The 71,474-nt window shown below is 40.3% G+C and overlaps 3 protein-coding genes across 6 annotated transcripts; 2 read left to right on the top strand and 1 right to left on the bottom strand.

The window, feature by feature from the left end:
• The first annotated feature begins 15,706 nt into the window (after positions 1–15,706).
• ZBTB8A (zinc finger and BTB domain containing 8A) lies at positions 15,707–24,769 on the top strand. The gene is made up of 3 exons (XM_068969104.1): positions 15,707–16,529; positions 19,684–19,853; positions 24,437–24,769. The coding sequence occupies exons 1-3, from the start codon at positions 15,707–15,709 to the stop codon at positions 24,767–24,769; spliced, it is 1,326 nt and encodes a 441-aa protein (XP_068825205.1).
• Positions 24,770–40,531: 15,762 nt separating this feature from the next.
• Positions 40,532–53,041, bottom strand: ZBTB8OS (zinc finger and BTB domain containing 8 opposite strand). Of its 3 annotated transcripts, none has more exons than XR_011144652.1 (8): positions 52,888–53,010; positions 46,198–46,222; positions 45,801–45,922; positions 45,505–45,587; positions 44,217–44,269; positions 42,730–42,766; positions 41,059–41,310; positions 40,532–40,963 (listed from the first exon to the last, which is right to left on the bottom strand). XR_011144652.1 is itself a non-coding variant. In XM_068967793.1 (7 exons), the coding sequence occupies exons 1-7, from the start codon at positions 52,982–52,984 to the stop codon at positions 41,224–41,226; spliced, it is 504 nt and encodes a 167-aa protein (XP_068823894.1). In that variant the 5' UTR covers positions 52,985–53,041; the 3' UTR covers positions 40,532–41,223. The 3 variants fall into 3 exon arrangements, 1 of the variants encoding a protein (XP_068823894.1); XR_011144653.1 differs by having other exon boundaries at positions 40,532–40,960; XM_068967793.1 differs by having other exon boundaries at positions 40,532–41,310; positions 52,888–53,041.
• Positions 53,042–53,696: 655 nt separating this feature from the next.
• Positions 53,697–70,544, top strand: RBBP4 (RB binding protein 4, chromatin remodeling factor). Of its 2 annotated transcripts, none has more exons than XM_068969366.1 (12): positions 53,697–53,803; positions 54,363–54,510; positions 57,462–57,607; positions 64,145–64,318; positions 64,659–64,774; positions 64,893–65,053; positions 65,160–65,286; positions 65,425–65,502; positions 66,070–66,146; positions 66,241–66,298; positions 66,388–66,498; positions 69,564–70,544. In XM_068969366.1, the coding sequence occupies exons 1-12, from the start codon at positions 53,788–53,790 to the stop codon at positions 69,627–69,629; spliced, it is 1,278 nt and encodes a 425-aa protein (XP_068825467.1). In that variant the 5' UTR covers positions 53,697–53,787; the 3' UTR covers positions 69,630–70,544. The 2 variants fall into 2 exon arrangements, with proteins under 2 accessions (XP_068825467.1, XP_068825468.1); XM_068969367.1 differs by having other exon boundaries at positions 53,788–53,803; positions 54,366–54,510.
• Positions 70,545–71,474: the final 930 nt, after the last annotated feature.

Below are 71,474 nucleotides of genomic sequence, written 5' to 3'. Positions count from 1 at the left end.
TTAAGGAAAACAGCAATTTCTCCTGCTTGTCAGTTGCTATAGTCTAGCAATGCAACAGTTTCACCAATACAAATCCACTGAATATTTATTATCTAATATGGGTTAAGCTCAGTTTATCTTGTGATACTTTAATCTTGTGATTTGAGTGAAAAGTATAAATCAGAGTAGATTAAAGATCAGATAAACATTTTTATATTTAATAACTGTAATTCTACTGTATTACTCCATCTGCATCATTTTCACAAATAGTGATATTTACTTAGAGACCAAAGGTGTCCATAATGAGCTCCCATCCTACTCCTTCTAAGGGAGTACACTTTGTCTGTACACTCTGTCACTGTCTCTTCCTGTTGCAAAGAGGGTATCCATCCCTCCCATCCCTCACTAATCCTTTCTGATAGTAACCGTTTTCATGTGTTCTCAATCTTCCTGTTTCATCTGGAAGTTTATTTCTTCAGTTATCTCTCTTTTTCTTTACAAAATATTCAAATTCTTCTTCAGCCTTGACCCCCCTTTCCCTTACTATCGCTTCCTCCCTTATTCTCTTTCTCTTTATAGCAAAACTCTTTGAAAAGAGTTGTGTGTGCTTCTCTCTCTCATCCCATTCTCCCTTAAACCCACCCTAACACACACATATACACACACTCTCCACTGATAAATCCAGTGGTCAACCCTTAGTCCTCATCTTACCAAAACTAACACAGTTGATCTACCCTTTCTCCCTTGAAACACTTTCTTCCCCTCCAGGATATTTCTTTTTTATCTTTCTGGCTTTCCTCTCAGGCATCTTTGCTTGGTCCTCTTCATCTCTGTATTCTCTAAATGTTAAGAGTGCCAAGGACTTGTATCTGTTCTATGTAGTCTCCTCCTTTGTAATCACATCTAATTTCATGACTGTAAATACCATCTATATGCTGATGGTTCCCAGTCTTATATCCCCAGCCGGACCTATTTTCTTAACTCTACTCATGTGCCCAGCTGCCCACTCTTCATCTCTTATTGGATGAATAATGGGACATGTTAAACTTAACATGTCCAAAATTGAGCTCCAGGTTCCAGCCCCTACCACCTGTTTCTCACCTAGTCTTTCCCATTTCAATAAATGGCAAGTCCCTTTTGCCAGTACTCAGGCCATAAAGCTTGGAGTCATCCATGATCGTTCTTTCTCTTTCCTGCCGTATGTTTGTTACCTGGTTGTGTGTGTGTGAATTACCTCCTTCCTTTTATCTATTGGAATCTTTTCATTAAGCCCCTGGAACTCAGTCTCCATCCTGTCGTGAAAGTATACTTTTCTTTTCAGGACTGGAGTACACAGCTCTAGGAGTTCATCTGCCAACTTGAGGTATTTCACTTTAGGGAAGAATCATGTGACTGCCCTTTGACACAGTCTGTTGCTAAAATCATTCCCCCTGCTCTCAGCCTTTTCAGAGGTCCTCTTCTTTCTTCTGCTTTTCAAAACAGTGTTCAAGTCTCTGCAGTGAGGAGAAGATAATTTTCCACTTTACTTTCACTGTTAACATCCTCCCACTCCCCATCAACTCTCAGTGAGGAGCCTGTTTAAATTTGTACACAGTGACTACTGTTTGCAACTCTTAACAATACTGATGCTCACTTTGAATGTCTACAAATTACCTGCATAGCAAATTCTTGTTGACACTTAGACTGAAAAAGAAAATCTGTTTCTCCCCCAAGGAATTAACTTTTATTAAATCTTTTAAAAATAGAACCAGTGTTTATGTAAGACATGTCTGAAAAGGAACTGGCAATGAGTTGGTCATCAATTTATCTTTCCTCTGTGAAACCAACTTTGATTCCTTTCAGGGTTAAGAATGGATTTTAAAGAATAGTTACACTAACAGTTAGATGAAAGTTAACAAAGAATTCAGAATCTTCAGATATAACATAAGTTGAGATTATATGGTTACAAGTTAAAAGGAAAACCACCTCAGATTGACTTAAGGAAAAGGACATTTATTGGCTCAAGTAACTTAAAAGTCCAAGGATCGATATAGCTTAAGGCATGACTGAGCCTAGGGCTGGGGTCAGCGAAAGGAGCCAGTGTCTGGTTTTGTTTGTTTGATTTTTGGCCACATTGCACAGCATGTGGGATCTTAGTTCCAGACCAGAGGTTGAACTGGAGGCCCATATGTTGTAAGTGTGGAGTCTTAATCACTGGACCACAAAGGAAGTCCCCTGTCTGTGTCTATTTTTGTAAATAAAGCTTTATTGGAATACAACCATGCTCATTCCTTCTCATATTGTCTTGCTGTTTTTATGCTCTGAATTGAAGCATAGTGGTGAAGCTGAATAGTTGTGAAAGAGATCTATGACCACTATGTTTTGTGGGTTTTCCCCCTTAACCCCAAGTCCCACAAGAGTGCCCCTATTTCAGATGCTAATCAAAAGTCAGATTGCCCCTATTTCAGATGCTAATCAAAAGTCAGATTGCCCCTATTTCAGATGCTAATCACAAGTCAGAGTGTTCCCTATGCTTCTGACCAACTGGCTATAAATCAGAGGTTCCCAGGACCCCCTCCTTGATTAATCTGCGAGAGTGAATCACAGAATTCAGAAAACTAGTTACTTACTGGTTCATTACAAAGGGTATTAAGCGGTCATGAATGAACAACTGGATGAACAGAGACATAGGACAAGATGCTGAAACCAGGAGCTTCTGTCCTGTGGAGTTTGGAGCTGGCAAGTGGGTGAGTTCTGGCTCACCAGCCTGCAAGTTCAGAACCCCATCCTTCTTGGGTTTTATGGAGGCTTCATCACATAGGCGTGATTGATTAAATCATTGGCCATTGGTGATTGATTCAACCTCCAGCCCCTCTTTCTTCTTCAGAGGTCATGAGGTGGGACTGTTAATTCACTAATTGTTCTCCCTGGCAATCCCCCATTCTTTAGGAGACTTCCAAAAGTCACTTTATTGGGACTTCCCTGGTGGTCTGGTGGTTAAGACCCGGCACTCCCAATGCAGGGGGCTCAAGTTCGATCTCTGGTCAATGAACTTGATCCCGAATGCTACAACTAAGATTCAGTGCAGCCAAATAAATAGTCAAAAAAATGTCACCTTATTAACATAAACTCAGTTATGGTTGAAAGGGACTTGTTATAAGTAACAAGATGCCCATTTCACCTTCATGACTCTGATATGATTTCAAATATTATAATACAAGATGCTCCCATTGCTCTCACCGCTTAGAAAATTCCAGGGGTTTGGAGAACTGTGAGCCAGGAACCATGGACAAAGTCCAAAATACATATTTATTATAAATCACATTTTCACACCCACAAACCCTGAAATATTTCCCATCTTGCCCTTTACAGAAATGAATGACCAGCCTCTGATCTAGAGAAAAAATGATGTCAATTGGATCTGGTCTTTCTGTTTCTCTGCTCTGCTTTCCCCAGGGTTGATCCCTTCTCGTGTAGGTTCTGTTATGGTGGCAGAAAATCTGCATAGCTCCAAGCTCACGTCCTCATAAGACTGGTCTTCTTTCCTAGTTGCTCCAATAAAAAATGCTAAGACTTGCTTTGATTGAACCTCCTTTTGTGACCTTGTTTGATATGTCCATCCCCAAACCAATAACTGGCCATGGGAATGCAGTACTCCGATTTGCCAGGTCAAGGTCACAAGTTGCCCTCTGGAATGATGAGTCAAGTGAATATCTTCCAGACCCATAAGAACTGAAGAAGTGAAGGGTTGATCTTAAGAAAAGTTGAGGAGCTATTTCCAGAAAAAGGTATTGAATGAGTAGGGGGAGTAGTAGGAATAGAATAATGAGTAAACAGAAGGGAAATTACATAACAAGCTGGTAACCAAAAGTGCCCTTTGAAACAGTTAGAATAGCAACTTTAAATAGCTACAGCTTCTTCCGTTAATACGGAAACAAATACTTTCCCTTTTCACCAATTCATTTATTTTTTTTTAAAATATTTATTTATTTTTTTGGCTGTGCCGGGTCTTAGTTGTGGCACACGAGGTCTTCAGTCTCGGTTGCCACATGCAGGATCTTTAGTTGCAGCACGCAAACTTTTAGTTGCAACATGTGAGATCGAGTTCCCTGACCAAGGATCGAACTCGGGGCGCCTGCACTGGGAGCAGAGAGTCAACCATTGGACCACTAGGGAAGCCCCTCACCAGTTCATTTTAAATCAAGATTTAGGTCAACTAAGTGAAATTACTGTTTTTATTTATTACAGTTTGATATTGGCAATTTCATGCAGTTTATATTAGCTTCCTAGGGTAGGCTACAACAAAGCACCACAAAGTGGGTGGCTTAAAACAACTGAAATTTATTCTCTCAGTCTGGAGACTGGAAGTCAGAAACCAAAGTGTCAGTAAGGCCACACTCCCTCCAAAGCTCCAGGGAGAATCCTTCCAGCTTCTGGTGGTTGCAGGTATTCCTTGACTTGGAGTTGCATAACTCCAATCTCTACCTCTTCACGTGGCTTTTCTTTCTTGTGTGTATTTATGCATCCTCTCTTCTTGGTATAAGGACACCAGTCACTGGACTTAGGGCCCACCCTAATCCAGTATGGGCTTCCCAGGTGGTGCTAGTGGTAAAGAACCCACCTGCCAATCCAGGAGACATGACAGACACAGGTTTGATCCCTGGGTTGGGAAGATCCTCTGGAGGAGGGCATGGCAACCCACTCTATTATTCTTGCCTCGAGAGCTACAGTCCATGGGGTCACAAAGAGTCGGACATGACTGAAGTAACCTAGAACACATGCTCTAATCCAGTATGAGTTCATCCTAATTATATCTGCAGAGACATTCTTTCCAATAAGGTTACATCCTGAGCTTCCAGGTAGACATGAATTTTGAAGGGACAGTATTCAACCCACTACTTGGTTTATACATATATTATTGGAAAATTGAAAAAGCAGAAGATTTATCTTTTCAGCCTCTAAATAAATAGAAAAATAAAGACTGGGTTAGTATGTATTCCAGGAATGCAAAGATGATTCAATATCCAAAAAATCCATTAATGTAATATATCATTTTAATAGATTGTTATGAGTTGAATTGTGTTCCTCCTAAAAAGATAGATTGAAGTCCGAACCTACAGTACCGTCTTTGAAAGTAGGGTTGTTACAGGTGTAATTAATCAAGATGAGGTCATACTGGAGTATGGCTCTTCCATTCAAAATGACTAGGGTCCTTATAAGAAGACATTGTGACGATACAGGAGAGATCTCCCTGTGGAGACACAGAGACACACAGGGAGAAGATAGCCCTGTGAAGATGCAGCAAAGGTGGAGGTTCTGCAGCCGCAAGCTGAGGAACACTCGGGGCCACCAGAAGACAGGGAAAAGCAAAGAAGGGCTCCTCTCTTAAAGATTTCAGAGGGAGCCTGGCCCTGCTGACTTTGATTTCAGATCTCTATATAGACTCCAGACTATGAGAGAGTATGTTTCTGTTGTTTTAAGTCACCCAGTTGATGGTATTTTGTTAACAGCAGCCCTAGGAAACCAATAGCCAGATTAAGAGAAAAAAGCATATAAATACAAAATAAGCATTCAATACAATTTAGCACTCATTTACGATACCGATTTTTAATTAATGTATTTGTTTATTTTTGGCTGTGCTGGGTCTTTGTCGCTGCTCAGGCTTCTCTCTCGTGATGAGCAGGGGCTTCTCTCTCCTTGCGGTGTACAGGCTTCTCACTGTGCGGGCTTCTCTTGTTGGGGAACATGGGATCTAGGACTGGTGGGCTCAGTAGCTGCTGCACATGGCTCAGTAGTTGCAATCCTTTGGCTCCCGAAGACAGGCTCAATAGTTGTGCCCAGGCTTAGTTGCTCTATGGCACATGGGATCCTCCCGGACCAAGGATCAAACCCCTGTCTCCTATATTGGCAGGTGGATTCTTTTACCACTGAACCACCAGAGAAGCCCCTAAACATTCTTAATGGTAAGATTTTAGCAGCATTTCCACTCAGCCCATGAAGCCTACTAGCCCATTCACTATAGCAATAAAACCTATAAGCAACAGAAATAAATCTAACAAAAAACATTCAAGATCATAAAGAAAATAAGGAAACATTACTGAAGAATATGCACGAAGACCTAAATGAGTGGTGACTTATAACATATTCATGGATAATAGGACAATAGTAGAGGTATTTCCCTGGCGGTCCCATGATTCACTCCATGCTTCCATGGCAGGGGGCATAGGTTCAGTCTCTAGTTGGGGAAGTTCCACGTGCTGTGAAGTGTGGCCAAGAAAAAAAAAAGAAAGAATATTTTTTAAGAAAAAGACTCAGTATTATAAAGACGTATGGTCTCACATAATCTCTAAATTCAATTCCAGAAATAATCCCTATAGGATATTTTAAAAGTGAAATATGATAAGCTTATCATAATTTTTATATAGACAAACAAGAAACAATCATATTGTTTAATGTTATTTGAAGAAGACTTATGAGGGAGAGTTTTAGTTTTCTAAATTTAGTTTAAATTTGGAGTTCAAATTTAAACTCAATTTAGAGTTTTAGTAATTAAAGCTGTGCAGTATTGGGGGAGAGAAATAGATGAATTGAACCAAAAAAGGAGCTTAGAAATAGACCCATGAATTTATGGAAACTAGATGTATAACAGAAGTAGCATTACAAATTAGCAGGGAAAGGATTTTCTGTTCAATAAATAGTGCCAGAAAGATTGGTATCTTTATGAAAAATATTAGAATACCATATGCAAAATCAGTAGTTGGTTAAAACCCTAAAAGTGAGAAACAGAACTTTGTTAATTAAAAAAAAAAAACTCTATGTCCTTGAGATAGGGATTTCTTAAACAAGATAGAGAAAGCACGTTAACAGACTGATGCATTTGACCATACTAACACTAAAAGCTGCCGTTTAATAAAAACTCTACCGTTAAGGGAGTTAAAAAGACAAGACCACAGATGGGAGACGATATCTGCAAGACTTATAACCAATAAACGATTAGTTTGTTGGATATATAAAGGATACCTATAAATCAATAAGAAGAAGATAACCAATTTAAAAAATAAGAAAGGATATTGTGTAGACAGCATTATTGCCCCAGTTCATCACCCTCTACCAACATTCACACTCTTTGCTGTATGATTTTGCAGTTCTTCCCACTAACAGACCAGAAGATATTTCTTCTCCTCTGTACTTTAGATTTGGCCATGTGATTTGCTTTAGTCTGTTAGGACGTGGTGCATGTGACACAGTGGCAGCTGTAAGCCTAAGCTTTAAGAGACCTCATGTAGTTCCACTTGGGTTTATGTCCTTTAGCCATTGTTGTGAGAAGAAATTGTCCAGGCTGGCCTACTAGTCCCGGGAGGAAGATGTAAGACCATGGAGTAACAGCAACTTCAGACACGCTGCCGCATTTAACCCAGAAGCGCATGAGCTAAATAAATACTTAATTATTGTATAACATTGTTTTGGTAGTTAGCTGTTATGCAGTGGTACTTAGCAACATTGTAATGAGCAAAGAAATTCACTTAATCAAGGTCAACAAACATTAAAAGTTGTTCAGCCCATTCAAATAAAAGCAGTAGCATACCATTGTATGTTTTGTTGGAGAAGGCAATGGCACCCCACTCCAGTACTCTTGCCTGGAAAATCCCATGGACGGAGGAGCCTGGTGGGCTGCAGTCCATGGGGTCGCTAAGACTCGGACACGACTGAGCGACTTCACTTTCACTTTTCACTTTCATGCATTGGAGAAGGAAATGGCAACCCACTCCAGTGTTCTTGCCTGGAGAATCCCAGGGACGGGGGAGCCTGGTGGGCTGCCATCTATGGGGTCACACAGAGTCGGACACAACTGAAGTGACTTAGCAGCAGCAGCAGCAGCAGTATGTCCATAAGATTGGCAGAATTTAAAAGGTCTGATGATATTAAGTGTTGGCAAAAGCTGAGAAGTAGAAATTGATCTATACCATTAGTGAAAGTGCACACCTAGAGACTAGGTGACATGATTCTAGTCACTGAGTTGCAAGTTCCCTGGAGGTGGCATCTAGAAAAAAAATTTTTTTTTCCCCTAATAAAAAAGATTAAAATTGCCTGGTAATTGCCTTTTGTCTTTTCACCTTCTTCCTGCCAGGAATGTGGACGTGAAGCTGCACATGGGGCACTCATCTTGCAGCATGAGGTGTTTTAATTTCATTACTTATGTTTTTCATATGTTCATTTGATTCCTTTTCAAACCTGCCTTTTCTTTTTTCTCCCCATTCTTGTGGATAATAATAATAAAGTAAAAGAAAAATAGCTAAAGTAGTACCTCACAAAGAACTACATTTGTGAAGTACTTACTATGTCCCAAACACTGTTTCAAGTGCTCTAGATATTGGGTTGGCCAAAAAGTTCGTTTGGATTTTTGCAGCCGATGTTGTGGAAAAACCTGAGAGAATTTTTGGCTAACCTAGTCCTTCAACTCATTCAATCCTCACAGTAATCCTATGAAATAAATGCTATTTTTGCTTCTATTTTACAGATAAGGAAACAGCGATACAAAGGTTAAATATTAATACATTGCCCACGTTCACATAGCTGTTAAGTGAAAGAGCCAGACTTTCAGTCAAGCTACCTGGTTCTAGTGTCTGTGTTCATGACTATATGCTAGTGTATGTCACATTTTATCTTTGATCATTTTAAACATGCTTATTTAATGGCCTATTAGATTTTTATTCTGTTTTACTCAAATTTGGGGGGTTCTAATTCCCTGCTTGTCATGCCTGCTAATTCTTCTTTATATCTTTTAATATTTTTGACTCTTTCATTCAACAGGATTGATTAAGCACCTGTTGTGTGCTCAAATGCTGTACAGGGGGACCTGGGGATATAAGTAAACAAAACAGGCAAACTCTCTGCTCTTGAGGACCTTAAGTTTAAGGAGAAAACAGAGAGTAATCAAATAAGTGGATTAAGAGTAGGGGGAGCTGCATAGAATGGTAAAGGAAAGCCCCTCTGATAAGGTGACATTTTAGCAGAGATCAGAAATGTGAGAATGGGAGCTATGTGTGTATCTGGGGGAAGAATTTCCAAGCAGGGGGAATAGTACCACAAGGCTTCATGGCAGGAACTTGCCTTACATGTTTGGGAATGAGCTTTGGAGCTGGAATGCGGTGTGTGAGGGCTAGAACAGAGGAGATGCGGGCAGAGGGGTACTGCGAGGGACAGGGCGCAGATGGTGTAGGGCCTCGCAGGTCAAGAGAGGCACTTTGGGGTTGGATGGGGAACTTTGGAGGGTTTCATGCAGAGAAGTGACTTGATTTCACTTGCATTGTAGAAAGGCGGCTCTGTCTGCTCTGTTCAGATTAGACACTCCACACATTCATTCTAGGAGAGAAAAGTGTTGTGTAAGATATGAAGTGCCATTTTTAAAATTACGTCTTAAATATAATGGTTATTTGGGTTTGTTTGTTTGTTTTGAACTTTTTCTTTTGTATTGGGGTATAGAGGATTAACAGTGTTGTGATAGTTTTAGGTGAACAGTAAAGGAACTCAGCCATACCTGTATCCGTGCTTGTGTGCAGGCTCAGTCACTCAGTCGTGTCCAACTGTTTGTGACCTGATGGACTGTAGCTCGCCAGGCTCCATGGAATTTTCAAGGCAAGAATACCAGAGTAGGTTGCCATTTCCTACTCCAGGGGATCTTCCCAACCCAGGGATCGAACCTGCGTCTCTTGTGTTTCCTGCATTGGCAGCTGGGAACCCTCCATGCTGTGCCATGCTAAGTCGCTTCAGACTCTGTGTGACCCTGTGGACTGTAGCCTGCCAGGCTCCTCTGTCCATGGGATTTGGGATTCTCCAGGCAAGAATACTGGAGCAGTTTTCATGTCCTCCTCCAGGGGATCTTCCCAGCCCAGGGGTTGAACCTGCATCTCCTAAGTCTCCTGCATTGGTGGGCGGGTTCTTTACCTACATACATGTATCCATTCTCCCCAAAACCCCCTCCCATCCAGGATGTCACATAACAGTGAGTAGAGTTCCATGGGCTACACATTATTAGATCCTGTTTGTTATCCATTTTAAATATAGAAGTGTGTACGTGTCCTTCCCAAGCTCCCTAACTACCCCTTCCCCCCAGCAACCATAAATTCCTTCTATAAGTCTGTGAGTCTCTTTCTGTTTTGTAAGTAAGTTCATTTGTATCATTTCTTTCTAAATTCCACATATAAGGGATATCATACGATATTTCTCTTTGTCTGACTGACTTCACTCAGTATGACACTCACTAGGTCCATCCGTGTTGCTGCAAATGGCATTATTTCTTTGTTTTGAATGAAAAGAAGGCTGAGTAATATTCCATTGTATATTTGTACCATATCTTCTTTATCCATTCCTCTGTCCATGGACATGGAGGTTGCTTCTATGTCTTGGCTATTGTAAACAGTGCTTCAGTGAACACAGATGTGCATGTATCCTTTTGGATCATGTTTATCTGCAGATACATGCCCAGGAGCTGGATTGCAGGGTCATTTGGTAGCTCTATTTTTAGTGTTTTTAGGAACCTCCATACTGTTCTCCATAGTGGCTGTACCAATTTACATTCCCACCAACAGTGTAGGAGGGTTCCCTTCTCGCCACAACCTTTCCAGCACTTACTATTTGTGAATTTTTTGATGATAGCCATTCTGAGTGGCTTAAAGAGAAATGTTATAGTTTTTATTTCTATTTCTTTAGTAATTAGGGATGTTGAACATCTTTTCATGTGCCTATTGGCTATCTGTTTGTCTTCTTTAGCTCAGCTAGTAAAGAATTTGCCTGCAATGCAGAAGTCCAGTTCAATTCCTGGGTCGGGAAGATCTGCTGGAGAAGGGATAGGTTACCCGCTCCAGTATTCTTGGGCTTCCCTTGTGCTCAGCTGGTAACGAATCCTCCTGCAATGTGGGAGACCTGGGTTCAATCCCTGGGTTGGGAAGACTCCCTGGAGAAGGGAACAGCTACCCACTCCAGTATTCTGGCCTGGAGAATTCCATGGACTGTATAGTCCATGGTGTCGCAAAGAGCTGGGCACAACTGAGTGACTTTCACTTTCAGGTCTTCTTTGGAGAAGAGATTATTTAGGTCTCTTACCCATTTTTTAAGTGGGCTGTTTGTTTTGATGCTGTTAAGTGTCATAAACTGTATGTAAATTTTGGAGACTAATCCCATATCAGTCACATCATTTGCAAATATTAATATTTTCTCCCAATTCATGTGTTGTCTTTTCATTTTGTTTATTGTTTCCTTTGCTATGCAAAAGGTTTGAGTTTAAGTAGGTACCACTTGTTTATTTTTATTTCCATTCTTCTGGAAAACAGATAAAAAAAGATATTGCTGTGATTTATGTCAGAGAATGTTGTGCCTATGTTTTCCTCTGAAAGTTTTATATTAAAAGTGTCCAGTTCCACATTTAGGTCTTTAATCCATGGTTATTTTTTAACATGATAATTATGGCATAAGCATAATTTGAATATTATGCAGCCTGGAGAAAATCTGCACTTTGTGAAGGATGATTCCATGACATCAAGGTTAACTATAAGGAGGACAAGAAAAAAGCAACTTCTTGAAGACAACACTCGACAAGAAAACCTTGAAGATGCTGGCACCCCAGGTCTTTCCAATGTCCAAATGAAGCTGCATGGTCAACAAATGCCTAAATTGGTATTTATGGCACCAGAATTTATATCAGGTTTTCCTTACCTAGCTTAGGAAAACTTCTTGTGCAGAGATGTCCCATGGTTTTTTAAGGATATCTTCATTTTTAAGATTTGGGGATTCTGATTCTTTAAGCAGTTCCTGTTACTAACAAATGACCAATATTTGTTAAATATTTCTTTGTATGTACCAAAAAGTATTTAAAATTCTGCCAATTTCACTTCAAATCAGTTACTTCTACCTATTACTCAGTCCTAACTTGACTACTTATTTATTCATTGTTTCAACCAACACATCTTGACCACCTACCATGTGCAGTTTGGAGGCTGTTGATAATAGGTGGCGGACTGAAGCAGTATCTGCAGTAGTGGACAGAAGTGGTAGGATTTGGATTTATTTTGAAGGTAAAGCTGACAACACCGAATCAAAGATGACTCTTAGTGCTTTGGGTCTGAATAAGTGGGATGAAGTTACCATTTCCTGGGATGGATAAGACCGTAGAAAAGGCAGGTTTAAGATGAGGATGTATGAAGAGTATGGTTTTGGATATGTTGAGCTCAGGATACCTATTAAATATCTAAGTGGTGATGCACATAAATATAAAAGTCCGGGGCTCAGGGAAGACGTCAGGGCTAGATGTGTAAATCTGTGAGTTATAAGCTCAAAGATGGTATTTAAAACTATGAGCCTGGATGAGATCACATAGGGAATGATATAAGTAGAGGAAAGGTCTGAGCCTGAGGCCAAGGACATTCCAGCTATAGAGGAGAAAAAATTTTCCTTGACCTTCTTCCTCGCCTGTGTCTGAAAATTAAAGTGACAGATTAGCAGGAGAAATGTATATGAATTGACTCAAAGTAGGTAGGCTTCAGAAGGAAATGAAGACCCAAAGAGACAGATCTGTGTGTTTTTTGCTAGGCTTGATGAAGAGTGGACAGTCGTGGGAAAGAATGTGGTAGATAAGGAGTAAGAGGTAAACTCAGTGAACTGGGGACACTCAGTACAGCCTGTTTGTTCAGATTCTTCTCGGCATCCCTTCATTTCCTGAGATAAGGAGGCTCCTTTCCTCTGTGTCTAGGGAGGACACCTCTCAGCTGGGATTTGTGATCTGATGCAGCAGAGAGGGGAGGGGGTATCAGAGTGACCTTTCTGCTTCTGCCTATTTACTCAGACTCCTTCAGTTCATAACATTCACTAGCAAGTTGCCATATTTGGGGGTAGCATGTCCTGAATCCCATAGCACTTAGAGATTAGACGAGGAAGAATCAGGAGAGGAGTCTGAGGAGTGGGCAGTTGAAGAACCATGAAGGAGTGGTATCCTGGCAGCCAAGTAAGTGAAACAAGGGTTTCAGGTTGAAAAGAATGATCCACTGTGTCAATGAAACAAGGACAAAGAAGTGACCACTGGATCTGACAATGTGCAAGTTACTAATAATGGTCTTTCCAAAAAATGGGTTTTGATGGATGGGCATGAAAACCTGATGAGAATAGGAGCAGTGAAGCTAGCAAATGAAAAAAACCAAGACAAAAACTCTTTCAATGAATTTTCTGTAAGGCAAGCAGAGAAATGGAGTAGAAATCTACTTGGAGTAGAAATCTATTTCTGGCTAGAAATAGATGTGAAATCAATGGGAGTTTATTATGTTTTTGTTATTTTTTTTTGGTTTGGCTATACTGGGTCTTCACTGCTTTACGTAAACTTTCTGTAGCAGCAGCTAGTGGAGTCTACTCTGAGCCGTGCACAGGCTTCTCATTGTAGTGGCCTCTTGTTGCGGAGCTCTAGAGCGCGGTGGCTCAGTAGTTGTGGTGCACGGGCTCAGTTGCTCCGAGTCATGTGGAATCTTCCTGGACCTGGGATCAAACCTGTGTCCCCTGCATTGGCAGGCAGATTCTTAACCACTGGACCATCAAGGGGAGTTTTTAAGGTAGGAGATATTAGACATCATGGTGGTACAATACTGGAAATGAGCCAGCCATTCTATATAGCGAAGAGAATGACTTTGAGTTCAGTTTAAGCAGAGCTTATTTTCCACCTGGTTCAGTATCCTTGCCTGGAGAATTCTGTGGACAGAGGAACCTGGCAGGCTACAGTCCATGGGGTCCCAGAGAGTCAGACATGACTGAGTGACTAACACTTTCACTTTTTTCGGGTTCTGAGAGCTTCCCTCCTAAGCAGTTTGGCATTTGCTTCTGCAAGGTGTCCCCACGGACACCACCAGCCCAAGACTCATTCCCATGTTAATTTTTCAGCTTGAGGTTTTCCACACCAAGCAAGCAAAATGAATTTGGACCCCAGAACTTCACAAAGCACAACCTTGGATTTGATATCTCACCTAGGGACTTTTTTCCTCTCAACCAAGACAAGCTTTCTTTGCTTTTTCTCTGGACTTAGGGGCAAAGTTTACTATTCCATTTTCAATAAGGTTGAACCCTTCAGTTCAGTTCAGTTCAGTCGCTCACTTGTGTCCGACTCTTTGCGACCCCATGAACCGCAGCACACCAGGCCTCCCTGTCCATCACCAACTCCCGGAGTTCACTCAGACTCACGTCCGTCAAGTCCATGATGCCATCCAGCCATCTCATCCTCAGTTGTCCCCCTGTCCTCCTGCCCCCAATCCCTCCCAGCATCAGAGTCTTTTTCAATGAGTCAACTCTTCGCATGAGGTATCCAAAGTACTGGAGCTTCAGCTTTAGCATCATTCCTTCCAAAGAAATCCCAGGGCTGATCTCCTTCAGAATGGACTGGTTGGATCTCCTTGCAGTCCAACGGACTCTCAAGAGTCTTCTCCAACCCCATAGTTCAAAAGCATCAATTCTTTGGTGCTCAGCCTTCTTCACAGTCCAACTCTCACATCCATACATGACCACAGGAAAAACCATAGCCTTGACTAGAGGGTTCCAGTTTCTGTTACTGATGAAAACCAGAGCCCATGTTGCTGCCCCAGCAACTCAACCATACCTTTAAAGTTTTGACTGAATTTTAGCCAGCATCTCTAGAGATTTGTGACCAGAAGTTTCAATACTTTCTAGACCATTTTGCTGAGGTCAGAAATCATCTCCCTTCATTCTTCACCTGGCTAATTATGCCTTTGAGGTCTCAACTTATATGTGACTTCTCAGAGAAGTCACACTCTGAGACCTCTAACACACTCCATCTCAATCTAAACTAGTTTATACTTTTATACCAAGAGCACCCTCCTTCTGTCTTAGCACTTGTCATTTATAACTCCACATGAATATTTGTTTAATGCTGATACTCCCTTTAGGTAAAAAACTACATAAGAGGCCAGAAAGAAGCCTATTTAATTTACCATATAGCAGAAGGCCTGATTTATAGAAGATGCTCAAGCCAGGTTCTATGACTGAACAAATAATTGTCTAAAAATCAAACAACTAAGAGTAGAATTAACTACCCTTCCCTGGTGGCTCAGCTGGTAAAGAATCTGCCTGCAATGAGGGAGACCTGAGTTTGATCCCTGGGTTGGGAAGATTCCCCTGGAGAAGAGAACGACTATCCACTCCAGTATTCTGGCCTGAAGAATTCCATGGACTCTGTAGTCCATGGGATCGCAAATAGTCAGAGGACTTCCCAGGTGGCTCAGTGGTAAAGAATCTGCCTGCTAATGCAAGAGATGCAGGAGATGCCAGTTCCATCCCCGAGTCAAGAAGATCCCCTGGAGAAGGAAATGGCAACCCACTCCAGTATTCTTGCCTGGAAAATCCCATGGACACAGGAACCTGGTGGGCTTCAGTCCATGGAGTCTCAAAGAGTCAGACACGATTGAGCACTCACGCACGAGAGTAGAGTAGGGACTTCGCTGCCTGTCCAGTGGTTAAGACTCTACACTTCCACTGCCAGGGGCATGGGTTCGATCCCTGGTCAGGGAACTAAGTTTCCACATAAAAGAAGTATTATATGGTATCCTAAAACCTATTATCTTCTGTGTCTGGGAGATGAAATTCTCTAAGGAGAAAGTGTCTTTAATGGAAAAAGTACAGAGGTTTCTGTCATTTCACTTGGCTCACCTTAGAGAAGCAGTGTTACTCGTGTTGGTAACCACTGTGTCTTTTCCTCTCTAGAATGGAGATCTCCTCTCATCAGTCTCACCTCCTGCAGCAACTGAATGAGCAGCGCAGGCAGGATGTCTTTTGTGACTGCAGTATTCTGGTTGAAGGGAAGGTCTTCAAAGCCCATCGAAATGTCTTATTTGCTAGTAGCGGCTACTTTAAAATGCTCCTTTCTCAGAACTCCAAGGAGACAAGTCAGCCAACCACAGCGACATTTCAGGCCTTCTCTCCTGACACTTTTACAGTTATCCTGGACTTTGTCTATTCCGGCAAGCTCTCTCTCACGGGTCAGAATGTCATAGAAGTGATGTCAGCTGCTAGCTTCCTTCAGATGACTGATGTCATCAGTGTATGTAAGACCTTTATTAAATCTTCGTTAGACATTAGTGAGAAAGAAAAGGATCGCTATTTCAGCCTCTCTGATAAAGATGCCAGTTCTAATGGTGTAGAACGCTCCTCTTTTTATAGCAGTGGCTGGCAAGATGAAAGCAGTTCTCCTCGTTCTCACCTAAGCCCAGATCAAGGAGCAGGTATAATAAGCGGGAAATCTTGGAGTAAGTATAATTACCACCCAGCCTCCCAAAGGAATACTCAACAGCCTCTGACCAAGCATGAACAAAGGAAAGATTCCATTAAAAAGTCCAAACATTTGAGGTTGTCACAGCCTTCTGAAATGACTCATTATAAGTCAAGCAAGCGAGAAGCACGGACATCTGATTCTTCCAGCCACGTTTCCCAGTCTGAAGAACAGGCACAGATGAATGCCGAAATGGACTCTACTCCTGTTAGCTATCAGTATGGTCAAGGATCTGATGTCACGTCAAGAAGTTTTCCAGGTACCCAAATAGAGAATTAGTCCTTTCAGTCAGGTTCCAAGACTCCAGTGTAAATCAATCCTGTCTCAACATGCCCTTGGTTTTAGGGCAGTTGAACCAAGTCTGTTTCTTTTTTTTTTTTTCTTTTTAAAAGGTCATACTTTGCTAATGAAGAGAAGTACTTCTTCTTCTATACATAAAAGGTTAATTTTTAAAATTAAAATATTGGATAAATTTAGTAAGTCAAAACAATAGAGTTCTGAGGGTCAGAAACCCATGATTTTCCAGACCTGCTTTTCTGTAGATGATTAGATTACTGTTAAATGTTTAAAATTCTTTTGTAAATGGCTCAATCCTTAAGAAACATATTTTTAATTTATTTTTTAAATGGCTCAGTCCTTAAGAAACATATTTTCAATTTAGTTTTTTAAAGTTTTATATTAGAGTACAGCTGATTAACAGTGTTGTGTTAGTCTCAGATATACAGCAAAGTGATTCAGTTATACATCACGCTTTCACTTTAACTAGTTTATTTATTTTTTTCTGAGTATTCACTCAGGAGGAGTATTTTTATATAGAATAATTAAATAAAGCAATCATGCATATTGGCAAAGGTTTACAGCCCTAATACCTAAAAGAAATTAAATCTGACTTTATTAAGATATAAATGCATAATTTTAAAAAACATAACATTTATACTGTAACTCTGTGTGCAACACCATGAGATATCTCATTTCTATGATAGTAAAATGCAGAGAGATTATGTAGGCTGATAGTTTCAAAGTAGAGAACAAAGATTAGAAATGCATACCATCTGTTGCTGTTGCTGTTAAGTTGCTTCAGTCATGTCTGACTCTGTGCAACCCCAGAGATGGCAGCCCACCAGGCTCCCCGTCCCTGGGATTCTCCAGGCAAGAATACTGGAGTGGGTTGCCAGGTGAAAGTGAAGTCGCTCAGTCGTGTCCGACTCTTAGCGACCCCATGGACTGCAGCTGGAGTGGGGTGCCATTGCCTTCTCTGGCATATCATCTAGTCCCCCCAATTAATCGTTAGCAGATTTGCTTAGTAGGTTGAAAAGTGAAAGTGAAAGTTGCTCAGTCACGTCCCAGTCTTTGCGATCCTGTGGACTATACAGTCCATGGAATTCTTCAGGCCAGAATACTGGAGTGGGTAGCCTTTTCCTTTTCCAGGGGATCTTCGCAACCCAGGATCTCCCACATTGCAGGCAGATTCTTTACCACCTGAGCCACAAGGGAAGCCCAAGAATACTGGAGTGGGTAGCCTATCCCTTCTCCAGCGGATCATTCCAACCCAGGAATTGAACTGGGGTCTCCTGCATTGCGGGCAGATTCTTTACCAAATGAGCTATCAGGGAATCCATGCTTAATAGTTTACATGTGAATTTAAAGGAAAATTGTGATAAAATTAAACTGCAGAGCATAAGATTTAGACTATATATTTAAATTTTTTAATTTTAGAAAAGCTCCAAATATATATATATATAAGTACAGAGAATACTATAATTAACCCCATGCACCCATTATTACCCAGTCCCATTCATGACCAGTCTTGTACTTCTGCTCCTGACTCTTCCCCCTTTTTATTTTAATAATCTTTTATTGTACATAGGATATTCAGAATACAAACAATTATTATGTACATTATTTTAGAACAGCATCCACTGTATGTCTGCTCTGCTTTGTTCAGTCATGTCCAACTCTTTGTGACCCTTTGGACCCACCAAGCTCCTCTGTCCATGGGACTTTTCAGGCAAGAATACTGGAGTTGGTTGCCATTTCCTTCTCCAGGTCTTCCCCTTTTTAAGTAAATCTCAAACATCATATGTCTTCATCTGTAAATATTTCAGAATGTGTCCCTAAAATATAAACTTAAAAAAACTACAATACCATTATCATCATATGTAAATAAAATTAACAAGTCCTTAATATCACTAAAAGCCAGTCAATATTCACATTTCCCTGGTTGTGATATAAATTTTAGAAAATAATCCTGTTGTAGATAACATTTAAAAATAATATTCATCCCAATTGACTTTTACTGATCACATTTTCCTGTAGGATGCTACCATGAAAATAGTTAAGATTGTATCATATTGCAAAGCTTACTGAAAATCCTGAGGCGCTCTACCACTGGCCAAGGCAGACAGAAATAACAGAGCAAATATGGGAAATCTTTGTTGTATTTTAAAACAGCAAAAAAGTTATCGTTTCTTGGGCTTTGCCCTCTTATAATTCTAGGTTATTTAAATCTGACTTCAATAATGAACCATTGGGGGACCTTCCTGGTGGTCCAGGTGTTCAGACTCTGCACTTCCAGTGCAAGGAGCAAGAGTTCAGTCCCTGGCGGTGGAACTAAGATCCCACGTGCCACACAGCACAGCCAAAAAATACAAGCAAAATAACAGTAAGAATGAGAAAATAATTTTTTAAATGAATAATGACAGCTGAATTTAACTATTACTAAATTGATGATGTTTGCCTCCAACTACAAGTAACATTTTGAATCCATATGAGTTTTGAAACTGATGGGTAAAATATCCTTGAAACTTTTTCACCTTTGAAAGAAAAGTAGTACAACTGTATGAAAAGTAAAAGCAGGGGGGATAAATATGTGTAAATAAAATAAGTTACTTAAAAACATTAACAGTGAACACTTTAACTTTTGGAGTGTGTCTACAATTTTAAGATCGTAAAGAATCCACCTGCCAGTGCAGGAGACATGGGTTTGACTGCTGGGCAGGGAAAAATCCCCTGGAGAAGGAAATGGCAACCCCACTCCAGTATTCTTGCCTGAAAATCTTATGGACAGAGAAGCCTGGTGGGCTACAGTCCATGGGGTTGTAAAGAGTCGGACACAATTGAATGATTAAACACGCAGCTACCACTTTACTTTTCAAATCTACTGACTCTAAGACATTAAATAAAAAGATAAGTTGGACAGTGTAAATTACCCAGACTTTGTAAATAAATCAGATCCTGAAGTTATAGTTCTGTACTTAGGATAACATCAACAATCTAGTCTTCATTAAATGTCTTCCTTCTCCTTTTTGCCTACCTTTCTGAGATTGGACTCGCCAGCCCTTTTTGGATTCTTGATGTTATTAGAATTGCGATGACAAACTTTCTGGTAATTTAATCAAACTGTCTCCTGACAGATGACCTGCCCAGGATGAGGTTCAAGTGCCCATACTGCACACACGTGGTGAAGCGGAAGGCAGACCTCAAGCGCCACCTCCGTTGTCACACTGGAGAAAGACCCTACCCCTGTCAAGCCTGCGGGAAAAGATTTAGTCGGCTCGACCATCTAAGTAGCCATTTTCGAACAGTATGTACATGGTTTTACATTGTTTCACTTTTAGGAAACACATGCATTTATCTGCCTTAGGATAATTTAGTTTACTAGGAAAATCTTTTCGTATAACTCTGCAGTATCTTTTTAAGTTTCTAATTTAATGTTTTTACTTTGCACATAATGCATTGTCTTATTTGTTGATTTTATTTTTTGGCTGCTCGGGATCTCTGTTGCTGCGTGAAGGCTTTCTCTTGTGGCCATCAGGGGCTACTCTCTAGTTGTGGTGTGCTGGCTTCTTACTGTTGCGGCTTCTCTTGTGGAACACAGGCTGTAGAGAACAGGCTTCAGTAGTTGTGGCCCACCGGGTTAGGTGCCCCCTAACATGTGGGAGCTTCTTGGACCAGGGATTGAACCCCTGTCCCCTGCATTGGCAGGGGTATTCTTAACCACTGGACCACCAGGGAAGTCCCTATACATTTTTAAAAACAGATTTTCTTAGTCTCCTTTGAAACCTTGAAGTACGGGATGTTCTTTTTTTTAAAGCTCTTATGTATCTTTGGCTGTGCTGAATCTTCGTTGCTGCGAGCAGACTCTGTCTAGTTGTGAGGGGCTACTTCTGTTACGGTGTGTGGGGAGGCTTCCCTTGTTGTGGAGCAGGGGCTCTAGCGCACAGGTGCAGTCGTGCACAGGCCCAGTCACCCTGTGGCACGTGGAATCTTCCTGGATGAGGGACTGAACCTGTGTCCCCTGCATTGGTAGGCAGACTCTGGACGCTGGACCACCAGGAAAGTCCAAGTGACGTTCTTTTGAATATCCGTCTCAATTCACTTAAAATCTAATGTGTTTTTATATCCCAGTCATTTCAGAGCCGAAGACAACGTAAGCTGTAAAAATGTCTAGGTCAGAATTACCACTGCAGATACTCGGCATCCACTGGTGACTCTTGAATCCTTTTCTGGTAGGCTGTCGGTCTGGTTTCTGCTGTCTGACATCTCCACACTACGCCCTCTCCATCACACCTCTCCAGTTTCTCTAGTCTCCTCAAGGAAGGGAATAAGAAGGGTTAGAGAGCGACTGTCAATCAGGGAGTAGGCTGTCAACAGTCAGAAAGATCCCAGGGAATTTTCTGTTCGGTGCTCTGGTGGTTTAATAAGGTAGTGACATAGGATTTATTCCACTGTTCATCTTGCAGCAAGAATTTTTTTCAAAATCTGTGTATTATAAGTATTATAATAATAAAAGTATTATTCATACTTTTATTCCATTTATACAAACTCCTTTTAATTTTGAAGGGCATTGGGTCACTTGGTGCATTACTTTATAGTTATTTATTCAACAAATATATATTGAGCACACTCTGGGCCAGACCCTTTTCTACATGCTAGATATACAGCAGTGAGCAAAACAAACTCTCTGCTTTCCTTTATTTCTGAAGCTAAATTTTTAAAAAATTAAAATAACCTTTTATTATTACAGAAGCAATAAATATGCGTTATAAAAAGTAAGAAAATAAACAGAAGTAAGAATAAGAAAATAAAAATATCATATTTACCACCCAGATAGTACCATTCTTAACGCTTTATCATGAGGCTTCCCTGGTGGTTCAGTGCCTGAGACACGGGTTTGATCCCTGGTCTGGGAAGATTACTGAGCCAGTTGTTTTACAAAATATCCTACGTCTGGGTTTCTCTGCTTGCTTCTACATGGTGTCATTTAGCTTGTCCTTCTATCCCCCCTGCATTTTCCAAAAACTAGAAGTTTAGTCTAAAGGCTTAATGGATTCAAGTTAAATACTTTCATCAAGGAAGAAATTATGTATTTCTTATTGTATCACCTGAGGAGGGGCTTCCCTGGTAGCTCACCTGGTAAAGAATCCACCTGCAATGCAGGAGACCCTGTTTTGATCCCTGGGTTGGGAAGATCCCCTGGAGGAAGGCATTGCAACCCACTCCAGTATTCTTGCCTGGAGAAGCCCCATGGACAAGTGAAGCCTTGTGGGCTACAGTCCATGGGGTCGCTATGAGTCAGAAATGACTGAGCAGCTAAGCACAGCACAGCACATTAGGAGACACATAATATCTGGTGGACCCATCATTCCTGTTACGATCGATCTCTGGATTAGGGTGATGATACCATTGCATTATAATTAGAAAAGAATCTCTGTGGAACTACTTTGGTATTATATGACTATTTCCCCATCAGTATTCATTTAATAATATTAATACCAATTGGTAATCTCTGTCCAAATGATTAATTTTACTTGGAGTTGTGAAATGATTTACTGATTTTATCCTTCCTTCTGTATTACTAGCTGGAATTCTATAAAGTAAAGCTTTCCTTCATCACCTGGGGCTATTTGGTTACTTTGAAATAGGGTTCCTACAGGAAAATGCATATAAATGTTTATTTCCCTTTAATTAGCAATTTTCAGAGCAAGGAGTTGATTTAATAGTAGCCTCAAATGATGTATGAGTTTCTTCTGGCTTTATTTTTTTTTAATAACATACAGTCTCATGAATTTTCATTGATTCATTGTGTTTGGATCCATAACAGTTATTCTTTTTGATACTCAGGTTTTCAAATTTGTGCAGTGGGTACCCTTGAAGCTGGCTCACAACCCATTAAATTTTCAAAGTGTCTTAGTTTTCTGGCTCTAAAAGAGCCCTAGGCCAGTCTTGTACTTCCCCAGACACAAAACTGGAATCAGCCTTTTCTCAAAGGAGCTATGGTACATTTCAGTGGGGGATGAAATTAGAAACCAACATTTGAACACCCAGGGCACTCACTGTTATTAGGGCATTCTTTTTATATTCTTTCTGAGCTGGTGATGGTTCAGTCGCTAAGTCATATCCAACTCTTACAACTCCATGAACTATAGCCCACCAGGCTCCTCTGTCTGTGGGATTCTCTAGGCAAGAATACTAGAGTGGATTGCCATTTCCTTCTCCAGGGGATCTTCCCAACCCAGGAATCAAACCCGGGTCTCCTGCATTGCAGGCAGATTCTTTACCAACTGAGCTATGAGGGAAGCCCCTTTCTGAGCTAGAAGATGCATATTTTTAAAATAACAAGTTCATGATAATATTTTCAATTTTAACATTACAGTGTTTCACTTAATTTCTTTGTCTTCTTAATTGTGTTGGATTTGAAGGGGGGTGAACATGAATCTGTGTCAGAACTTTATAACAAGAATAATGCCTCATGATAATCATAATACTGCTACTGTCTCAGGAGAAATAAAGATACACTTAAATTATGTACTTTCAGCATTTAGTGAGTAATATGTCAGTGGTTAAGCAGAAGATAATAAGTGTACTGAGTGTTAGTCCCATACATATTCTTAGCTATGTTACCAGACCGCATTAGTTTTCTTGGGTTTTTTGATTACTTGTATTTGGTGGTCTACTTCATAGCATTCCAACTTTATCTGAATGAATATGCCATAAATATTAATTTAGCATTAAATAGTTAATATTATGCAATAATTTTTAGGTTAGAATCTATGATCTACTCCTCTGATAGTTATTGAACAAAGTTATTTATTACTAACTATAATATATAATTATTCATCAATTATAACCTCTTCCCAAAGCATTTCACACACCTTAACTCATTTGGTCCACACACACTGAAGTGTATCCCTGTTGGTAATAAGGGAGCAGTTGCGAATATGGGACCGATATGTAGCAGAACCACCATCTTGGTTGTTTATAACTAGTATCCGTTCTGGTCATCAGGCTTCTATTCTGTTTGCGTGGTACCCATACCTTACCAGTTTTTAATTACTTTGACAGTCACCCTGGAGGCAGGTTTCTGTTTTAAATGACTTGCTTCACTATACATGGTTAGTAAATGACAAGATTAGAAAATAACAGAAGCAGAGAGACCAGTCTTCTTTCTACTACATCTTTCATTAATAAACGTGGCAATAATCCTTACATCAAAAAATATTCTTTTATAAATTTACATTTGGGACATTATTTTTTCTTCCTCAAGCAAAATAACAAAATAGTTTTTTCTCCTGAATTAAGATATGTAAAGTCCTTAGAATAGTATATGGCAGATATTAAGTGTTTACAATTATTATTCTGGGAATATGTCCCATGTTACCTCAGATATGGACTTCCCTGGTGGCTCAGATGGTAAAGCGTCTGTCTACGATGCGGGAGACCCGGGTTCGATCCCTGGGTTGGGAAGATCCCCTGGAGAAGGAAATGGCAATCCACTCCAGGACTATTGCCTGGAAAATCCCATGGGCAGAGGAGCCCGGTAGCCTACAGCCCATGAGGTCGCAAAGAGTCGGACACAACTGAGCGACTTCACTTACCTCAGAAATAAAAATACTATTGGATTAAGGGATATGTGAAATTATTAAGTATGTAATATTAACCATGAAAACATAATAGACATAGTTTAGAGAAAGCTAGTGTTTGATATTTCTGTGACATTACTTTATTACCAAAACCTGTGACCTTTTTCTAATAAACTAGATGTTAATTTAATATTAATGCTTGGGTTTGAACATGTTAAATTTATGAACTGGTACTTAGAATATCAAACTATTCTGCTTTTGAAAAATCTTTTTTTTTTTAATCGCTATTTAATTCTCTACACAGATTCACCAGGCATGCAAACTTATCTGCAGAAAATGCAAGCGCCACGTAACTGATCTAACAGGCCAAGTGGTACAGGAAGGAACCAGGCGCTACAGACTCTGTAATGAGTGCCTTGCTGAAGTTGGCATAGACAGCCTCCCCATTGATTTGGAAGCTGAACAGCATCTTATGTCCCCATCAGATGGAGATAAGGATTCCAGATGGCACATGGGTGAAGATGAGAACAGATCGTACGTGGAGATAGTCGAGGATGGGTCTGCCGATCTGGTCATACAACAGGTGGATGATAGTGAAGAAGAAGAAGAAAAGGAAATAAAGCCCAACATCAGGTAGCTGGAATGTGAACCAACAGAGCCTGCAGCTTACACTGACGTTCTTGTGTCACTCTCTTTCCACGGTCAGAGTCTAATCAACAAATTATCAGATCAACTTAAAAGTAATGGCCTGACACCACTTGCATGCTTTCTGAACAGGCCATTGTATCCATTCTGAACTTTACCGCCCTAAAATCTGTTGCTGCACTAGAAAGAAAGACCTAGCTTGAGTTGACATGCTGGATGAACAATTTAATCCTCTTACTTTTATTGTGTTATAGAAATACCTTTTTAAAAAATATATTGAAAAATCTACTTAGGGAACTTTTTTCAAAGACAATATTTTCAATAAGTTCACCACAACCAAACTTTATATAAAATAATTTCAAAGTATTTCAAAAACATGTAAACTACCACTATTCAATTTTCACAGGGAACTAGGTCAGAGCACATTTAAGGGTCTGGAAACCTACCTGACTTAACTAATTAAACTTTCTATTAACTTTGGATCTAAAATGACCTATCATAATTCCAATATCCTAAGTGTTTTAGGATTATGGCAGAAGGCAAGTCTAAATGTTTGAAGTCGTTCATATTTGAAATTTTTGTCATTAAATTAGAAGTTACTCTTATGTAGTCAGTATTTAAAAAAAAAAAAAAGAAGAAGAAGCTGACCAGAGATTATATAGACATCATTTTCTTAAAGCAGGAACCTAATATTGTCAACGTAGTTTTTGAAGATCGGTCAATATAGCTACCTTCCTTTCTAAAGAAAAAAAAGAGTGAAAACTGGAGGTTCTTACCAGTTCTTAAGAGTAATTTCCTACATTTGTATACTGCTCTATTATTTATAAAGTGCTCTTTCTTGCATTTCCCCACCTAATCAGCAAGGTAGATAGCACTGTCTCTAATGTACAAATAAGGAAATTAAGGTCAGAAAGTGTAAGTGGTGGGACCAGAGATTGGACAGGTTTTGGTTTTAAATAGTCCTCTTTCAACTGTCTCTCCTTGAATTGTCAAACCTCACCAGTCTGCAATAATTATAAAAGGAGCCTATGAGAATGAGAACATATGAAAGAAGAAGAATTTAATCACCTTCGACAACATATAATACCTTGCACTAGAGCTATTCAAGAAGTGTCAAGCAATGTCCCTACAGTATCTATTGACATGTTTTTATGTTATTTATATGTAAAATTTATATATAAAACTATTTGAACAAGTTGTTCTCCTAAGTTCTTTAAACATCTTTGCTTGTTTATGTAATTTTTTAAAACAAACTTTTCTACTAGGATACAAAATGAAGTTTTAACTCCTCCCCTACATAAATTATAAAACATTCCAAAATTACAGTCAAAGTGAAGAAGCAATATTTTAGTTGTAAAGATTAAATACTAGAAGTAAAAATTGTCCTTCATAAAAGTCTTGGCAAGTTATCCCAATTAAGCTTCCTTTAATTTAATTTTGATAGAGAGAGGCTCCATGTAGTACTCTGTATTTTTAACTGCCATGACATACCTCAAGATAGTTTTTATATTATTATTTTCTCTTATTCTTTAATTAACGATTGTCCTTAACACCAATTTGTGGGCTAAAGTGGTTAATTTCTTTCATTTTTTTAAATTAATAGGTGATAACCACTTTGTTTTATGGTACTTAATTCTGATATTTTTTTTCAAGATTCTCCTGATGGTAAATTTCCAGTTGCTTCGAGACTGGATAGTGTGCGTTGCATTTGTTGTCTCCCAGTATGACCATTCCTGAATCAGGAGTCTTAAGAATTAAACTGTTACACATGAGAGAGGGAACATAAGTATAATATGATTCTGAACCATTGGAGCCAATAAGAAAAATGACTGATTTGAGCTTTATTTATAGAAATGAAGTCATGCGTGCATGTGTATACTTTAACGCACTTTAGTCTATGACCTAAATGTTCTTTAATGCTACTATATTCTGCATGCAAACATCAGCATGAATGTCAGCAACGTCCACGGAACACAGTGCCACCAGCTCTTGTAGAGCCTTATCAGAGATATGCTTTCTCATAATTGTTTATAACAAGCATTGAGCAATCCCCACAAAACAGCTATCAATTCACTAAATTAGATAGCACATCTGTTCTGTTATTTTAGTATATAAAAGAACATTTGTGACATGTTTGTAAGTTGTAAATAATAGCTACAGTATCATATCATATTTAATCTAAGACTTTAGAGACCAATTCTTTCCTGGAGTGAAGCTGTCGATTAATGGTTTCTAAGAAAACTGAATTCTTTGGCTCTTAAATGTGGGAAAATGTTACATGGGGTATAATCTGTTAATATAAACTTTATTTATGCCAAGATTTTTTTTAACATTAGGAAAATAATGGAAGTTGGTTAGACCAAAGGTTGCTCTTACAATAATGCTGTTTGTCAGCTTCTGAATACCCTTGTAAGGCTATGGTCCTCAAGAGTATCTGGTTGACGGGATGAAGTTTTGCAAAAATAAAGCACCACTGCAGTCATGCCTAGTGTGTGGAGGAAGCAAAATAGACTAGGTTGGTGGTTTAAAAGGGTTTTTTTTTTTTTTAAACTCACTAAACCCTTTCTTCAAATAAATTGTTTCATAGAGAAGTTCAGCATTTAAAGGAAACTAATAACAGAGCTGCTCTGGTTAAAGCTCTTTGCAAGCCTTTCCCCACACACTTCTGCAGAGCTCAGGAGTCCAACACTGAAAACCCTGGACTGGATCACTTTTTAAATTCCCTTTGAGCATTACACTCTCACTTTATTACTCCTGCTACTCCTGGCACTTCTAAGCTGGTAACCATAGAATCTCTTAGAGCAGCAAATCACATCTTTACAAGGTTTCCTCTATAGTTACCACATCTTAAGACCTTTTTCAGAACAAATTTTTCAATATTGTATGTTTGAATGATGAAATCAAACATGGTTACTTCTTTTATGTGGCCAAGTTACCACTGAATGGATAAAAAGTTTAGTGTTTTATGAGCTCAGAACTCAATTCATTAAAGTTATTTTGCCAAGTCTTGCTAAGATGTATTGAAATTTCCACTCATGCTGGTTATATGTATTTGGAGTCCTAAACTTCATGCTGTGGAAAAAATCACTAAAAAAAAAAAAATATAGCATAAGATGTGTTTAACTGGGAAGCTTGATATTAGTAGGTACTGGAGGACCAAACTTTATAAATGGAAAGTTGTATGTTATTTTATATTAGAATGGATCAGTATTACTATTTATCATTTATATAGCATTTTATATTTGCAAAGTATTTAATAATTTTTATGTTATTCTGTAAGTATCTATGAAATAGGATGTTTATCACATGAAAGGTAAAGAAATTAAGGCACAGAACAATAAAGCAACCTACCTAAGACAACCCAGTGAAACAGTGCAGAAATTGGAATTAGAATAATCAGATTTTCTGAATCCTAGAATATCAGCTTAAATCACTGAGGTGTGTTGTGTATTACTCTATTTTATAAGATGAGTTTATACAAGTAACAATTGTTTTAAAGCTGACGTTGTTGTATGTGGATAATAAATCCTATACAGAATAAATATTATGTAAAGGGTGTTGACTTTGGTTACAAGAGTTTCAGTGATAAAGATTCAGATTGTTATGCCAGTGGCATTATTTCGCCAGTTGCTTTATATATTGTAAAGTATAATTAATATTTTATTTTGATACAGGAGTTTCTTAACTATTGATGCTAATTGTGCCATGAAGAGACCAGAAAAATGAAATCCACAGAGAATCTAACAACTTCATTTTCTAACTTGTCAGCCTTCTCCATAAAGTATTAGTGCCAACAAAAAGTGAAATATGTTAATAAGATAGACAGGAGAAGCCAAAGGACTACCTTCTAAAGGCAATTTTTTTAATTTCTTTTTTTTTTTTGCAGTGGAAAGTTCATTTTACTGTATTTTACTTTAATTTGGCCATACTGACCAGCATGCGGAGTCTAAGCTCCCCAACCAGGGGCTGAACCTGTCCCCCTGCCGTGGGAGCACTGAGCCCTAACGACTGCACTGCCAAAGTGAAGGAAGGTGAAAGTCGTTCAGTCGTGTCCAACTCTGTGCGACCCCATGGACACAGTCCATAGAATTCTCCAGGCCAGAATACTGGAGTGGGTAGCCTTTCCCTTCTCCAGGGAATCTTCCCAACCCAGGGATCGAACCCAGGTCTCCCACATTGCAGGTGGACACTTTACCAACTCAGCTATCAGGGAAACACTGGACTGTCAAGGAATTCCCCAAAGGCAAAACATTTTGAAATGTACTTATTTGAAAGCATGATAAACACTTTTCCTCATCTCTTTTTGTTTGCTTCACACCGGCGAAAACCATTGCATATTTCATCACTGTTAGATAGGAAGTCAGTGACCAGGGTAATGCCAGTCATGTCTTTACCTCTGGCCTTGATTTGATTATTTGCAAACATTATTACATTAAAGACAACTTGTCAAATACGTCTGAGAACTGATTATACTTTACTTCACTTTTTCAGATTTCTAAATACACAGATCCATTGTACAGTTTCTTGATTTGTTCATTGGGAAAATCTTTTTAATTCCTTATTGATATTATTTAAAACTGTTTAATTCTTTTATTAACTTATTCAGCCCATAAGGGAAAAAAATGGAACATTTTTACCTAGATCAGTATTTCTCAACCTTGACTGCACTTTGGGATCACTCGTGGAGCTTTTAAAAATACAGATGCCTAATTAAAGCAGAATCTCTGGCAGATGGGGCCTGCGTATAAGGTTTTGTTCTTTTTTTTTTTTTTTTTTAATATTCCTAGTGGTTCTTTTATGTACAAAATAGGTCCCCTAGTCAAAGTTTCCTTTGTCCTCCCCCGATAGGTGCTAAGGATGGGCAGTAGAACCATTTCACCTTCCAGTCCACTGGTTCTCAACCCTATAATTAAGGGGGAAGAATTTAAATATGGATGCTGAGTTCAAGAAAACATTTTTTGTGAAGTTTCAAGATACTGTGCCTGTTCCCTCATCTGAAGTTTTTATTAGGATCAAATAATATGGACACTAAATTAGTGGGTAGTCTTAAAATAACCCATTTTTACTTTGGGATGTATTTGCATTTTTATTTGATTTTCAGTACCTATTGCAGTCTGGGAATTCACACAGTACTTCAGAGTAATAAAAGAACTATATTAGGAATATGTGATTGAAATAGTATGTCCTGGAATTTTGCAAGCTTTAATATTTCTTCACTTTTTATAAAGAAACCAGAATACTCTCCAAGCACTGTGAAACTTAATTGTTACACATTTACATTCCATCAATGAAATGGATTAAATCAGTTTTTAGTCAAGTTAAATCTCATACCAGAGAAATAGAACTCGAAAGCAAGACGTCTTATTTAAAGAAGGCTTCAGATTAATTTGGAAGCAAAAATAAATGTCTTTGCTTTATTCAAGTATTGCCATTAAACTTTTTTTTTTTGAAAATGACTTGAAACAATTTTTGCTTCGAGCATCATCCTCATTCTCACAGTTGCGGTTATGTTTGCAATTCAAACATGAGTATATCTGTTCAGTACTAGTGTGTATTGCAGACACCACTTCTTAATCTCTTACTAAAAGAAAAAATTAATCCAGTAATGAAGTGGCACTTTCTTGCAGAATTCAAAAAGGTTAAACGCTGAAATAAAAGAGATAGTGTGCCTTTTGTTGCATATTTGAGTTGATTTAAAACTTTTTTTTCTCCTGGGGGAAAAATTCACAAGGAATACAGCAGTGGAAAACGGAGCCTATAAGCACTGGCACCAGATGCTCCAGTATTTGAGGGCCGTGTTAAAAAAATGAAAGCCCATGTTTTTCCCTGACCACCAGCAATACTATTCGTGCTCAGACAGATGGTCGTGTGGCTTCACATTTTTATTTTCAGGGAAGACTACACCAGTGAGTGGGATTGAAGAGTGAGAATCTTTTCCTTTTCAGTCCTATTTCCCCTACAATTACTTTTCCTAGAAAGCTATCAGAGAATCTGACAGTGAGACCCCCAAAGAGGGCCCCAACCTACCAGACACCCCTAAAGCTAGATTCTGGAAAGCAGGATGGTGACTAGAAAATGCTGTGTTGTGCGTAGTGGGCGCCTGATCAAGAGCCTCAGTTAGCCGGGTCTTTACTAGATCTAATGCCACTGAGCTAGGCACTTACTCCTCCCAGTTTAAAACAGGAGACTGAAGGTTAAGAACTGACCACAAAGTCATCACAAGTCTAGCCCGCAGAGTAGGTTGGCTTAGTTCAGTTCAGTTCAGTCATTCTGTCGTTTTCGACTCTGTGACCCATGGACTGCAGCACGCCAGGCTTCCCTGTCCATCACCAACTCCCGGAGTTTACTCAAACTCAGGACCATAGAGTCAGTGACACCATCCAACCATCTCATCCTCCGTTGTCCCCTTCTCCTGCCTTCAATCTTTCCCAGCATCAGAATCTCTTTTAGTGAGTCAGTTCTTCGCATCAGGTGACCAAAATATTGGAGTTTCAGCTTCAGCATCAGTCCTTCCAATGAATATTTAGGACTGATTTCATTTAGGATAGACTGCTTGGATCTCTTGCAGTCCAAGGGACTCTCAAGAGTCCTCTCCAACACCACATTTCAAAAGCATCGATTCTTTGGCGCTCAGCTTTCTTTATAGTCCAACTCTCACATCCATACATGACAACTGGAAAAACCATAGCTTTGACAAGACGGACCTTTGTCGGCAAAGTAATGTCTCTGCTTTTTAATATGCTGTCTAGGTTGATCATAGCTTTTCTTCCAAGAAGCAAGCATCTTTTAAAAAATTTCGTGGCTGCAATCACCATCTGCAGGGATTTTGGAGCCCCCCCAAAAATAGTCTGTCACTGTTTCCATTGTTTCTCCATCTATTTGCCGTGAAGTGATGGGACGGATGCCGTGATCTTAGTTTTCTGAATGTTGAGCTTTAAGCCAACTTTTTCACTCTCCTCTCACTTTCTCTTTAGTTCTTCACTTTCTGCCATAAGGGTGGTGTCATCTGCATATCTGAGGTTATTGGTATTTCTCCCAGAAATCTTGATTCCAGCCTGTGCTTCCTCCAGCCCAGTGTTTCCCATGATGTACTCTGCATAGAAGTTAAATAGGCAGGTTGACAACATGCAGCCTTGATGTACTCCTTTCCGTATTTGGAACCAGTCTGTTGTTCCATGTCCAGTTCTAACTGTTGCTTCCTGACCTGCATACAGATTTCTCAAGAGGCAGGTCAGGTGGTCTGGTATTCCCATCTCTTTCAGAATTTTCCACAGTTTGTTGTGATCCACACCCTCAAAGGCTTTGGTGTAGTCAGTGAAGCAGAAGTAGATATTTTTCTGGAACTCTCTCACTGTTTTGATGACCCAGCAGATGCTGGCAATTTGATCTCTGATTCCTCTGCCTTTTCTAAATCCAGCTTGAACATCTGGAAGTTCACAGTTCACATACTGTTGAAGCCTGGCTTGGAGAATTTTGAGCATTACTTTGCTAGCATGTGAGATGAGTCAATTGTGCAGTAGTTTGAACATTCTTTGGCATTGCCTTTCTTTGGGACTGAAATGAAAACTGACCTTTCCCAGTCCTGTGGCCACTGCTGAGTTTTCCAAATTTAATGACATATTGAGTGCAGCACTTTCACAGCATCATCTTTTAGGATTTGAAATAGCTCAATTGGAATTCCATTACCTCTACTAGCTTTGCTTATAGTGATGCTTCTTAAGGCCCATTTGACTTTGCATTCCAGGATGTCTGGCTCTCGGTGAGTGATCACACCATCATGGTTATCTGCGTCATGAAGATCTTTTTTGTATAGTTCTGTGTATTCTTGCCACCTCTTAATATCTTCTGCTTCTGTTAGATCCATACCATTTTTGTCCTTTATTGTGCCCATCTTTGCACAGGCTTCAACAGTATGTGAACTGTGAACTTCCAGATGTTCAAGCTAGATTTAGAAAAGACAGAGGAACCAGAGATCAAATCGCCAACATCTGTTGGATTATTGAAAAAGCAAGAGTGTTCCAGAAAAACATCTAACTTGTACTTCATTGACTATGCCAAAGACTTTGACTATGTGGATCACAACAAACTGGAAAATTCTTCAAGATATGGGAATACCAGACCACCTGACCTGCCTCCTGAGAAGTCTGTATGCAGGTCAAGAAGCAACAGTTAGAACTGGACATGGAACAACAGACTGGTTCCAAAAAGGAAAAGGAGTACGTTAAAGCTGTATATTGTCACCCTGCTTATTTAAGTTATATGCAGTGTACATCATGAGAAATGCTGGGCTGGATGAAGCACAAGCTGAAATCAAGATTTCTGGGAGTAATATCAATAACCTCAGATATGCAGATGACACCACCCTTATGGCAGAAAGTGAAGAAAAACTAAAGAGCGTCTTGGTGAAAGTTAAAGAGGAAAATGAAAAATTTGCCTTAAAACTCAACATTCAGAAAACTAACTTCATGGCAAATAGATGGGGAAACAATGACAAACTTTATTTTTGGGGGCCCCAAAATCACTGCAGATGGTGATTGCAGCCATGAAATTAAGAGACGCTTGCTTCTTGGAAGAAAAGCTATGATCAATCTAGACAGCATATTGAAAAGCAGAGACATTACTTTGCTGACAAAGGTCCATCTAGTCAAAGTTTTGGTTTTTCCAGTTGTCATGTATGGATGTGAGAGTTGGACTATAAAGGAAGCTGAGCGCCAAAGAATTGATGCTTTTGAATTGTGATGTTGGAGAGGACTCCTGAGAGTCCCTTGGACTGCAAGGAGATCCAAGCAGTCTAAACTAAAGGACATCAGTCCTGAATATTCATTGGAAGGACTGATGCTGAAGCTGAAACTCCAATATTTTGGTCACCTGATGCAAAGAACTGACTCATTGGAAAAGACCCTGATGCTGGGAAAGATTGAGGGCAGGAGGAGAAGGGGACGACAGAGGATGAGATGGTTGGATGGCATCACCGACTCAATGGACGTGGGTTTGGGTGGACTCTGGGAGTTGGTGATGGACAGGGAGACCTGGCGTGCTGCCATCCATGGGGTCCCAAAGAATCGGACATGACTGAGTAACTGAACTGAACTGAAGTGAACTGGCATGAAATGTTTCCTTGGTATCTCTAATTTTCTGGAAGCGATCTCTAGTCTTTCACATTCTATTGTTTTCCTCTATTTCTTTGCACTGATGACTGGGGAAGGCTTTCTTATCTCTCCTTGCTATTCTTTGGAACTCTGCATTCAAATGGGTATATCTTTCTTTTTCTCCTTTGCCTTTTGCACTCTTCTCAGCTATCTGTAAGGCCTCTTCAGACAACCATTTTGCCTTGTTATATTTCTTTTTCTTAGGGATGGTCTTGATCACTGCCTCCTGTACAATGTCATGAATCTCCACCCATAGTTATTCAGGCACTCTATCAGATCTATCCCCTGAATCTATTTGTCATTTCTACTGTATAATCGTAAGGGATTTGATTTAGTTCATACCTGAATGGTATGGTGGTTTTCCCTACTTTCTTCAATTTAAGTCTGAATTTGGCAATAAGGAGTTCATGATCTGAGCCACAGTCAGCTCCCAGTCTTGTTTTTGCTGACCGTATAAAGCCTTTCCATCTTTGGCTACAAAGAATATAATCAATCTGATTTTGGTATTGACCATCTGGTGATGTCCATGTGTAGAGTCATCTCTTGTGTTGTTGAAAGATGGTGTTTGCTATGACCAGTGCATTCTCTTGGCAAAACTCTGCTAGTCTTTGCCCTGCTACATTTTGTACTCCAAGGTAAATTTGCCTGTTAATCCAGGTATCTCTTGACTTTCTTTTACATTCCAGTCCCCTATAATGAAAAGGACATCTTCTGGGTGTGTTAGTTCTAGAAGGTCTTGTAGGTCTTCACAGAACCGTTCAACCTGAGCTTCTTCAGCATTACTGGCTGGGGCATAGACTTGGATTACTGTGATATTGAATGATTTGCCTTGGAAACCAACATTATTCGGTCGTGTTTGATATTAACAAAACGTCGTTTCTGTCGTTTTGGCCCAATACCGCCAGGGGGAGCTAGTGTGCTTTGCCTCGACTTTCCGTTCCCTTAATGCGGTCTGTGGATCACAGCCCATCAGTGCCTTGGGCGCCCCTGCCCCTGGCGCGCCCCACCCCAGCCCACCCCCACCCCTCCACCCCCCGCTCGCCGGTAGGGAACGGCGCGCTTGGCCTCACCGCTGGGAGAGGTGAGGGGTCATAACTCTTTAGCCTGACGGCAGGTGAGGTAGGTAAATATGGTAGATGAAGAAACTGAGGCCTAGAGTGCTGAAAAGTCTTGGATAAGTTTAGAAAGTTAGGATGTTTCGAGAAGGAAACTGGAAGCAGAGGCCCTGAGTCCTACCTTTAGGTAACTGTGTGTGTGTACTCGGTCGCTCAGTCGTGTCCGACCCTTTGCCACCCCATGGACCCACCAGGCTCCTCTGTCCATGGAACTTTCCAGGCAAGAATACTGGAGTGGGTTGCCGTTTCTTTCTCCAGGAGATATTCCTGACCCAGGGAACAAACCGGCTTCTCCTGCATTGGCAGGTGGATTCTTTACCACTGAGCTACCTGGGGAGCCATAGATGTAAGTATCCACATATTGGAAGATGAGGCATTTGTAATGACTTTGGGAACCCCTGTCACATGCAAGGGAAAGTCCTGGAGGAACCTTACATTCCAGAGAGACATTATATATATATATATGGTCAATGATGGTGTGTGGTAGAAAGTGCCAAGTGCCAGAGGTACACCCATTTATTCAACCAATGTCTCAGTATCTACCATCTGCTGTCTCCTCTAAGCTCTCAGATTCCTAGGTGGAATTCAGACAAAGAATTTAGGCGGGAAGAGTATCACATTTATTAATTTTGTTTTTACTCAAAAACAAACATAGGTAACAAAAATGGTCTTTAATGCCAACATGCAAAATAACACTGCTATATTTGAAAGAAAAAAAAAAGATGACTTTGAAACTACACTTTAAATAATGGAAAGAACATCCAATTAGGAAATACAAGGGAAGAGCGAGAGAAATGACCTATAACTAAGGAAAACTAGCAAATAGTTGAGCACAGGGGATGGAAACGTAAGAGGAGTTCAAGTAAATGCCAGTGTGAGCTGTGGGGGGATAAGGGCACTGCTGATAGAAACAAGACTTGGAATTTGGATATGAAAACATGCTAAAGATCTCTCCCTAAGAAGCATATCAGCAACGGCTTTGGAATCAGGAAGAAGTGGAAGCATCACTAAGACAGACCATTAAAAGCCGGAAGGTACAAAGAACCAGAAGCCAGTTCTCTTGCTCCTTAAGGCGCTTGCAACATGAAAAGGGAGTTGACTACTACATATATTAACTGACTTAAGGAACTTTATGAAGTTTGTATTCATAGTTTAAAATGTCTGAGGATTTCACTGGAGTTCCCTAGTAGCTCAGTTGGTGAAGAATCCACCTGCAATGCAGGAGACCCCGGTTTGATTCCTGGTTTGGGAAGATCTGTTGGAGAAGGGATAGACCACCCACTCCAGTATTCTTGGGCTTCCCTTGTGTATCAGTTTGTAAAGAGTCTCCCATCAATGTGGGAGACCTGGGTTCACTCCAGTATTCTGGCCTGGAGAGTTCCATGGACTCATAGCCCATGAGGTCGCAAAGAGTCAGACACGACTGAGCCACTTTCATTTTCAAGCCACTTTTCACTGGAAATAAGAGGACTCAGAGAGTGGTGTTCAAACAGGTGGGATGAGTCCAAACAGCTTCTAAGAGGAGAATTTCCAATTATATTTTTTTAAAAAAGGACAAGATTGGCAGCTAAGAATCTGGGCAACAGGTTAGATGGATTTGCAGAACAGAAAGTAGATTACTTGGTGATTGCCTAGGACTGGGAGGGCTGATCTGGGGGGGTTACTGCTTAAAAGGTAGCGACTTTCTTTTTAGGGGGAAAATGTGCTAAAGTCGATCATGGTGATGGCTGCACAACTGTGACTATACTAAAAGCCACTGAATTAGGTTTAATGGATGAATTGTATGATATGTGAATATCTTTAAAGTGTATAAAAACAAAGAGAAAAAGAATCTGGACAAGAATTCAAAGGTAGGAACTGATGAGTTGTATGGTATGAACTTTGGTGGATGGGCTGCACTGGTACTGAGAACACTGGGTGAGCCCTTGGGAACATCCATAAAAAAGAAAAGATACCCTGTAATCGATTCATCTTTCTTCTCATTGTGACACAGCCCTTGAATGGTTAATACTGAAAACTGCAAGGAAATCAGGAAGGGACAATCAATGGAAGGGAGTCCTGTAGAAGGCACCTAGCTTGGCACAGCTTTTGAACATAGCGCAACCCAAATATGGAAGAAAGAAAACTAAAAAGCGGAAGAGAGAATGCAGGAGGAAAGACGGAAGGGAGTGGCTTTGTTTTCCCTTCTGAATTAACAGACTGGAATGGCACTGGCTGCCAGAGTTGTCCTTAGGCTGGTCACACTCCCTAGCCAAGCACTGTTTGTTTTTCTTTTTTTCTGTTCTGGACCTCCAAAAAAAATAAGTGAAAAAGTAAGGGGGCTGTTAGCATTTAGGCTTGTCCTAGTAACAGTACTAGCCCTCACTTAGCATTACTGTGTCAGGCACTGTCTTGAGCTTTATGTTATCAGTTCAGTTCAGTTCAGTCGCTGTCGTGTCCAACTCTTTGCGACCCCATGAACCGCAGCATGCCAGGCCTCCCTGTCCATCACCAACTCCCGGGGTTGACTCAAACTCATGTCCATTGAGTTGGAGATGCCATCCAGCCATCTCCTCTGTCATCCCCTTCTCCTCCCCCCTTCAATCTTTCCCAGCATCAAGGTCTTTTCAAAAGAGTCAGTTCTTCTTTATGTGTATACATTCATTTAATTCTCTCAACAACCCTTCACCAGTTAGTTTGGAAAGTAAAGCACACAGACTTTCACCAACATGCCCCAAGTTAGACAGTGAGTGGAGGAACCAGCACTTCCACCCCTGTGATTTGGCTCCAGTTTGTGCTGTTAACCACTGCACTCCCAAAATCCTCAAAATAAAAATGTTACCACAGCAGTGTTTAAATTCCAGAGCTCCAAGTATAATTCCAAAATGACTCCCCTTCTCTTTTTTAAATAAATTTTTAATTGGTTTTGGCATACATTGACATGAATCCGCCATGGGTGTACATGAGTTCCTAAACATGAACACCCTTCTCTTCTTTTACAGAATAAGATTCTTTTAAAAAAATATTTCTTTTTGGCTGTGCTGGGTCTTCACTGCTGAGCAGATTTTTCTCTAGTTGTGGGAAGGGGGGCTGCTCATAAGTTCTGAGTAAGTTTTTTTCTGGAAGGAGCTTTCAGAGAGTATCTTTTCCAATTTCCTGATTTTTTAGATGAAGAAACTCAATTCTCAGTCTGTTGGGAATTTCCCAAACCTTCTGAAGTTCAGACTTCAGAAAGGGGCAGAATTCTAGTCTCTAAGGGGCACTTTCCCAACTTCCAGGAGGGTATAAACTATTTTCCCACCCTTTCTTCTTGAATATTCTTTGCCAGAGCCCACGTGGTAATAGCAAGGTGGAGAGAGAATTGACAAAGAGTGGTTGTAGGCACATGTAACCACTTAGCCAAGGCATCAGTGAGAAAAAGTCATGACATCACTACTGTTGCTTTCCTGAAGTAGCTGCCGTCATGTGACACACCACTGTACCATGACAATGGCTGACTAGTAGCAGACCTGCTGCTGCTGCTGCTCAGTTGCTTCAGTTGTGCCCGACTCTGTGCAGCCTGCCAGGCTCTCCCGTCCCTGAGATTCTCCAGGTAAGAACACTGGAGTGGGTTGCCATTTCCTTCTCCAATGCATGAAAGTGAAAAGTGAAAGTGAAGTCGCTCAGTCGTGTCCGACTCTAGCTACCCCATGGACTGCAGCCCATCAGGCTCCACAGTCCTTGGGATTCTCCAGGCAAGAACACTGGAGTGGGTTGCCATTTCCTTCTCCAATGCATGAAAGTGAAAAGTGAAAGTAAGTCGCTCAGTCGTGACCAACTCTTCGCGACCCCATGGACTGCAGCCCACCAGGCTTCTCCATCCATGGGATTTCCCAGGCAAGAGTACTGGAGTGGGCTGTCATCGCCTTCTCCAGTAGCAGACCTAGATGGTGTGATTTGGACCTTTTAGGCTAAACGACTGTTCCAGTCGTTCCAGGTATCTTCTCTTCCTCAGCTCAGTTGTTTAAAATATATTACTAGATCACAGACATTTAAAATTGGAAAGAAACTGAGGAATCACTAATGCACACCTTTCATACACAGATGAGGAAATAGGCTCACGGTCAAGCAGGAGAGCAAAGGCTAGGAATCGAAGATTGTGACCTACAGTTCCAGTGTTCTTATAGACATGCTCAAGCAGCTGATCTGCGGTCTCTGCTAAAAGTGACGGCGCTCTGAGAGACTCAGTCCACTGACCACTGAGTAGTAATGTGTATTATGTGTCATCTAGACTAGTGAACACCCACTCCAGTGTTCTTGCCTGGAGAATCCCAAGGACGGAGGAGCCTGATGGGCTGCCATCTATGGGGTCGCACAGAGTCGGACACGACTGAAGCGACTTAGCAGCAGCGGCAGCAGACTAGTGAACATGAAACAAGTAAAACTGAATAAGCCTGCAAATCTTTGGTTGCTGTTGTTTAGTCGCTAAGTCGTGTCTGACCCTTTTGTGACCTCATGGACTGTAGCCCGCCAGACTCCTCTGGGATTTCCCAGGCAAGAATATTGGAGTGGGTTGCCATTTCCTTCTCCAGGGGATCTTCCCGACCTAGGGATCAAACCCAAATTTCCTGCTTCACCTGCACTGGCAGGCAACTTTTTTTTTTTAACCACTGAGCCAACTGGGAAGCCCAAATCTTTAAAGCTAAGTAAAGAGGTGTAAGTTCAAAGACCCCTGAACCTTGAGTAGTTAGGGAGGCAGCATGGAAAAGTGACTTGAGCTAGAATGAACTAAGATCCCGAAAGCTACTTGGTGAGGCCAATCAATCAATCAATAAACATACAAAATGTGCCTGAGACTAAGAAAGGTGAAGGAGTGCTACCTCAGTGATCCTTGAAGAGCTAACTATCCAAACCATAGGCTCTTGTCCTTGTCTTTGTGCTAAATCCCCGGAGAAAAATAAGGTGGTGCTCAGACAGAACACGTAGAAAGCTCACAGACCATCTTGTAGATCAAGTTCATGTAATGACATTTGACACCACCCAGTGGTAATCTTTTCTCACTAACGTAAAAAAATAGCAACTTCCCTGGTGGCTCAGACGGTAAAGCGTCTGTCTACAATGTGGGAGACCGGGGTTTGATCCCTGGGTTGGGAAGATCCCCTGGAGAAGGAAATGGCAATCCACTCCAGGACTACTGCCTGGAAAATCCCATGGACAGAGGAGCCTGGTAGGCTACAGCCCATGGGGTCGCAAAGAGTCAGACACGACTGAGCGACTTCACTTTCACTTTCACTTTACAAAGAAGACTACCCCAATCCATGAACAGAGAATGGAATAATACTGCAAATCAAATGAAAGCAGTTTGATTTTTTTCAGTTATCTACTTTGAAAAGTTCAGATCATTTTAAAGTTGTTTTCCTGGCCTCTTGTCTTCTTAGAAATGAAGAGCTTAGGTAATTTTTAAAAACCAAAGAAACTTTAAAAAAAATTCTCCTTTTCTCTAACTGTATAAATATACTGGCTTTAATATAAAATTGTATGTTAGAAAGAAGGGCCCATTTGTATATGCGTCAGGTTTTATGTTACGGGAAAAAGTGTCAGTATATCAGTGCTAAAAAAAAAGTGAAAGTAAATCAGGACTGTTTCTAGAAAAGCCTTCCAATTGTTCAAATATAATTATTTCATCTAAGAAAACCAACTGGAGTACAGGATCGGGCTCTGTCCCATAGCAATCCAAAACACAACCTCTTTTAATGTACATATAGAAAATATATGTGTTAACTACTTTGGAAAAAAAGCAAAATACTGGTTGTAGGATTTCTCAAATTACATTTTCTCCAAGGTGCATTCAGTAAGAGTACACGGGCTTCAGAGTCTCTCAGGCTGCTCTTACATCAATGATCGTCCTTGGGACCAGGCTGGAGGACTTGTGCATTCCATTGGAAAGGTGTAAGGCACCTGCTGCTACAAAGGGGAATTAATGAAGGAGAAGCCATGCTTGCCACTTAAGAGAATTATTTAAAATTTGATTATTTGGGTAACAAAGACCAAGGTTGTACCTTGATTTTTCATTTCTGAAAGTCACACTTTAAGTCAAAAATTTCTGTTCTGCAAAACTCCATATATAAATTCTCCATGTAGAGTTTATATCATGGTATCTCGTCAAAAGGAAGAGAAAAAAACAGTTCTTCATAGGAATCTCTCTCTCTCTTTTTTTTGTTATCTTAAATGTCAATGATCACAAAAACTTCTGGCTTCTCTTCATTATAGACCTGCATTGCTGAGTACGTTATTGCTTTGACTTCAGTTCCCTAAAGTTGGGGTTAAAAAAAAAAGACATTGAAATCAGAACCATTAACTCTAGTAACAACTGGCAGAAAGTCAAACTTTCAATGTTACTCTAAAACACTCATATGAAACAATCAGTTATCAAATGAGTATAGTATTATCCACTGAACCAGTAAAAATGAGAGACAAATGTGCACAAGAAGAAGCACTGACTTGACTTAGGAGATGGAGCATACTACAGTCCTGGCTTGTTTGCACCTGGACCAGAAGCTGTCTGACCCCTCTGGGCACCAGCCTTTACATTTACCAAATGGGTTGACTCCAAGAACACAAAGCTTTTTTATTGTTTGGGTCAGGGCTCCTTCTTAAGGCTTCCTCTTCTGTACTGTCTAGCCTGGGCCCTGGGAACTCAGCCTATTCCCTTCTCTGAATAGCAGCCATCCTACAGACAAATGCCTACTGTTATCCAATATCTCTATTTAGACATCTAATAGGCATCTCAAACATAATACATTCAAAAGAAAATGCTACTGTAATTTATATTATAAAAATATCTTGTTTTCAATCCACATGCTCCACCTCTACTGGTTTCTGTTCTTAAGTTTCTCTGCCCCGAGGCTCTCTCACGAAGCTTCATTTTATTACACTGAAGAAATGCTGCTGCAGCTGCTGGAAGCTACTACAGGATTTCTCAGTCAACTCCAATGAATTTAAGTCTTCTTGGCCTAAACACAGGGGTCAGCAAACTACAAATTAAAGGTCAAATTGGCCTCCCACCTATTTTTGTACAGCTCCACACATAAATGTAAGCCCCAATTGTAAGAATAGCTTTTATATTTCTAAATGGTAGTCGGGGGAGGGGAGTGAAAAAAAAACACTTTACTGGAACACATTCACATTCATTCATTTAGGTGTTGTCCACGGCAGTTTAGTGCTATATATGAGTAGAATAGTTGCTCTTCTGTCGTTATCAGTCCACAAAGCACAAAACATTAGGGAAAAACAGCCTACCCCTATTCAAACAGATCTGACTAGTACACAGTGAAGCCAAATACACTGGCAAATACTGAATCTGGAGAAGCACAAAAGAGAACACCTTTTCTTAGGCTTTCTAGTATCCAAAACACTGGATGTTTAGAGAACATCCAATCCAACATCTTCATTACAGGGAAAGATATGAAAGCTCAGAAAGGGAAAGGGACTCTTCAGCCCCAAAACACTCTGTAACAAACCTGACCCTATAGCCCAAGGCAGACTCCTAATCTTCCAAATCAGAAATTCCAGGGTTTTAACATAACATGTCCAGACAGGTCATATTAGTCTGGGAAAAATTTAGGAGTTTATACCAACTTATGAGAACTAGTAAGTTAACTGTAACATATACTGACTTTTTTATGGTAAGTTAAATGAAATATTTTTAATGGCTGGATTTTAAAACATACCTGAGGGTGCTTGGACAATGAGAATTCTTCTCCCCACCTTGAGAAGAAAGAGTAAAACATGATTAACATTTCCAGGATTTAACATTTATTCTCTCTTTCTACATTTTAAGATAAACCTTATAAATGTGGTTAAGATACAGACTTCCCAGGTGGCTCAGTGTTAAAGAAACCGGCTGCCAATGCAGGTGATACAGGAGATGTGGGCTTGATCCCTGGGTCAGGAAGATCCCTGGAGGACAAAATGGCAACCCATCCCAGTAATTTTACAAGGAAAATTCCATGGATAGAGGAGCCTGGCAGGCTGCAGACCATGGGATCACAAAGAATCGGACACAACTGAGCACACACGCATAAGATACTAGAAAGCCTAAACGGATGAAGGGAGAAGGGAGCCATCAATTTCAGTTTGATGGTCAGCAGATATAGCTACTGAATTTGTACGATATCCTTTTCAACAAGGTTGATCATGTCATAGTACAGTGTACATAGGTAGACTCTCAATAACATTGTTTAATGAATACTGGTTCATAATAGAGGAGCATATTCAAAATTTTCACTGTACTCAGGGCTATAGAACTGATTAAATAATCTCTTCCATTGGAGAAAGCAGGTCTGAGCACCATAAAGGCAAAATACAAGATTCCATAATACGATCTGAACTTAAGTTTGTATTTTATGACTTTTCAAAAAATGGCCATGGTATGTACCTGGTAGGCCCTAGAAGGGTACTCAGTCTCCTAGAACTTGAGATGAGTATCCTCTCTCCCTTCAACACTAAAGTAGCTGAAGTTCACAGTAGTAAAAGCAGTAGCAGTATCAGAAAGAGCATAGTTTTAAAACTCTGTTCAACTATTTATTAGTTAATTACCCTTGGACAACTCTGTTTACTTATTCATTAAAAAAAAAAGGAGTAGGAGATAATAAAAGCTCTCACTTTACAAAAGAAACGTAAACAATTCAACATAAAATGGAAAAGATAAGTTTTATATAAAAGTAACCTAAAAGATCATTAGATGACTGAAGAAACTTGGAGAACACTAAATCCAATCAAAGTGCCCTAATCAAGTGTTTGCAAACTCAGGAAGGAAAAGTATAAGTTGTTAATAGAAGGAACTGGTTTGAATGGAGTCTAGGTGTAAGGATCTATAAGAAAGGCTACATCAGCATTTCTCATCACCAAGCGAGGTTGTATGCAAATATCTGCACCATCCATCAATGATATATTTTTTGTGTCTTGAAAATCAAAAAATTGGGAATTCTGTTTACCAATCCAAATCACCTGTGTCCTGACAAGTTTCTGGTCCTCCAAAGCTGAGGTGAACCCTTGCTCCTAGGTGGCTCACCAAGCTTAACCTGCAAAGCCCTACAGGGATGCAACTGGTCTCCTGATTTAATGTTTCTATTTGTCTTCCTGCTCACTGAGTACACTGAAGACTGTAAGTTAACATTTTACATGACCTGTAACTTAAAAGGTTTTCAAAACTTACCCAATTGACCGTATTTTGAAATTTCTTTGGTCGATATTAAGTACTTTGACTTCCTAAAGAAGAAAAAAGTTTTCTTTTAATTTTAATAGAAGTTCATAATAGACCAGCTATTAAAACATGTCAAGGTTATCACTTTTCCAAGATAATAGCATACAACTTCTCTGAAGCAAAGAAAATTAAAATGTTAACAACAAACTATGTATTTTAAGAAAATAAGGCTTTTTCTTACCCATTCAAGGGAGGTATTCTTGAAAATGTACAATTTATAAGTCATGAGACTTTTTCTGTAAGATACATAGTGGAGGATGACCTAGGATTTCAATCATTCTGGGGTTTTTTCAGCTTTATGGATTTAGAGGTGATAAAACTTCCCGCCTATTTTTATATAATATTATAGGTTCTTGAACTCTGTAGGACAAATGACCCAGTTAGAAGAATATATGTAGTGGAGCTGGTAAGGGAGTAAATGGAGGAATTATGGAGCAAGGAAGGCCAGGTGTGTTAGAAACAATACGGTTGCAGAGGTGTTCCCTTCTGGAGGCTGATGGCAAAAAGTAACCTCCATTTGGCTTTTCCCTTTTCACATTAAGGAAACCAAAAGCACCATTTTATTTTTTTTCTGGCTGTACTGCACAGCTTGCAGGATCTCAGTTCCCCAGCTAGGGGGCCATCAGCAGTGAGAGTCCTAACCAGCGGACCACCAGGGAATTCCCTAAAAGCACCAGTGGCTCAGGGGTAAAGAATAGCCTGCAATGCAGGAGACAGGTTTGATCCCTGGGTCAGGAAGATCCCCTGAAAAAGGAAATGGCAACCCACTCCAGTACTCTTGCCTGGGAAATTCCATGGACAGAAGAGCCTGGTAGGCTACTTTTTCAAGAAAAAAGTCAAACACCACTGAACAATTAAACAACAATAACAACATAGCAGACCTGCTAAATATCAAATGGGGCAAAAGGAACGCATGGACGAACATTTAAAAAGCTCAAACTTGAGAGACATAAAACATGCCGACAGAGAAGACAGTATGTGCATTCTTCTGACTCAAGATACACTGAGTGGCAAGTGTATGAGATCTAAATGCAAGATGCACATACACAGGCAAACTCCAGTTAACCTAGAGCCTATGGTCACCATAATTTCTGCACGTCATCATCTTACGTATCTGAATGGTTTCATTTTACATCATATATTCTATTTTAAATAGAATGTTCTGTTTTAAATCACTAGTTTTATTCTAAAATATGGACTCAAAATCCATTTGTTCAGTAGAAAAGAAAAACTTGCTTACCCGGGGTATGAAGAATTCATCAGCACTGAATTTATAAAGCCACTCATCCAGAAAGTGAAACAGAAGAGACTGTAAGTCATCGCCTACACAGGGTCAGAAAGAACCATAAAGAACGGTGTTTAATAATTCTCATCTCTGAAAACTTGTTTGAATTTTACAGTGCAATAAATTTCTTAGGCTCCTTGAAAGAACAAGCTCATAATCAACTTTGTTGTACCTCTTGTAAGTGTATACTGAAATTATATAGCATCTGAACACTTGTATAACAATTTCTTCCTTGTGAACAAATTGATTACCTTGGGTTTCTACTTCTATTGTTTGCAGGGGCTCCACAGTCCCAGTATCTGTCATGTAACCAAACATGGCCATTGCACATTGTTCAAAAGCTTCCTCCAGAGTGTCTCCCCAAGCATGTAACCTAAAGAAAGGCATTCGTGCCTTGTGTAATATGATTCACTGCAAGACAGAAAACTCGACAGCAAAGTCAAAGTAACATCAACACTGTAAATGCAAAAGCAAAGGCCTCAATCAATTTAATGACACTGAAACCAGGTGCTTTTGAACCATCATTTTCATGTTCTAAAGAAACCAAAACAGAGGAGAAAAATTAAAACTAGGGACTGCAAGATTAAAAGATTAGTCTTCCTGTGTTAAGCACATGATTTCAAAGGCACAAACTCCAGCTCTACTCACTGGACGTCGGCTGTATGATCCAAATCTGAGGGAGAGAGGAGAAAACAATAATAAGTAACTGGACTTGACTTGCAAATCACAAGAAAATGACTCTAGATTATTATTAAGAACATCGTTCTTGAAGAACAAGAAAATGTAGGTTGACCATCCACCTTTCACTAACAATTTACACAAAAGTTGTTACTGTTAAGGTTTATTTTTTAAAATTTCTTCTAAAAAGTAAATAAATAAATAAAAATTTCTAAGCATTTATAGTTACTATTCAATTAATATTAAATGAATGAACTAATATTAAGTAACAGAATAGTTATATAACATTAGCATATTGATGATACAGGGTTATTTCTTTTAAAGCCAAGATTTATATTTAAATGAATGATGAGAATTCCCTGGCAGTCCAGTAGTTATTAGGCCTCCACACACAGGTTCAGTCTCTGGTTGAGGCACTAAGATCACACATGCCCTGCAGCGAGGTCAGAAAACCTAAAAACTAACTAAATAAATAAATGAATGATAGTTTCTGGAAGGCAGCAAGGCCATGGTCTTCTAGGTGATCCCAAAAGTGTGTACTACAGTACACACACTTTTTGTGTGTGTGTGCCCAGTCATGTCAGACTCTGCAATCCCATGGACTGTAGCCTACCAGGCTCCTCTGTCCATGGAACTTTCCAGGCAAGAATACTGGAGTGGGTTGGCATTTCCTACTTCACTAATACAACATCGTTTTTCAATAAACAAATGCCTTTCCTGCTATTAGTTACATTCCCCAACAAAACAAATCAATATCTTTCCTAATATCTACTTGTGTGTGTGTTAGTCCTCAGTCATGTCTGACTCTTTCAGTTCAGTTCAGTCGCTCAGTCTTGTCCAATTCTTTGCGACCCCATGAACCGCAGCACGCCAGGCCTCCCTGTCTATTACCAGCTCCCGGAGTTTACTCGAACCCATGTCCATTGAGTCGGTGATACCATCCAACTATCTCATCCTCTGTCGTCCCCTTCTCCTCCTGCCCTCAATCTTTCTCAGCATCAGGGTCTTTTCAAATGAGTCAGCTCTTCGCATGAGGTGGCCAAAGTATTGGAGTTTCAGCTTCAGCATCAGTCCTTCCAATGAACACCCAGGACTGATCTCCTTTAGGATGGACTGGTTTCATCTTCTTGCAGTCCAAGGCACTCTCAAGAGTATTCTCCAGCACCACAGCTCAAAAGCATCAATTCTTCAGTGCTCAGCCCTCTTTATAGTTCAACTCTCACATCCATACATGACCACAGGAAAAACCATAGCCTTGACTAGACGGACCTTTGTTGGCAAAATAATGTCTCTGCCTTTTAATATGCTGTCTAGGTTGGTCATAACTTTCCTTCCAAGGAGCAAGTGTCTTTTAATTTCATGGCTGCAATCACCATCTCCAGTGATTTTTGGAGCCCAAAAAAATAAAGTCAGCTATTGTTTCCATTGTTTCCCCATCTATTTCCCATGAAGTGATGGGACTGGATGCCATGATTTTAGTCTGACTCTGCAACCCCATAAACTGTAGCCTGCCAGGCTCCTCTGTTCATGAATGGCCAAAATTCTAGAAACTACGTCATCAAAGATATAAAATTCCAGATTTCCCGGTCTCACCTTTTCATGAACAGCTAGCCAAATCCCAGAAAAAACAGGCTTTTATTTTTAACAAGAGTCAAGTTTTATATTTGTTACTTTCTTGCATTTGAAGGAATCCTCATGATATCCTTGGTCAGTTAAATAGTTTTAAAAAGTAAACTCCACAGTATGTATCACAAGCTTTTTCCTGATAGTCTCACAGCAACACCAGGAAGTAACAACTGCAGCTGTGTAATCTATGGATCTGTTGTTTAATATTTCAGAGCCTATTCTTCACTCTTAACCCTGACTCCCATCTATTCCTCCTACTTAAGATCATAGGATATTTAAGCTATAATGAAACCTCAGAGATCATGTAACAGAAATCCTCCAATTACAAGAAGAAACCTGAAATCCTGAGAGACTGTATAACTTGTTTAGGACCATACTGCTGATGAGAGTTGGGACTAGAACTGAGATTTTCTGACTCCCAGTTTAGTGCCCTTTACATCATAACACATCTTCTTCTGGTAACACTCAGGGTTTAAGCTCACCTCTGATTTACTCAAAATACTACTGAGGCCTCAGTACATTTTAGACACTAATGGGGTCAATGACCAGCAGAGATGACAAACAAGTTAAAGGAAAGCAACACATTTTAATGCTAGAGAAATGAAAGCATGTGGCCACAAAAGGACATGGCAGAATGTTCACAGCAACTTTACTCCTCCAAATTAAAAACCCAATGTTTGTGAAGAGAATGAATAAATAAACTGAGGGTTACTATGCCACACTGCTCAGCAATGAGACAGCATGAACTAGTGATACTGCATCAACAAGAGTCTCAAAAACATCAAGTGAAAGCTGTAGAACTCTCACACACATATCTCCATCCAAACCCCCTGCACTAAGAGACCTGACCAACTTTAGCGAGGTTTCTAGCAGCTTACGCCTGTGTACCTAGGATCATCATGGCCCCACCGTTACAATGCCTGCCTGAGAAAGCTATACACTGTAGGAGAATTTATCGTTTGTTCCGAGACAACCCCTGACAATAGGTCCTTGACCTCCTTTTCTCAGAGCATTCACTAAAAAGGGCTTACGACTGTGATACTTATCTCTTACAACTCAGAAGTATCTCTCCCATTCCTCTGAAATGTAATCATCAGGAAGAACTTCCAGGCTCCGTGGGAGAGAATTCTAACTTGGTAACTGCCAGCTAGCAAACACTGCTGCTCCAATGACATTTACACTGACCACGCTTTTGTAACTTTTCATTTCTAGTCTCTACTGAAACCCCTGCTCTCCCCTATCTCTCATTCTTCTTTTAAAAAGTCCATTCTCCTCTGCACAAATCCAAAGGGATCTCAGCTCTTTCCCCTGCTGTCCATAATTACTGAATAAAGTCCACTCACCACTTTAATGTCTAACATTTATCAGTGATACTCAGTGAAGACGCCAGATATAAAAGAATGAGTACTATGTGATTCCATTTATACAAAACTCTAAAACAAACAAAAGTAAACTATGGTAAATGAAATCACAGGGTATGAGGAAAGAGGCACACTCATACAATGCTAGTGTGAGTATAAATTGGTGACACTTCAACAGACAGTGAGTTCGCAATAATTACTGAAGTTTAAAATGCAGGTATCAAAAAGAGTATATATAACTGAATCACTTGACTGTACAGCAGAAATTAACCAACACTGTACATCACCTAGGGGCTTTCCACCTGGTACACTGGTAAAGAATCTATCTGCCAGTGCAGGAGACCCAAGAAATGTGGGTTTGATCCCTGGGTCAGGAAGGTCCCCTGGAGGAGGAAATGGTAACCCACTCCAGTATTCTTGCCTGGAGAATCCCATGGACAGAGGAGCCTAGTGGGCTACATTCCATGGTGTTACAGAATCAAACATGATTCAGCAACTGAGCAAAGCACACACAGTACATCAACTATACTCCAATTTTTAAAAATACTGATAAAATGCAGATACCCTTTACCAAAGTAATGTAACTTTTGGAAATTTATTCTACAGATGCACATGTGCCAAACAATGGATGTACGGGTATTCACTGCTGCATTATTTCTAATAGCAAACGAGTACAAATGTAAATGTCCACCAACTAGAAATTGAGTAAATTAAAGTACATTTTTGCATGTACACATATGAAAATGTTATGACTGGCTGATCTAGAAAGCAAGACCAAGGGGCCCGGGATTAGAGCTGACTTTTCACTGCATACCTGTCATACTTTTTGAATTCTGAATCAAAAGAGAAAAGTGATGGGAATACCAGACCACCTTACCTGCCTCCTGAGAAATCTGTATGGAGGTCAAGAAGCAATGGTTAGAATCAGACATGGAACAACAGACTGGTTCAAAATTGGGAGAGGAGTACTTCAAGGCTATACACTGTCACCCTGCTTATTTAACTTATATGCAGAGTACATCATGAGAAATACCAGGCTGGATGAAGCACAAGCTGGAATTAAGATTGCTGGGAGAACTATCAATAACCTCAGACACCACCCTATGGCAGAAAGAGAAGAGGAACTAAAGAGCCTCTTGAGGAAAGTGAAAGAGTGAAAAAGTTGGCTTAAAACTCAACATTCAAAAAACAAAGATCACAGCACCCTATCCCATCTCTTCATGGCAACTAGATGGGGAAACAATGGAAACAATGACAGACTTTATTTTCTTGGGCTCCAAAATTACTGCAGATGGTGACTACAGCCACGAAATTAAAAGACACTTCCTCCTTGGAAGAAAAGCTATGACAAACCTAGACAGCTTATTAAAAAGCAGAGACGTTACTTTGCCAACAAAGGTCCGTCTACTAAGGCTATGGTTTTTCCAGTGGTCATATATGGATGTGAGCTGAACTATAAAGAAAGCTGAGCATCAAAGAATTGATGCTTTTGAACTGTGGTGTTGGAGAAGACTCTTGAGAGTCCCTTGGACTGCAAGGAGATCCAACCAGTCAATCCTTAAGGAAATCAGTCCTGAATGTTCATTGGAAGGGCTGATGCTGAAACTCCAATACTTTGACTAAACTGACTCATTTGAAAAGATCCTGATGCTAGGAAAGATTGAAGGCAGGAGGAGAAGGGGATGACAGAGGATGAGATGGTTGGATGGCATTACCAACTTGATTGACATGAGTTTGACCAAGTTCTGGGAGCTGGTGATGGACAGGGAAGCCTGGTGTGCTGCAGTCCATGAGGCTGCAGAGTTGGAACTGAGTGAGTGACTGAATTGATTGAAGAGAAAAATGAGCTAGGGAGACATGCAGGGTCTAGAAAGTACACAGCCTAGTATGCTATGATAAATAGTTGTACTCTATACAGAGGACTTTCCCAGGTGGCTCAGTGATAATAAGAGAATCTGCCTGCCAAGCAGGAGACGGTTTTCCAAGACCCGGGATGGAAAGATCCCCTGGAGAAGGAAATGTCAACCCACTCCAGTATTTTCCCTTGGGAAACCCACGGACAAAGGAGCCTGATGGGCTCTAGTCCATGGGGTCAAAAAAGTTGGACAGGACTTAGCAACTAAACACCAGCATACAGAGAACAATGTGAAATTAATTAAAGAACTTTAGAGGGGAAATAAGAGCCAAATTTGTGCTCCCAAACCACATCCACCTTTAGCGCTAACAATTTAACGTTTATATAGACTAACTTTAGAATCTGCACTATATTTTCACATTTATTATTATCTCATTTTGCCCTCACAGGAAGGAACAGAATGCAAAAAGAGGTTATGTGATTTGCCTAAAGTCACTAAGCTACAAATGGCAAACCAGGTCCTTTTACTAACACAGGATACAAGTAAGACATTAGTAGTCCTCTACTTATAACTTTCTTATCCTCCACCCTAGCCACATTCTAACTACAGGACTGTTGGAGATAGATGGGGATGGGGGTGGTTACACAAAACACTTGAAAACATGGCTCTCTTCACAATGAATACACCAGTAAAACTCCCTCAAAGGTCTGTGTAGACAAAGCTATAGCTTTTCCAGCAGTCTTGTATGGATGTGGGACTTCCCTGCTGGCTCAGACGGTAAAGAACCCGCCTGCAATGTGGGAGACCTGGGTTTGATCTGGGATGGGAAGATCCCCTGGAGGAGGGCATGGCAACCCAGTCCAGAATTCTTGCCTGGAGAATCCCCATGGACAGAGGAGCGCGATGGGCCACAGTCCATAGGGTTGCAAAGGGTCGACAGGACTGAGCGACTATGCACACACACGGACTGATGTGAGCGCTGGACCATAAAGGCTGAGCGCGGGACAATTGATGCTTTTGAATTGTGGTGCTGGAACAGGTCTTGGGAGTCCTTTGGCCTGCAAGGAGATCAAACCAGTCAATTCTAAACGACATTAACCCTGAATATTCATTGGAAGGACTATAGTTGGAAGCTGAAGTTCCAATACTTTGGCCACTTGGTGCAAACAGCCAACCCACTGAAAAACACCCTGATGCTTCCTGCTGGCTCAGCTGGTAAAGAATCCACCTGCATTGAGGGAGACCTGGGTTTCATCCTTGGGTTCTGAAGATTTCCTGGAGAAGTGAAAGGCTACCCACTCCAGTATTCTGGCCAGGAGAACTTCATGGACTATATAATCCATGGGGTTCCAACAGTCCGACACGACTGAGCGACTTTCACTGATGATGGGAAAATTGAAGGCAAAAGGAAATCGGGGCAGGAGGTCAAAGGATTAGATTGTTCCATAGCATCACCGACTGAATGGACATAAATTTGAACAAATTCCAGGAGATGGGGCGGGGGAGGGGGCTGGCGAACAGCAGTCCCTGAGGTAGCAGAATCTGACAGGACTCAGCAACTAAACAACAAAAATTCCCATAAGATAAATGTGACTAGTATATACAGGGAGAGTTCAAGATATTGTATATGGGGGAGCCCAGGTTTCCCGACTCTCAGACCAGGTGTCTTTATTCTTCAGCGTTTCAGCTTTCCCGGGATTAGTTCAGAAGAGCATTCACACAGGGCGAAAACGGGAATGCCTGAACCACCCTATGGCGCAAAGTGGAAGAGGAAGCCAGAGCCCTCCCGCAAGGAGAGAAGTGAGCCACCTACTCACACTCGTACTTCCGACTGACTGGAGGATACTTGGCCTTGATCGCCTTCTGCTCCTCAGTCAAATTGTAATCTCTTACATCTTCCCCTTCCTGCGCCATGATTGCGGGTTCGGACCCAAACTCAACTTCCGCCCTTCATCAGCCGGACTTCAGCCCGGACTTTCAACATCCGCCCAAGACTCCGCCCCTAGACAGATACCCTTAAAGGGCTAGGACACCATCCTCGAGGCCTTAATCCCCTAAACCTTAATCCTTAAAACTTCCGTTCTAGGTCTCGCCGCTTGGAGTTCTTTAAAAGCCCAAGGACCCATTTTCTGGACGTGCTTCATCAATAGTCCTAAGAAGTAAGGGAACAAATATATTGGAGGATCTAGGAATAGGACAACACTTGAATTAGATACCTCGAGGTGAAATACAGGCCCTTCTTGCCAGTTTACCCCTAGAGTGGCCAACTAGACCCCAAAACATCCTAGATTTCTCATTCAAAGCCCTACTTTCAAGGGGTCGCTAGCTGAACACTCTTCAAGAAAATGGCTGCCCCCCCAGGAGCGTGCGGCCTAAGCCTCTCACGTGACCTCGGGCGGCTCACTCTCACCAACCCGCGCGCGCGCAAGCGAAGGAAGTCGGCTCGGGGCCGTGTGGGGGCAGGGGCGGAGCGCGCGCCTCGGCCCCGCGGCAAGAGACTCTACGCGTCTGGATAGGTTGCGAACGCGACTTCCCCGCCCACCTCGCCGCTCGGCGCACTCCGATTGGCCGGTGTTGGCGCGAAGGTGCGCGAGTCATCCCTCACGCAGGGGCGGCAGGAAACAATAGAGGCCGCGCGCGCAGAGCGAGCGCCCGCAGGCTCCCCGCCCCTCCCGCAACGCTCAACCCCGGGATCCCCGCCGGCTTGCCTACCCGCCATGGCCGACAAGGAAGGTGAGGGTTCCGGGGCGGCCCCAGGAGAGTGGGGGGTGCCGGGGTTGCGTAGCGGCCTCGAAACGGCCTAACAGTGAGGACAGGCCAGACTCAGCTGAGTGTCGTCCCCGCCATCGCAGGCGTGAGGAGAATCGCCCCGCGGGGCGGGTTAACGGCGCGCCAGCTCCTCCAGAGCAGAGGCCCCGGCGCAGCGGCTTGAGGCAGGCGTTTGGTTCCCCGGCGGGTGTTTGGTCCTTCTCCACACGCCCTGTCGGTCTGCTCGCCTCTCTTCGGGTCCTCCCTGCAGTGCTTGCTACCCGCAAGGGCCGGTGCTCCGGCCTCCCCGCCGGTTCTGTGCTCCTCCCGACGCCGTCGCCCGAGCGGCTAACGGCATTTGGCAGCGATGAGCCCAGCAGTTAAAGCCCCGCGAGGCCGGAGAGCGGCGTTGGTGGCTGTGCCTCGAGGAGATTTAGACAGATCTCCATTTCAGAATCGGGATTTAGGAGTGCCGGTGGCTTTGGAAGTGTTTACTCGGTTTCCATTTGTGGTCGCTAACTTAATTTGTTTTTTTATTTTTTAGCAGCCTTTGATGACGCAGTAGAAGAACGTGTGATCAACGAAGAATACAAAATATGGAAAAAGAACACTCCTTTTCTTTACGATTTGGTGATGACCCATGCTCTGGAGTGGCCTAGCCTAACTGCACAGTGGCTTCCAGATGTAACCAGGTGATAAGAATCCGTTGAATGTTATTTTGTTGTGTTCTCAGTGTAGATTTCTCACATTGATTATCCTTGTTTTCCTCTCTGCAGTCACCCGGAGCGGACACGTGATCAGAACCTATTGGGAACATTTTTTTTCTAGGCCAAAAAAGACAAAATGTGAAACTACTTTGCAGTTTACCTGATAAGTGAAAACATGTTGATGTCTTCTTTTTCTGATAACTGAAGTGAATAGGCGTATTATAACTGTAGTAGACCAAACAGTAATGTAAAATGTGTCAGCTTCCAAAAAGTGATTATGGTGAATGCAGTTCTTTCAACAAAAAAATGTTGAATCTCACAGTCATTTGTACTATCTGGTTAATACAAAGATGATTGTGACATGATAACCTGCCACTCAGAACAACCTGTAAAAATTACATGTGTATTGAGTAAGTACATTTCTTCAAAATTCAGGACTTTGGAAGTCAGGATATTTGTGAATTGTGGTTGTTTGACTTTGTTTCTGCTCAAAAAATAATTGACAATTTATGCAAATATTGTTAATAACAATATGAGCCTGCTAACCTCCCGTTGACATTTAAAGGGGGGGGGGAATCTGTTCTAAGAATTTTTAAAATTAATTTCTTTTTAATTAGAGGATAATTGCTTTACAGTATTAATTTCTGCCATACATCAGATGAAGTAGCAATAAGTATACTTACCTCCCTTCCCTTTTGAACCTCCCTTGTTGTCCTAAGTATGTGAATTAGGAGTTCCCATATTCAGTTGATTATCAGAATTATTTGAGTTCAGCGTAAGAGAAGTCATTTCTGTTAGGAGTTGTCAGTAGTTTAGACCACTTAGGAACTTGTGGCAGGATACTTAAAAATAGTTTGTGTAGTAATTCTAGATTTACTATAGTCAGGTGCTAAATTATATTGGACCAAAGGGTCCCAAATATTGGCCACCCCGTCCTTACTAAATCATTCTGGACAAGCTTTCCATGTAATGTGATTAGCTAGGCTTGGAAAACAGTGAGACTGAAAAACCCAAGGCTGAAATCTGTGCTTTGCTCTTAGTAGCTTTCTGCTTTACAGATGTAAATGAATAAGCCTTTCTGCAGGATTAGACATTGGTCCAAATACCCTTCCTTTATTTTGGTATTGTACTTGTATAACAGTGTTACTTATTTTTTTAGGATGGGATTACTTACAACAACTCTCCCTAATATCTGTTTAATGTGTGTCTGTGTGTTTTGGTGTTTATTTATATTCTGTTTCTTAGAAAGAATGATACAGTTGTAGTTTTGTAATATTCTTCACTCCGCACTTCCTTTAGTTGTTTAACTTTGTAAATACAAGTACCCCAACTTTATGTTGGCAGCCCTCTTATATTTCCTCTTTTTCCACATAGGGTATCTGAAACTGTGCAGAGGAATTGTTGCTGGTTATCTCTAAACCCAGCTTCTGAGCTCTACTTGAATTTCCACTTGCCTGTTGTTATTGGTGTCTTCTCTGGAGTATCTTATTAGCTTCCCCAACATGATGTATTCCAAACTAAGTATATTTTTTCTATGGCGATACCAACCTAGCTTTTTTCTGTTGTTTCTATTTCTCCTTATCATAGTTGACTTTGGTTTGACATTTCTTAGGTCTGTTCCCCCCCGCCCCCAGCCCTTTCTTGATTTGACAGTCTGTTTATAAGCCCTGATGGATTCTTGTGTACCATCTTTCCCATCTAAACGGGGGTTCTCAGACTTCTAACAGGCATCATAATGAGCTGAAGGAATCGGAAAACTTTTTTGTTGTTGTTGTTTACACTGGCCATGCCATGAAGCTTGCAGAATCTTAGTTCACCAGCCAGGAATTGAGAAAGCATTGTGTCCTAACCACTGGACTACCAGGAAATTCCCTGTAGAACAGATTGTTAAGCACCATAAATCATCCCCCCTAAGTTTCTCATTGAGTATGTCTATAGTGGATTCGAGAATTTGCATGTAGGAGTTTCCAGAAAATGTTGATGCTTTTGTTCCCCATACCACACTTGAAACCTCTGCTTTTTGCTTTACGCTGAATTAATCCTTCTGACATAACTCACATTATGGTACATCCCTTATAAATGTTCCATGGTTCTTTGTTCCTTTTAGTAGAGTTCAGAATACCTTAAGCAAACATTCAGTACCCTAGAGTCTGATTTCAGTCTGCTTTTTGACCTACTCTCCCACTGTTTTCCCACATTTAAAGTCAGATTTAGATTTCAGTCCTAGTTCTGTTACTTAGTTAATCTTAGACCACCCCACGGGCTATGGCCTGCCAGGCTCCTCTGTCCGTGGAATTCTCCAGGCAAGAATACTGGAGTGGGTAGCCATTCCCTTCTCCAGTTGATCTTCCTGACTCAGTGATTGAACCCAGGTCTCCTGCATTGCAGGCAGATTCTTAACTGTCTGAGCCACCAAGGAAGTCAGTTTTCCCAAACCATCTTTAAATTAGAATATTACTTCATAGTGTTAATAACCTTCATCTTTGCTTACCTCCCTTGGAATACTGTTTTTCAAAGCTCTTGTCCTCCTCTTCTCGGTTTTATCTCATTTTGAGACATTAGCTGACCTGATGTCAGTCCCTTTCTGTTTTAATGAAGTAACCAGGAGTGTTCATATACCCAACAATTGGTTTTTTTCTCTCCAGCTCCTTGTAAAGGATGAATAATTAATTTTTATTTTATTCTGTCAGACTTTTTCCTCAAAAGTAATTGTAAATATTTGGCCAAGTTAAGAAATAATTATGAAATTAAGTGGTATGTGGTACCTGCCCTCAGCTCTATGGAAGATATGTTAAAAGTAAGGAAATATGGCTCTTAATGACTTCTTTTTCTCAAAACCTGTTTGTAATAATGTCTTGTATATACGTGTATGTCACTGACTTTGTGGTCTCTCTTAGTTTACTAAACTGAATATTGACCATATGTTGCTATTACAGACCAGAAGGGAAAGATTTCAGTATTCATCGACTCGTCCTGGGGACACACACGTCGGATGAACAAAACCACCTTGTGATAGCCAGCGTGCAGCTCCCTAACGATGATGCTCAGTTTGATGCTTCACACTACGACAGTGAAAAAGGAGGTAGGAGTCCTAATTAAGGTGAAGGAAGAAATGATATTTATTTTGGTTATATTTTTGTGTCTCTGAATTATCATAAAAAAGTGTGTACAGTTTGATAAAGTAGCCTCTGAAGTTAAGAACAAGATATTAAGCTTTGGAAAGCCTGATTTTCAGTATAGATATTAGATATCAGAAGACAGGTAACATGTACTTGGTTCTGTACTACTTCTATAAACTTTCTTCAACTAAATTTGGTGGTAGGCAAATTTCAAGAAGCTAAAATCCACCGTATATTATTGCCATGCATGCTTGCATTCTCAACATGGAAGATACTGCCCCTGGGGAATTGAAAATTGATTCTCAGAGTGGGGTATATGTGAAAACAGTTTTATTCTTTGAACTGTTTCAAGCATAGATATACATAGCATGCATAAACAAATACACAGGTTATCTGTGGTATTAGAATTTCATTAAGGTGTCAGAATATCTTATAGGGCAATAATGGGGGGAAAAAAGATTGAAAAGCGCTGGCTTAAATTACCCTTTCCAGGTTTAAGTGATAGAAAGGACTTAACTATGGTATTTGCTGTATAGTATATAAAAATTAAATGAGTGTTTAATTATATCCTAATTTTAGGTGGTAACCTTAGGGCTTAACTATTTATGAATTATTTTTTTCCCTTTCAGAAGAGATAGAAATGAGTGGGTTTCCTTTATTGTCCTTGAACTCAAATTATTACCAAAGGTAGAAGATAGACTTTCAGTATTGAGATTTGTGGCCCCAGAAAATGAATCTGTAATGTTTTCTTATCTTAGATTTCTCCTGATTAATGGAGTCCATTCCTTTATCTAAGTTATTTTGGTTTCCAGTTATTTGCCAAGATTGTAATGTGCAGTTATTCTTTTGATCATTCCGTATTTAGCTTAGCAGAATGCAAAATAAGTTCTTAGGATAAGAGCCAGCAAACATGATTTTGCGTCACTGACCTGTGTGTGTGAACTATAGGATATGGTTACTGCAGCAGTATTCTCTGGGTAGGCAGTAGTAGTGATGGAGGGGTCTCTGCTTAAATTGCAAGGGGCATAGGTTCAATCCCTGGTTGGAGAACTAAGATCCCATATGCCGCACAGCCAAAAATAGCAAATTTTTTGTGTTGTTGGAAAGAAAGAATCAGAAGACTAGGGCTTGGGACCCTGTTGTGCTGCTCACTAGCTGTGTAGTTTGAGGATAAATCTTTCAGCCTCCCTGAGCTTGTTTTCTTTTTATTAAAACAAACTGTCTTTAAATAGAATTTTTAGTTATTTAGGCATAAAGCAAATATTCTGAATGGTAATGTAATAAATCATCTTTAAAAATTGAAGCAGGGCTTTCCCTGGTGGTCCAGTGGTTAGGACTTCCTGCTTTTAGTGGGGAGTGGGGGATGTGCTGTTTGATCCCTGGTCTGGGAAATAAGATGTCACAAGCCCACATAGTGCAGACAAAAAAAATGGAAGCAACTGTGTGAACCCCTCACCACATAAATCTGTCCTTTATGGATCACTGTTAAATTGATAGTTTTCTGAATGATTTATCCCAATTATTGGATCACTCACTCAACAGATAACGTTAAGTACTTAGGCTAGGCAGTTTTTCTTTGTACTGGGAATATAAGATAAAATATACTTCCCAGCCTCATGTATCCCAGCCATCTTTTTTGTTAGCATATGGGAATGTGCCTCCTTTTGATGGCTTATACTATGCTGTAGTTAACCATCCCTCAATTAACATTTAAGTGGTTTCCAATCTTTTGACTTCAAAAACAGTCTTTGTGCATATATCTTGCATACTTTTGCTGTAGAACAATTATCTAAATTGAATGTTGATTAATTCGCAAGGACATTTTCAAGTGTATTGGTACTGCTAAGTTGCCCTCCAAAAAAGACTCAATTTCACTAGTAGCAGATACATGGATGTCTGTTTCTGCATGCTTTAACCAACATTGAATGCTGCGCTCTCATTTTACTTTGTTGTTGTTGGAGGGGTGTTTTCTTTCTTGGTTTTGGTGTTTGTGTCATTTGGTTTTTAATGGCTGCTTCACGGGGCTTACAGAATCTTAGTTCCCCCACCAGGAATTGCATCAGCACCCTTGACAGCAAAAGTAGAGAGTCTTGACCACTGGACCTCCAGGGATTCCCTAACTTGCTTTTTAAGTTATTTGTGATGTTGGACTTATTTTAAAATATTTATCTTTCGTCTGTCTCTTGAACTGCCTATTTATGTGTTTTCCTCATTTTTTCTTTTGGGTTAACTATATATGTAATGTAAGTTATCCCTAACTAATAGGTTATACATAATTTTTCCCCTGTTTATTTTATAATCTGTTTAAATTTATGACTGTGCTGGATCCTTGCTGCTGGGCAGGCTTTTCTCTAGTTATAGCAGGAGGGCCTCCTTGTGGTGCACTGGCTTCTCATCACAGTGGTTTCTCTTATTGCGGAGCACAGACTCTGGGGTGCATGGGCTTCAGTGGCTGTGGCTCCTGGGCTCTAGACCACAGGCTCAATAGTTGTGGCACATGGGCCTAGTTGCTTCACAGCATGTGGGATCTTCTCAGATCAAGGCTGGAACCCATGTCTCCTGCATTGGCAGGCGGATTCTAGACCACTGAGCCACAGCTATTTAGTTGTGTTCTTTACCACTGAGTCCCCTATTTACTTTGGAAGCTGTGAAGTTTTAATTATCCACCTTTCCTTTGGTGTCCTTCAGATTTTGTCATTCTTTGAAAGGCCTTTATCACTCCAAGGTTTTAAAATAGTTATCTGTTTTCTGGTACTTCTCTGTTTTGACCATTAAAATTAAAAATAGATGATTTACAGTGTTGTGTTTCAGATGTTCAACATAATGATTCATTGGGTGTTTCGTTTTTGTTTTTCCCATATTTCATTAAGGCTACCACAACATTGGGTATAATTCTTTATGTTGTTGTTGTTTAATCGATAAGTCTGTCCCACTCTTTGCATGCCCTTGGACTGCAGCACACCAGGCTTCACTATCTCCTGGAGTTTGCTCAAACTCATGTCCATTGAGTCAGTGATGCGCTCTAACCATCTCATCCTCTGCAGCCCCCTTCTCCGTTTGCCTTCAGTCTTTCCCAGCATCTTCATATCTGAAGTTAATATTTCTCCCACAATCTTGATTCCAGCTTGTGATTCATCTAGCCAGGCATTTCACGTGATGAACTCTGCATATAAGTTAAATAAGAAGGGTGACCGTATACAGCCTTGACGTACTTCTTCCCCAATTTGGAATCAGTCTGTCGTTCCATGACTGGTTCTAACTGTTGCTTCTTGACCTGCATACAGCTTTCTCAGACAGATAAGATGGTCTGGTATTCGCATCTCTTTAAGAATTTTCCAGTTTGTTGTGCCACACAAAGGCTTTAGTGTAGTCAGTGAAGCAGAATTAGATGGTTTTCTGAAATTTTCTTGCTTTCTCTATGATCCAACAAATGTTGCCAATTTGATCTCTGGTTCCTCTGCCTTTTCCAAACCTAGCTTGTACATCTGGAAGTTCTAAACCCTTGTTGATTATCTATTTTGTTTTTTGAGTGGCATCAAACCAATTTGCTTTTGCCTATTTGCTTTTCTGATGATACCTTTATCCCCCTAATACTTAACACTAGAGAAACTATGAAAATAGAAGTAATATATATGATATGATTGTATGACTACATACATCCCCCTATTTAATCCTCACAAGAAAACTGGGTAACTTCCCCTAAAGTTACATACCTTCCTTTTCTCTTCCTTTTCCCTCTCCTTCTTCTTTCAAATCACTCAGATGGCTGGACAAGCTTGGAGCTTAAAGGGGAGCAGGTACTCTTTCCATATGGTCTCAACAGTGGCGGAAGTAGATGCATACCAGTGTCTGTTAAAGCTTCTTAAGTGGTTGTTACATAGATTTCTAGTCCCTCCTTGCCCTCAGATGAAGTGTCCTAAACTCTGAGATCGAACTATTAAAATTGATTACCGTTTGCTTAACCCCATTTGATCTGAGGTACTTGGTGACAGATAGCTTCAAAAAACCATTGAACTTTAAAGATGAAAGAACAAAAAATTGACTTAGGCTTGTTCTGACATTTAAAAGAATTTATGTATTTGTATTACATTCAGCCCAGCTGTGATCACATTTGAAGCCCTGAAAATAGATTAGGTTTGAAATTTTACTTCAGACTCTGTTACCAAGATCTTGAAATATCGAGTTTATTTTTAGCAACTTATTGGGGAATTGGTTTTGAGGGGGAATGTTTGTTTTTGAGTTATCTTTAGTCTTCTACTTCAGTTATATGTAATAAACTAGTATTAAGTCATGGTGAAATAATTAGAATATTTGACTAAAGATGTTGCAACTTATTCTTAGTTTCAAAATGTTTATGGACTAAAAAAATGGCAAAGTGGTAGAAATTAGAATGCTGGTTATCTAGTTTGTCCAGCAGTATTAGTTGGGAGGGATACAGAAGTGTTGTGTGAGGATGAGAGGGCTAGAGCTGTTCCATGTTTTTATCTGGGTGGTAACTCCCCTGATGTATGCATATGTAAAAACTCATCAGGCTACACAGTTTAAGCATATTGTTATGTTTCAGTCTTTTTAAATAGTATTTTACAAGGGAAGCAAACAAAATAGTAGTGTAGTTAGACCTTGATAGTCATTCAGTGTGCTGTACATTGATAGCTCAGTCTTTCTTCCCTACATCAGATTTGGTGTTTTTGCTCTCACCTTAAATTTGGTCAGTCTCTGATTATTTGTTAAATAGATAAATCCTCATCTTCATAAATCTCAGTTGTGAATCCTCTAAGCTGATTTTTTTTTTAACACGTACACACTGATATCGTTACGAGTTTGTTTATTTTTGGCTGCACTGGTTCTTTATTGCTGTCTGCGGGCTTTGTCAGTTGCAGAGTGGGGGCTGCTTTCTCGTGTCAGAGCACAGGCTCTAGGTGCATGGGCTTCAGTACTTGCACCACAGGGGCGCATTAGTTGTAGCTTGCAGGCCCTGGAGCGTGCAGGCTTCAGTAGTTGTTGCTCTGTGGCGTGTGGAATCTTCCTGGACAAGAGATTGAATCCAAGTTCTGTTGTACTTTAACCGCAGGTAGCGGGGGAGAGGGTGCCTCTGGTTAGTAGTATGTTGTTGTTGTTCACTTGCTAAGTCTTATCTTGGCTCTTTTGCAAGCCCATGGACTGTAGCCCACCAGTATTCTCCATCCATGGGATTTCCCTGGCAAGAATACTGGAGTGGGTTGCCATTTTCTTCTTTGGGGGATCTTCCCTACCCAGGGATCAAACCTATGTCTCCTGCATTGGCAGGCAGATTCTTTACCACTGAGGCACCAGGAAAGCCCTAGTAGTATATAGCTGATAAATTGTGTGCTTATCTCCCTGTGTTTGGACTAAAAGTTCTTTGAGATCACATATCCTAATCATGCCTTCTTTTTGCATAATAGATACTTGTGATCTAGAATTCTGGAGGGAGATTGGTTTAATGTTTTTCTTTCCCTCCTCTTTGAGAAACTGTTTTGAACTGTTTTTAGGCTGTTAGCTTGTTTGAACCACTGCTTTGCAGTGTATAAAATTATTTTGAGGTTGAATGTTATCTGCTGACCATATTACCTAACTTTTCAAACCTGTGTCTCCTGCATTGGCAGGTGGATTCTTTACCATTGAGCCACCTTTACCAAGATTTATATAATGACAAATTATATTCTTAAACATTTTGTAATGGTACTTGGGAGAACTCTGTAAGTGCAAGCAGTCAAATGTGAATAAAATATGTTTTTGTCTAGTTCTTGCCTACCTGGTTTATTTCAGCCAAGGACTCTGGTTGGCAAGTGTAAGTGAAGGGTCAGGAAAATTGAACCAGCTGTTGTGGCTCTGTTTTTCCTCGCTAATATGAGCAAAGGTGTCAGTATTTCAGAAACGTTAGCCCAAACCAGAGATTGAAAGGGACTAGAGAGAGTCCCTCAGGAGGGAGGGACTCTTTAGTACCTAGCACACTGTGTATGTATTTGATATTCATTAAAATAGTAACTTAAGATTTTATTTATTGAGCATAGTTCTGTTTTTTTACAAAGTGAGGCTTGAAAGCCACTTAGTGAGAATCTTTGAAGTGGAGTCAATAGTGTTTCTTACTTTTAGATAGTGATACAATACTTATTGGGTATATAATTACCGAAATCATTTTAGTCATAGCTGAAAGAGTATCATAGCCAAAAGGGATCAGAAAAATGGGAATTCATTTTAGGTTCTGCTATAGTCATGTCACCATGAGCAAATTAATGTAGGTCCTCTGAGCTCCTCTTTTTCCCATGTGAAATATTTGGAGATAATTTCTCCCTACTCTGTAGAGTTATGGTAAGAAATAATTGAAATAAGGAGTGTGCACTTTATATTGCTAATAAATACTGATACTGCTTCTAGTATTATACCAGTTCATTTATTAAAAGCCTTGCCTGTGTCAAACTTTGAGTGACACAGAGTACTTCTTGCTTTGTCCTCATTTGCAATTAATATCTTATTTACAGAATTTGGAGGTTTTGGCTCGGTTAGTGGAAAAATTGAAATAGAAATCAAGATCAACCATGAAGGAGAGGTAAACAGGGCACGCTATATGCCCCAGAACCCTTGCATCATTGCAACAAAGACTCCATCCAGTGATGTTCTTGTTTTTGACTATACAAAACATCCTTCTAAACCAGGTATCTTCTCTCTTCTATTCAAAGCAAATGATGTATCACTACAGGAATACATTGCTTCTCTCAGTTTTAATTGCTAACTTATTCTTTGTGTATCTTAACATCTTGTGAATTATATTGATATGTGTACTACTACTTCATCCTTCTTGCCTACATCTGGAAAAAGAAATTGCTTTTTTACATAGAACAGAATGTGACGCTTTTAAATATTATGTATTTGGTCATAGTCTGTATTTCTCATAAAAAATAAGAGCTTTAGACCTCTTGATAAAAATTCCATTATGCTAAGTAGGTCCAACCAGGCAGTGGACTGGATAGTCTTGATGTGTCTGTTACTTTGTAGACCCTTCTGGAGAGTGCAACCCAGACTTGCGTCTCCGTGGACATCAGAAGGAAGGCTATGGGCTTTCTTGGAACCCAAATCTCAGTGGGCACTTACTGAGTGCTTCAGATGACCATGTGCGTATCCTTCCCAGTGTGAAGCACATCTGGGCTAGTTGTATCAACGTTTTCCTCTGGGGTGTATGAGGAAGTGAGACTCTTTCTTTTATATAATAGCTCATTTTTCTCATTTAAGACCATCTGCCTATGGGACATAAGTGCTGTTCCAAAGGAAGGGAAAGTTGTGGATGCGAAGACCATCTTCACAGGGCACACGGCAGTAGTAGAGGATGTCTCCTGGCATCTGCTCCATGAGTCCCTCTTTGGGTCGGTTGCTGATGATCAGAAACTCATGATGTGAGTTGAATCCATCTTTTTCTCAATATATTATCTAAGTTGTATAATATTTGATTATCCGTTTTAAGCTTTCCCCCTCCCCCTGTTTTTTTTTCTTTCACTGAAGCTGGGATACTCGTTCAAACAATACTTCCAAACCAAGCCACTCAGTTGATGCTCACACTGCTGAAGTGAACTGCCTTTCTTTCAATCCTTATAGTGAGTTCATTCTTGCCACAGGATCAGCTGACAAGGTTAGTGTGATTTATTTTTACAAAAAGACAAAGGGTGATTTCTCTGGCTTCTTTAGAATGCACAGAGATCTTTTAGTTGTGGATTTTCTCATTAAAAATTTTTTTATTGATTATTCTTGCTTTCCTTTCTGTACATAGACTGTTGCCCTGTGGGATCTGAGAAATCTGAAACTTAAGTTGCATTCCTTTGAATCACATAAGGATGAAATATTCCAGGTAAGAGAAACTAATGCTCCTAGTGTTTTTAATCAACCTTATGCCTGACCTGTGTCTCTTCTCTTATTTCCATTTCTTGGTAACTTGCCATATCCATTTTAATTTCACAGTTCAGTCCTAAAGTACTGACTCCCAAATTTTCTGCCTAATCAATTTAATTAAGCTTCTTTCTTAATATGCAGAGCCCTCTGACTCAGTTTAAGAAATATTTGTTACATTATGTTAAAAACTGAATGCAAAGGCACTGTGTGTAACACTGAAAGTACTTGGGTAGATTGTGTGGGTGAGCTGTACTTTAGTTCTTAGGTCAGTGTTGGATGACGTTTGGCATTTACCTGTTTTGGCTGCGTCAGGTCGTCATTGCAGGGATCTTTTGTTGGATTGCACAGGCTTCTCTAGGTGTGGCTTGTGGGTTTTTGTTGCCCTGCAGTGTGTGGGATCTTAGTTCCTTGATCAGGGATCAAACATTTGTCTCCTTCATTGTAGGGTGGATTTTTAAGCAGTGGACCACCAGGAAACTCCCCTCTCCTCAGTTTTCTAATTGATAGATTTTTTTCTCACACACAGGTTCAGTGGTCGCCTCACAATGAGACTATTTTGGCTTCCAGTGGTACTGATCGTAGACTGAATGTCTGGGATTTAAGGTACGTCTTGTTAAATTACTCTTTGTGAAGTTCTTTTCTTACACTTTCCAGAATTACTCAAGGTAAATTTAACTTTAAAACTTTTTTGTGCTAGTAAAATTGGAGAGGAACAATCCCCAGAAGATGCAGAAGATGGGCCACCGGAGTTGTTGGTATGTTACAGATATTGAGCACAACTGAAATAGTTGATGAATTATTGTCCTCTGTCTGCTTTTCATCTCTGTTTTCCTCCCTCTTTCAGTTTATTCATGGTGGTCACACTGCCAAGATATCTGATTTCTCCTGGAATCCCAACGAACCTTGGGTGATTTGTTCTGTATCAGAAGACAATATCATGCAAGTGTGGCAAATGGTAAGTGTTCAGATGAATGAAACCTAGCATTATTCTGTTTATGTATACTTCAGTGCAGCTGGCAGCTGTTAGTTTAGTCCCGCCATGTGACTTACCTGCACAATATCAACTGCCTACTCTTATCTGGTTGTCCCAGTGTCACAGCGTCAAAGAGTACTGTTTCTCCATGAAACTTGCCTAGATTTCAAAAACATTCCCTGCCTTTTTATGCCTTGGTTAAAGGTGATTGCCCTGCTTTGAATTTTCAGAGCACTTGGGATTTAATAAAAATAATTATAATGTCTGATAATGTTGCAAGCCAAGAAATGATTGCCTTCTGGACATGGATGGTGGTGATACTTGCACACACAATGTGAATGGACTTAATGCCACTGAACTGTACAGTTAAAAATGGTTACGATGATAAACTGTGTCTTTTACTACCGTTTAAAAAACAGTTGCATGACTTTTAAATGACAGTGGCGGAATAAATGAAAATTAATTCTAAATAAACCTTTTTTGCCTCAGAGTAGATCTAGAACCAGGAAGAAGTGCCAGAGGTGAGATTTTGGTTCAGCATGAGGAAAAACATTTTGATATTCAGAACTTTGCTATGGAATAATGCTATTAATCAAAAATAAGTAAGATGGGAATATTTGTGTTCTATGAGGTTAACACATGTTCTGCATCCATACTTGGGAATATTATGTATCAAAAAGAAGTATACTAGTTTTGTAAGCTATTCATGATACAGTGATAAGCTGAAAAAAAGAAGATTGTAGAACATGATAGAATTTCCTCATATTAAAATTTGGGTTTCTGGTCTTATGTTTAATTATATGTAACTATTTGATAGAAGGCTATTTGCCAAAATGTGGTTGGTATGTTTAGGGAATGCTTGTACTCTTGAGATTTTCTGAGTAGTAGGGAGTCTCTCTTGGCTATTTATACATAGCCCCTTGTGCCCAGACGGGGGCGGAGGGTGGGGGGCAAGGTTGTGAGAAAATTTACAGCCAAGTGGGACAAAAGTGCTTTGGTAGCCTGAGCTATCAGGGCTTGACACTGGCCTCTGAAGTCTTGTGGGCGTGAGCCCTTGGTCACAGATTTGCCTCCAGGTGGTTAGCATCAGGATTGAACTGAATTGTTGGACACCCCATTGGTGTCAGGGGGAAAGATACCACACAACTGTTGTCAGACTGCTCGTGCAGTTGTATACATTCTTGTCTCTGTAGTCAGGTTATAAGCTATGACTATCCCATCCTCTGCAGCATCTATCCTAGTGGTTTGTGCATAGTTCATACTAGGAACAACCGAGTAGTACATGTAGAGTTTACTTTATGCAAGAATGGTTTCTCTTTTAAAAATATTTATAAATTGAGATTTGATTTTGAAACATGGTTTTGTTACAGCCTGGGGATTCTTTTTTCCCCCATGTACAATTCAGCAAATTTTAGTATAGTCACAGAATTGTGCAACCATCACTACCATTAGTTACCTCTGAAATCAACCCCATGCCCAGTAGTCATCCCTCCTGTTCACCTCTAATCCACCCAGTACTAGGCAGCCATCACTCTACTTTTATTTATCCATTCATTCATTGATGGATATTTGTGTTGTTTTTACTTATTATTATGAGTGTTGTTTTTACTTCTGATTAGTGTCTGATTAAAAGATTCAAGGTTAAAGAAAAGATTCCAAGGTTGATTATCAAGACAAACAGTAACCATACTTCAGTTTGGGGGGAATATCTTAATGGGCAAGTGGTTGGCATATGGCCAACTGCCTGTTTTTATTAGTCCACAACTATGTTCATCCATTTGCAGGCGCCTATGTCTGCTTTTAGCAAACCGCTGCAGAGTTGAATAGTTAAAACAGACTATATACCCCACTGTCTGTCTTCCACAGTTCAGTCGCTCAGTCGTGTCTGACTCTTTGCAACCCCATGAATCTCAGCATGCCAGGCCTCCCTGTCCATCACCAACTCCCGGAGTTCACTCAGACTCACGTCCATCGAGTCCGTGATGCCATCCAGCCATCTCATCCTCTGTTGTCCCCTTCTCCTACTGCCCCCAATCCCTCCCAGCATCAAAGTCTTCTCCAATGAGTCAACTCTTTGCATGAGGTGGCCAAAGTACTGGAGTTTCAGCTTTAGCATCATTCCTTCCAAAGAAATCCCAGGGCTGATCTCCTTCAGAATGGACTGGTTGGATCTCCTTGCAGTCCAAGGGACTCAAGAGTCTTCTCCAACACCACAGTTCAAAAGCATCAATTCTTCGGCGCTCAGCTTTCTTCACAGTCCAACTCTCATCCATACATGACCACAGGAAAAACCATAGCCTTGATTAGACGGACCTTAGTCGGCAAAGTAATGTCTCTGCTTTTGAATATGCTATCTAGGTTGGTCATAACTTTTCTTCCAAGGAGTAAGCGTCTTTTAATTTCATGGCTGCAGTCACCATCTGCAGTGATTTTGGAGCCCCCCAAAAATAAAGTTTGACACTGTTTGTACTGTTTCCCCATCTATTTCCCATGAAGTGATGGGACCAGATGCCATGATCTTCGTTTCCTGAATGTGGAGCTTTAAGCCAACTTTTTTGCTCTCCTCTTTCACTTTCATCAAGAGGCTTTTTAGTTCCTCTTCACTTTCTGCCGTAAGGGTGGTGTCATCTGCATATCTGAGGTTATTGATATTTCTCCTGGCAATCTTGATTCCAGCTTGTGTTTCTTCCAGTCCAGCGTTTCTCATGATGTACCCTACATATGTTAAATAAGCAGGGTGACAATATACAGCCTTGACGTACTCCTTTTCCTATTTGGAACCAGTCTGTTGTTCCACATCCAGGTCTAACTGTTGCTTCCTGACCTGCATACAGATTTCTCAAGAGGCAGGTCAGGTGGTCTGGTATTCTCATCTTTTGAAGAATTTTCCACAGTTTATTGTGATCCACACAGTCAAAGGCTTTGGCATAGTCAATAAAGCAGAAATAGATGTTTTTCTGTCTTCCTAGCCTCATCTATTTTCACCTTTAACTTCCAGAAGTAACTTTCATGTTTACTCAATACCCTTTTCTCTTTGTTTTTGGCAGGCTGAGAACATTTATAATGATGAAGACCCTGAAGGAAGTGTGGATCCAGAAGGACAAGGATCTTAGATCATGTCTGCACTTGTGATTTTTAGACTCCCCTTTTCTTCCTCTCAACTCTGAGATTGATTTAACACTGGTTTTGAGACACAGACTTTGTTTGGTTATCCCTCTATAGTAAGTTCTATCAACAATGTTATTAGTCCAAACAGAAGATGTTTTCTAAATATTAACTGGGGGCTTCTTGATTCAGCAAAGCCACAGACTTATATTTAAATTTTCTTTAGTAATTTTCTAGTAACAGAGGTCTAAAAGTAGCCACAAAAAGGGGGCATATTGTGTGTGGTTATTTTTCTTCTTACGCTATATCCCCAAGTTTTTCAGACTCATTTAAGTAAAGGCTAGAGTGAGTAAGAAATAGAGCTAAGTAAGGTAGGTGTCTGAGCCATGAAGTATAAATACTACAAGATGTTGTTTTTATTCAGGAAATAGGGGAGATTCAAGTCATACAAATTCCTACACGCCGAACTTTCCAGGATGCACATTTCCTTACATAGACCAGTCTCCTCGGTTTCTTCAGTTAAATCAAAACAGTGTGTTCCTCCTTCCCCATATATTTTTGCTTGTTAGTGTATTTCTTGAGCTGTTTTCATATTATTTCTTTCCTTTCTGTGAAATGGTTTTTTTTAAAAAACTTGGGACCACCAAGTTGTAAAGATGTATGTTTTTACCTGACAGTTATACCGCAGGTAGACTGTCCAGTTAAGTTGAGAAGAGTGAATCAATAGCTTGTATTTGTTTTAAAAATTAAATTAATCCTGGATAAGAGTTGCTTTTTTTTTTTTTTAAGGAGTTAGTCCTTGACCACTAGTTTGATACCATCTCTATTTTGGGTGACCTGTTTCACCAGCAGGCCTGTTACTCTCCTTGACTAACTGTGTAAGTGCTTATAATGGAATAAATTGCTTTTCTACATAATCCCATGCTGATGGGTTTTATTTAGTGTATAACATTCATCAAACACCAGTCTCTGGCTTCTAGAAAAGTTGTTCAGATGACAGTTATTTTCTGTGGTCTTTGACTACCGAGAGCAGAAGTAAATATAGTAGACCCAGAGGTATAGAAAAGAGCTTTACTCCTTCCCGGGGGAAGTGAAAGACGTAAAACTCTGAATCAGGTGTACAGATTAGGCTTTGGTAAGATAACATTTTTTTGAAGTCTTACCTCCAGAGAACCACATGAACTTTTAAGAATGTTAGAGGCAGTGTGGCAGAGAGAGTTTAAGGCAAAAATTAAATTTTGAAAAGGTGTTTGACCTTTTCTCATAGAGGTTGAATCTCCCCAGTGTATTTCACTGGGGCCTGTACTTAGAGGTTAGAAAAGTAGGCTCTTGAAAGCCAAGTACCATAACCAGATAAAATGCTTGGTTCTTTACCAAACACCCAGTCTAACTGAATAGATCACTCTGACCCAAAATCACTTTCATAAGGTAAGATATTTTGGGAAATCTGGGTTGGTTCTTGTTTGTTTGTCTTGAAGTGAGTATTTCTTTTGGAGTATAGTGAAAATACCTTGACACAAGAGTAAATCTACATGAATCAGCATAGACTTTAAAACTTTGTAGAGGAATTCAATTAAAGTATAACACTCATGGCACAAAAGGATCCAGATTGTAAACCATATACAGTTTACCCTTGAACAACATGGGTTTGAAGTGCACAGGTCCACTTACACAGATACTCTTCAGTAGTAAATAACACAGAATTCACAGAGGTGAAGGAATCTTTGATACCAAGGGCCAACTAAGTTATGTGCAGATTAAGCCCCACATTGTTCAAGGGTCAGCTGTAATGATAACACGGTGCCTTTTTTACTTCACCTGTGTTCCTGAAAAACTGTTTTGGGTCAGCACAA

This window comes from Capricornis sumatraensis, chromosome 3 (assembly GCF_032405125.1).
Source record: "Capricornis sumatraensis isolate serow.1 chromosome 3, serow.2, whole genome shotgun sequence".
Lineage (NCBI taxonomy): Eukaryota > Metazoa > Chordata > Mammalia > Artiodactyla > Bovidae > Capricornis > Capricornis sumatraensis.
The sequence above is the reverse complement of the archived record's forward strand: the minus strand, read 5'-3'. Positions and strand labels throughout refer to the sequence as shown.

Coding starts and splice junctions, on each gene's coding strand:
- ZBTB8A (XM_068969104.1), top strand. CDS start 15,707: ATGGAGATCTCCTCTCATCAGTCTCACCTCCTGCAGCAACTGAATGAG. Junction 16,530..19,683: donor CACGTCAAGAAGTTTTCCAG/GTACCCAAATAG, acceptor GTCTCCTGACAG/ATGACCTGCCCAGGATGAGG. Junction 19,854..24,436: donor TAAGTAGCCATTTTCGAACA/GTATGTACATGG, acceptor TTCTCTACACAG/ATTCACCAGGCATGCAAACT.
- ZBTB8OS (XM_068967793.1), bottom strand. CDS start 52,984: ATGGCGCAGGAAGGGGAAGATGTAAGAGATTACAATTTGACTGAGGAG. Junction 44,270..45,504: donor ATGAATTCTTCATACCCCGG/GTAAGCAAGTTT, acceptor TTTCTTCTTTAG/GAAGTCAAAGTACTTAATAT. Junction 41,311..42,729: donor CATTGTCCAAGCACCCTCAG/GTATGTTTTAAA, acceptor CCCCAACTTTAG/GGAACTGAAGTCAAAGCAAT.
- RBBP4 (XM_068969366.1), top strand. Junction 65,054..65,159: donor GATGATCAGAAACTCATGAT/GTGAGTTGAATC, acceptor CTTTCACTGAAG/CTGGGATACTCGTTCAAACA. Junction 66,499..69,563: donor TCATGCAAGTGTGGCAAATG/GTAAGTGTTCAG, acceptor TGTTTTTGGCAG/GCTGAGAACATTTATAATGA.